This window comes from Helianthus annuus, chromosome 2, assembly GCF_002127325.2.
Source record: "Helianthus annuus cultivar XRQ/B chromosome 2, HanXRQr2.0-SUNRISE, whole genome shotgun sequence".
NCBI classification, from domain to species: Eukaryota; Viridiplantae; Streptophyta; class Magnoliopsida; order Asterales; family Asteraceae; genus Helianthus; species Helianthus annuus.
Window position 1 is genome coordinate 22,633,127 of NC_035434.2, and position 72,089 is coordinate 22,705,215.

General features: G+C 38.5%; 1 protein-coding gene, 1 long non-coding RNA gene and 2 other non-coding genes across 4 annotated transcripts in view; 3 read left to right on the forward strand and 1 right to left on the reverse strand.

Moving 5' to 3' along the window:
- Positions 1–769: 769 nt before the first annotated feature.
- Positions 770–871, forward strand: LOC118489983. The gene has a single exon (XR_004887994.1). It is a non-coding gene; the product is annotated as a small nucleolar RNA R71 (small nucleolar RNA).
- Positions 872–40,941: 40,070 nt separating this feature from the next.
- On the forward strand, positions 40,942–41,034 carry TRNAY-GUA. Its single transcript has 2 exons — positions 40,942–40,978; positions 40,999–41,034. It is a non-coding gene; the product is annotated as a tRNA-Tyr (tRNA).
- Positions 41,035–41,247: 213 nt separating this feature from the next.
- LOC110913317 lies at positions 41,248–47,505 on the reverse strand. The gene is made up of 3 exons (XR_004872500.1): positions 46,930–47,505; positions 44,648–46,572; positions 41,248–42,321 (listed from the first exon to the last, which is right to left on the reverse strand). It is a non-coding gene; the product is annotated as an uncharacterized LOC110913317 (long non-coding RNA).
- Positions 47,506–71,979: 24,474 nt separating this feature from the next.
- The window catches only part of LOC110913311 (serine/threonine-protein kinase STY13), a 4,969-nt gene continuing 4,859 nt past the window's right edge, over positions 71,980–72,089 (forward strand). Inside the window, exon 1 of the mRNA XM_022158152.2 lies at positions 71,980–72,089. This exon is cut by the window's right edge and continues 267 nt beyond it. Coding sequence (XP_022013844.1) covers positions 72,044–72,089 — 46 coding nt within the window. The 5' untranslated portion in view covers positions 71,980–72,043.

Below are 72,089 nucleotides of genomic sequence, written 5' to 3' on the forward strand. Positions count from 1 at the left end.
GATGAGATGAACTTGCGCCTTTGGGTTTGTTTCGGTATTACTTGGTAACGCGCCTTGCGGTCTCTCGGAGAAATTCTGGGCTAGTTGATTTATTTGTTTTTTGATATTTTGTATACTAGCTTGTTGATTTCTAAAATTTGATTCTAATTGTAGAAACCTATCCGAGTTTTTCTTTTCAGTGTCGTAGATAAGGCGAGATATAGTATCTTCAAGCCTTTCTCGTCCACCTTGTTGTTGAGGGAAATTTTGTGACTCATTTCTTGGTTGTTGAAAGTTTGTTCGTTGATTTTGTTGGTTACTACTATTGCTGGGTTCTCTCCAACCAAGGTTAGGGTGGTTTCGCCATCCTTGGTTGTAGGTGCACGTTGGGGGACCCGACGGCCTAGGTCTATTATCAATGTAGTTTACTGATTGTGTTTGATCATCTGTTTCTTTCATACAACTCCAACTTTCATGTGGCCCACCACACCCTTCACAAGCCATAACCGAGACTGTTTTTGTCAGTTCTAACTTTTTAATCTTAGAAGAAAGGGCCTCGATTTGGGCTTGTAAAGAGGTGCTTTCATCAACCTTATGGGCGCCCGGGGCAATAGATTTATTGCCTCGGGGAGTGTGCCACTGGAAGTTGGTTTGAGCAATTTCCTCAATTTGATTATATATTTCATGCGGGCGTCGATTACCTAAAAGTCCCCCGGAGCTTGAGTCAAGTGTTTATCTTGTGTGTGGCAACAACCCATTATAGAAAGTGGATACTTGTTGCCATATTGCAAGACCTTGATGAGGACACTTTCGCAGTAGCTCCTTGAACCTTTCCCAAGTTTCATATAAGGATTCCCCGTCCTCTTGTGAATAGGTATTAATTTCAGTCATTAATTTAGCCGTTTTAGCGGGAGGGAAATACTTATATAGAAATTTTTGGGCTAGTTCATCCCAGGTGTTTACCGATCCAGCTGGGAGAGCGTTAAGCCAAGCCTTTGCTCGGTCTTTTAGTGAAAAAGGAAACATTCGGAGGCGGATGGCGTCATTTGATGCTCCATTGATCCAAAAGGTATCACATATTTCTAAGAAATTAGTAATATGTAGATGGGGATCCTCGTTCGCAAGCCCATGGAAGGTTGCAGAGTTTTGAAGCATCTGTATCAAATGCGGCCGAAGTTCGAAGTTATTGGCTTCAACATTCGGTGCATTGATAGCGGCGCCGAGATTACCTACGGTGGGTCGTAGATAATCCATGAGGGTACGTTGGTCCGCCATTGGAAGTAGGTTCCCCGAAACCTTCTCTTGGTTTTTAGCTTTTAGTCTTTTTCTGAGAAAGCGTTCGGGTTCTTCTAGAGGTTCTTTTATGTCTTTATTAGAACTGGAGCTCATACACTACATAGAGGTGGCGTCGGGTTCGAAGTCCTGCAACAAAAACAGAAAAGCATGTTGGTCAGAAGGTTCACCACGGCCCCGTGCTCAGTGAACACGGCCCGTGGTCGGAGTTACAGTGATTGTTTTCCGGATCCCTGTTACTGGAGAGTTGAACACGGCCCCGTGTTGCACCGACACGGCCCCGTGGTGAACCTAGTGACTTAGATAATAATAATTTATAATTATAATAATATAATAATTACGAATAGATAATAATAACAATAACAATAACAATAAAAATTTTTCTCATTTGTTCCTGAGTTTTGCATTTTTTTTGCCATTTTAATCTTGCCCATTAACTTCATCAAAAAAGTTAGTCTAATTAGGGGCATTTTTGTCTTTTTACGTATTTAATTTTTTTTTTAATACAAATAAAACGCACCCCATTATTTTATATCATCGCTAAAATGTGAACTTGATAAGCTATGTAAATATCTTCTATTTAACTTAATCATTGTTGATATTAAATTACAAAAATAAATTAAAATATAATCTAAACTAGTGAACTTCTCTCGCGCGTTGCGGCGGGGAGTCAGTTGGTTTCGGTTCAATTCCGAAAATTATTGGTACCATAATCGACAGTTTATATAGCGACCGAAATATAAACCCCAAACAATAAAGTCATGATATGCTCAAAAATATATCGACACATATTTTACATCGATAAAAAACTATAAAAATAAATACCGATAAAGGTCTCAAAAGTATAAATGCCGGTACCGATGTTCGGTTGAAATTGACGTGGTACCAATGTTGTTCAGACCTTTCAGTTTTGTTCTTCACTGAAACTGGCTATAGCTTATGATATAAAAGGTACTTTAAACTGCAACCAAAGGTGTTTAGACAATATCAGTCTAGTTTGTGATGCGTGCTAGTGTGTATATGTTTTAGGTATATATTTTAAGCCCTTTTTACACTTTTTAGCCAAGTTTTAAATTTGTAAAACACGATATTTACTAACACTACACACACATATGGGCAAGTGCACCCATCGTGGACGTAGTATAGTTGGTAAGATACCGAGGTCGTCCAAGGACACAAGAGCTTTTAGTACCGATTTATCCTCAACGTCTAATCAAATCAAAATGTTAAAACTAAGAAAATAAAACTAACTAAATGCTGAAAATAAAAATAAAAATAAAAATAAAAACAGATAGACAAGATGAATCACTTGGATCCAACTCGTGTATAGTGTAACCTTTGATTATTTTCGCACTTTTGCACTTGTTTAAGAGATTATCTTAGTTATTGTAGTAGGCCCCTCTTTTGAAGGTGACGTTACCCTCAACCCAGTAGTTTGAGTCAGCAAGGATACAATCCTAAAGGGTCGGATTATTGAAAGATAATTAATTAAGTTATTAATGCAAATTATGGTAGGCCCCTCTTTTGAAGGTGACGTTACCCTCGACTAAGTAGTCTGGGTCAGCAGGGATACAGTCCTAACTAGCCGGTTTATAGTATTAATAGTAGTTTAACTTATGAGGGGGTCAAAGAGTTTGGATCCCCGCCATCCAATACCTTTGGGTATTGAAGGAGATCCTACTAAATTTGACCCAGGTCCCTTGCAGGACCTCTAAACGCTGAACAAGGGCAAGACTCTTACCAAACCGTTCCCTTAACCCCCGACCAGGTAGCCAACATACCTCCATATAGACCGTGGAGATATGAATGGTGAAAATCTTTTATTTTATATAGACAGTAAAATAATGTCAAGACACCACGGACAAACGATAAGGAAGAATCACCTTCAACATAAGAAACTAGTTATTAAAGTCATTAATACAAAACCAAATAAAAAGTGCAAAATATTAAAAATAAAAAGTATTACACTAGACACTTGTCTTCACCAAGTGATGTAAGAGACTTAGGCAAACATGGCCTTTGATTGTCAAGAACTCTTACGATCAATCTTGGATCCCGAGACAACTCACACACTCTATGATGGACAATGGATGATGGTGGTGGATGATGGTGTTGTGATGGTGGGTGAAGTGTGAGAGAGGTGGTGTGCCAAGGGATGAGTTGAAATGGCTCCAAGCACTCCTATTTATAGGCTGAACAGAAGCCTGGGCACGGCCCCGTGTCCTTCTGACACTCTCTCGCTTCATTAATTGTAATTCGCAATTACAATAAATGCGCCTGCAGTACTCTGACCACGCCCCCGTGTCCGCTGGGCACGGCCCCGTGGTGGGCAATAGAAGCTTCTATTAGTTTGTCTTTTCTGCTGCTTCTTGGGCACGGCCCCGTGCTCGCTGAGCACGGGGCGTGTTCAGTCTTCTGCCTTCTTTGTTTTGCTTGGGAAGATGTTGTCGAGGGGTCGGGCAATCCACTTTTGTTCCTTTCCTTGTATTTATGTTAGATTTTGCTGTCTTTTTGCTTCTTTTGTTAATTTGAGCTCATTTAATCCTGAAAATACAAAAGGAAGACAAAAGCACACTTTTTCCAAAATTAGTACTAAAAAAGGGTTAGTTTTATGCCACAATTGATATAATTTATATGTTTCATTTTGCGCATATCATTTGTCACGATCATAAACAAAAAAAGAAATCAATTATATTTGACTCATTCAAATTTGAACAAAGCTTTTATCGAAATGCATATTAAATAAGCATGTCACAACAATATATTAAGAGTTTTATAAAGGAGTATACTATATTATTAAAATAACGAAAGAAGGTAAACGACCTTAGTACATTTATAAAATATCATATCGTAAAAGTTATAAAAGAAAAACAAAGTATGATTAAAATTAGAATCTAAAAATAAACAAATACTTAAAAACATTAAATCAAATTAACATAGTCGCGAAGTTAGTTTTTTTTAATGTTAATAAATGCAACTTATTAGAAAAAGTCAAAATAAATAAGGCAGCACGGTATGGAACAGTCTCCCAGTCCGTCTCGGTCCGGCAACGCCAGCATGACCAACCCCCCCCCCCCCGGTCCCCGTCCTCAGTGTGTCGCTTCCTGGACGTTGGCGACGAACCAAAACTGTGGGCCCCCTCCTAAATCTAACCGTTAGATAAAAAAAATTAAATTTCCATTTTCAAAAAAAAAAAAAAAAAAAAAAAACAAACGGTCAAAAATCTCAAATATATATATTTCAAATCCATTTTCACCTCCATTCACAAATTTAACCCCAAAATTTCATCCCTCTCACTTAATTTTTATAAATCTTCTTCCAATTTTATAAACCTTATACTCTATAATGGATCCCTTCAACAACCCGAACAATCCCTTCAACAACCCGAACAATCCCAACAACCCGACCCAACCGAATGTTTTCTCGTTCCGGGATATTATCCAACGCTAGAACCGAACCAATTCTCGCAATATTCATCAAATGCGTTTGCATCATTCCAACACTCGCCAAACCAATTCGCTCAATTCTCTCAAAATCAAGCCCTTCAACAAATGATGATGCGGGGTGCTTTTAATTTCCCACTGAACCCGACACCACCCGTTCAACCCCAACCGATCCCGACGCAACCCGTTCAACAATCCGAACCCGACGATGATATGGAGGTTGTTCCCGAAACCCAACCGTCTAAAGAAAAAGGCAAACGATAAAAAGGCAAGCAAGTGGTGGGTGAGCAACCGTCCAAACCGAAGTCAACTAAGTGGACGCCAATCGAAGAAGAAGCCTTAGCCAAGGCTTACATAGGCACGTCGACACACCCGACAAAAGGTTATCTTTTTTTTAAGTTTATATATTTTTTTAAAATTTATACATTTTTAAAGTTTGTTTTTATAATTTTTTTCTTAACAGTTTCTAATTGTTTTAAAGTTTGTTTATTTTTTTAAAATTTAATTTTTTGTTAACAGTTTCTTTATTTTAAATTTTAAAGTTTCTATTTTTTTAAGGTTTTTTATTTTGTTAACAGTTTGTTTAACTTTATATATTTTGTTTGTTTTTTTATAGGTAATAACCAAACGGGTGACGGGTTTTGGTCCAAGGTTTTGGCGAAGTTCCTCGAGCTTATGGACCAAGGTCCGTATCGAGATATCGACTCGGTGTCATCAAAGTGGTGGAAAATGAACGGGTCCGTCAATAAGTTTTGCGAGGAATATAATAAAATATATACAAGTGGGCGTCGTAGCGGCATGAGCGACGACGATGTGTTCAAACAAGCGTTGGAGAAGTCTAAGGCGAACAATGGTAATACCAACTTTGCTCACGTTCGCGCGTGGGAAATTTTGAAAACGCAACTAAAATGGGCGCCGATTCCCAACGAGGTGGAGATGGCGAAACGCCAAAAAACATCGGAAACGGGTAGTTTTAGCGCCGGTGGATCGGACGCGAGGTGTCACATAAACTTAAATGATGACGTCGAGTTTGACGAAGAGGAGTACGTCGTACATGAAGCAGAGCGTCCACCAGGCCGAGACAAATCAAAGAAGGAGCGGGCCAAGGGGAAAGAAAAGGAAAAGGTGGACCCGAAGATGGAACAGTTTATGGAACACTTAAAAACGTACCCGGACGTCTCGGCCCAAAAGGCGAAGGCGAAGGAGCGAGCCGTCGAAGAAAAACTCGTGTAGCGGAAGAAAAGTTACGCGAGAAGGTCTGATTGTCGAATGAGAAAATCCGAATTTCCGATGAAAAAATTCGGCTCAAGGAATGGGAAATAATAACGATGGATGTCGATGAGTATCCCGAGGCGAAACGTTCGATGTTGAAACAACTACAAACCGACATCATGAAGAAGCATGATATTATTTAAGTCTATGTTTTTTTCTTTTATTAAGTCTATGTTTTTTTTATTAAGTTTATGTTTTTTAAGTTTATGTAATGTGGTTTTAGTATTAATGAAAATATTTTGTTAGTTTATTTGTTAAATGTTAAAAAAAGTAGAAGATTAAAAAAATAGAAGATTAAAAAAAAACATAAAAGTGGTGGGGAGGACTATGACTAGGACCATCCTCCATACCCTCTACTTTTGTGGGATGGAGCATCTTTGGGAGGACTATGACGTGACGTCTACGTGGCGGATCATCCTCACTTGGACCATCACCATACCCTCTAGCCTAATGAATACATATTACTTAAAAAAATGCTCCAAAAATATAGTCAAGAAATAAGTATATCTGTATATGCTCAAAAATTATAATAAAAAAATATATTTATAAAAATTATATCATTGTTCATCAAAACTTTCTATTAATATTAATATAATATAATATAATATAATATAATATAATATAATATAATATAATATAATATAATATAATATAATATAATATAATATAATATAATATAATATAATATAATATAATATAATATAATATAATATAATATAATATAATATAATATAATATAATATAATATAATATAATATAATATAATATAATATAATATAATATAATATAATATAATATAATATAATATAATATAATATAATATAATATAATATAATATAATATAATATAATATAATATAATATAATATAATATAATATATGTTGATTTCTATACTGATTGCATGAATCATACCGATACTATAAGTAATCGAACTGATACCAATTTGATGCCCGCAATAACGTACCATTACACTACGCGGTCAAATAACTTTGAAATTATTAAAAAAACAAACATAGATGCAAATTTAGAATTTTTTTAAAAATTTTACGATCGTAGTTATTACTAAAAAAGCAAATTGAATTCGAAAAGAAATACTACTAAGAAGAAACAAAGAAAAAACAAATACCTAAGAATTATCAATTACTATTTATTACTAAAAGCTAAATAAATAATAAATAAAGTATTACAATTACTAAAAATACAAAACCAAATACTAAAAAAATTTGGAACACTATTCATCACAACTTTATATTAATTTAAAAATTTAAATATGAATATATTAAAAAAACAAACATAGATGCAAATTTAGAGTTTTTAAAAATTTTACGATCGTATTTATTGCTAAAAAACCAAATTGAATTCCAAAAAAAAAATGCTACTAATATAAAACAAAAAAACAAATACCTAAGAATTATCAATTACTATTTATTACTAAAATTTAATTAAATAATAAATAAAATATTACTAAAAAATAAAAAAAAAACCAAATACTTAAAAAATTTGGAACACTATTCATCACAACTTTATATTAATATGTATAATTATATAAAATATAATTTAAATTTTAAATTGTATAGCATATTCGTTTTTATAGATTTATTGGCATGGCCGTATAAAATTCGTTGACTAAATAGTTCTATTCGCAATAAAGTTTTTTTTTTGTATCGGACACCACATGTGTTATATATTAACAATAATAATTGGATATTAATCTAATATATTATTAATAAAATAATAATATTGTTAAATTAAGAGATAAATGTGTGTAGTTATTCGTAAACAAATTATTTGGTTAGATTAGACAATCTAGGTCTACAAATATATAACCTAATTTGGTTTGATTAGGAATGATTAAAAAATAAAATCTAATGTCACATATGAAAATAAAAATAAATAAATAAAATACTTTGTGTTGTTGTAAACTGTACAATTTTATTTCATTCCCGATTCGCTAAGGGTCCATAGGGAATGAAGGACTGGATCAATTGCTTAAAATCCTTTTAATCGCATCAAACTCACAGGATTTGATAAACTGTTTGTCGAAAAAGGCTTTCGAGTGACCGCAATTTTCCTTCACCCGAACAACAAACGCCAGATTTTCCTTCCGAAATTCAAATAAACCGTTTCTTAAGAATCTAGAATTTGTGAAGCTGACTATCTAATTTAAACCTGAACCCCAACTTGCCTTTTGCAACCACCCGATATTTGTGATAATTATTCACAGTTTACAAGCCTTAACGCACAAACACCTCATTGTTCGTCCCAACCCCAACAACTTTCCTATCACGCTAATGTCCAGACTTGAGCTTACACCCCAAGAATCCAAACCTACTAATTAAATGAAGTAATAATAACCCGTACCCGTACTTGAAAATGTCCTCCAATCTCAACCAACCCAAACGAATAGTAAGTTTTGGTTACTTCCTGAGCTTTGATTGTGCTCTTAAAATAACAGATACCATTTCAAATTAGGAAGAGGAGAACGAGAAACTGCTCATGAAATATGAACAACACCGTACTTCACTTATCTGATCAAGATTACTTTCACTAAAGCTAACATTATTAATAAAATACGCAGGAAAGAAAGAAAGAAAAGAACATGATAACTGAGCATGAAAAGGCTTGCGCAACCAAAATTGCTCATCTGGAAGAGTCTGAAGAAAAAGATGCAGGTTAGATACATACATATCTCCACTTGACTTCAACCAATTTGGGTTGGGTTTTGTTAAGGACGTAGCTTAACTTAACAACATGAAACGGGTCAAAAGCTGGCTTAAAGTGTGTTTTCAAGCATAGAACTCAAATATACTCTAATTATTATTATTATTATTATTATTATTATTATTATTATTATTATTATTATTATTAACAAATTGATTCTTATCAACCAATAATTCGCGTCATAAAAGTAGTCTTGTTTCCACTTGGTGAAGTTTAGGCAAAAAAAAGAGAATGAATGCAGCATATTTTGTAAAATAGTTATCTACCACTTTGGATACTACTATCAACTGCTCTCTTAATCCAGTCACTGTTGATCACTTTGTTTATATTCAGATCACAATGGTGTTTAATGAAATTGAAATCTGAAAAAAAAAGTTGTAGAAACCAAAGCGAAAACAAGGCGTATTCGCACCCGTTAGGTCAGAACATATCGAATCTGCTTCTTCGGCCCCAATTTTTGTTTGTTTTACAAATACGGTGGACTTTATGTAGATTATGATGTGATAATTTGTGTTTACCAACTCAATTTGGGGCACAATCAAACAAGTAACTGGACTAGGTTGAATAATATAGTATTAAAATCCAAATGGTCAGTCAACATAGGTCAACACCCCATACATCCAAATCTGAAACAAAACAACATCCTACAATATAGAAATCAGAAGTACGAACATCAAAACTCAAGATCAGATCAGAAATTTCCTCACCGTCAGCCCGACTGCACCTCCGCGATGCCATAGTTCTTCGCCAATTTTTTTCACCATTTGTTCCAACTCTTCAAGGTTCAGGCTAAGCTCTTGGTTGTCAGCCTCATTCTCAAGCGGTATCTCCAGCAGCTCGTATGTCCCTCCCAGTGGCGGACCCAAGATTTTTTTCCAACGGGGTCCATTTTACGATGTTCAAAATTTTCATAACAAAACAGTCGTTCGGGTCGGGTCAGAGAGAGGTTTGAACTAGACTAAAAAAACAGAAAAAAACATGCCATACAATGATTGGATCCATGACCTCTTGTTGTTAAAGAGGGAGGTTTACCACTGCATTAGCTTTCCTTTTCTTTCTATGATGTCCACCTAATTGTATTTATGGGGTCCTTATAAAATTTAATATACCGGATCTACTAATTTTTTAAAAAACATTGGGGTCCGGGGACCCCGACCCGTTCAATGTGGGTCCACCCCTGGACCCTTCCCCTCCTCTATTCCCGAACCACCAATACCTCCGGTTTCTGCGGTCTAACCGGAACCACCTTCGAAGAAACGTTGTAATAACGGTTATACACCAACCACGTACCAAAAATCATTGAAAAATAACCTCACTCCTAATGGGTATGGTATTGGATTTTATTATAATATATATTATTGTTGCTTACTAACCCAAAGCGAGGCCCATCGCGATGTAGTTGATGCTACAATGGGCTGGAAACTTGTAGAGATAACCGCTAATTGGGCTTGACCCATTGAGGTTAGGGGAGGCCCATGTCTCCTATATAGAGAGGTGTTCACCTCATTATTAGGGCAGACAATATGGAGCAGCCACACTTTTGTAGATGGAAATAGAGGATTCTTCCTCTATCGGCCATCTCTACGGTCCCATATTTATCTCTTCTCTTTTGCAGATCTGGATACCGGAGGAAGAACAAGATGTGACTCTCGGTCTCTCTTACAGAAAGCGGTCTAATCATCTCGGCGGCGATTTTGTGTTTCTTCATTGGCGCCCACGTAGGCCCGACAACGAACCACATCTTGTTATTTTTCTCTACTTGAACTTCTAGATCTGCGTTTTGTCACAAGATTCACACAATATTTTTGGTTGTAAAACCCTTCGGATCAACGTTTGTGTGAACGGGATACGACGGCGGCAATGGGGTGTAACTTTGTTGCCGTACAAAATTTTCAAGAAGATAATATTTTGAGATTTAGGTTTGTTAGGGCTCTATACCTCCATTAACAAAGCTAGCCACAGTTTATACGCCAATTCAGGTAAATCATTTACCTCATTTTCTTTGATATGCATATGATAAGAGCTCACAGGAGGGTGATTCAGAAACTTTGCATTTTTTTTTGAGAAAGCGAAGTTCTTTTAGCCTTTTTTCATTCTTTAAATTGCTACACAACATAACAAAAGTGTAGTCGCTGTCATGCGTCCTTTCTCAGAAAAGTGTACAACTGTGAACAACAAATAAGGCTGCCAAGCATGTCCTTGTTTTCTCTTAAAAATAAAGGTCTTTATCCTTTCGTTCTGATTAAAAAGATAGACCATTTTCAAAATCGTAAGAGATCATGTTCGTCGGATATACTTCGCCGCAGCAGGTAACCTCACTGCGTGAGTACACCGCGTGCCGGACATGCTTTACCGCGCGAGTACACCATGTGCCGGACATGCTCCGCCGCGCAGGTACGCCGTGTGTCGAACATGCTTCGTCGCGCAGGTACATTGCTGCTGGACATACTTCGCCACCGTGGGTAACCTCACCGTGCGAGTACACTGCGTGCCGGACATGCTTTGTCGCACGATTACACCGTGTGCCGGACATGCTCTGTCTCGCAGATACACTGCATGACGAATATGCTCCGCCGCGCAGGTACACCGCGTGCCGGACATGCTCCGCCGTGCAGGTACACCGCTGCCGTGTTGGGTCGAAATGGAGAATGTTGTTATCAATTAATGCATCGTTATTTAGCGACTTTATTGTTTTGTATAGGATGGCGTTTTTAGTTATTTTAGTCGGCCGTTTTAGTGTCTTTTGTGGTTTTTGCAGGCAAGAGGCGGCTTGCTTGGGAAACAAGGCTCAAGGGGCTATATATAGATTACTATACCGGGAAATCAAAATGGCAGCCAAAAATCTTAAAAAGTTTAATACGTCTTTATCTGATGCTGCATCCATGCGATGAGAAATGGATCTTCGTGCTGGTGCATCCTTTACAAGATTCCAAACATTGGAGGTGGGAAATAAATTTATCTTTCCTTCTGTGGACAAGGACGACCACGTTCTCATCTATGGTTCATGCTTGTTTCCGGCATTGGGTTTTGTGGTTGAAAGGTCTAGGGAGACACATGAAAGTTGGATGGTTGGGTGTAAGTATAATGCTGGCAATCACATGATTAGTTTTGAAGTGCCGCCAACTATGCTTAAATTTGATGCTACATATGAAGATGCGTTCCCAGTTTATACAAGCTGTCTAACGGTCTCCGGTACTGCAAGGGCGGTCACACTTGAAAGAACCAAAACGAATGAAAGAGCTCCAGACCCCGCCCCTGAACACAATTGAGCTACAAACACGAGCATCATGTGTTTTGGGTCTGAGTTGTGACAAAACCATGGAGATTGCTGAACAACTATATCTGGGAGGGTATATTAGTTACCCTCGTACAGATACAAATTCCTTCCCATCAGAGTTTAACCTAATTACGATTCCACAAGGCCTCAAAGAACATCCCAGTTGAGCAACTATGCAAAAAGACTACTCTCGAACCCTTTAGAACTGATTCAAAGAAATGGCGGTGATCGGAATGACAATGCACACCTTCCAATATACCCAATGAAGGTTCCACAATGGAGTGGCGACTATAAAGCATTGTATGACCTAATTTCCAAACACACTCTGCATCTATATCAAAACATGTTGTTGTAGTTGAATCCAATATAAGATTTGATATTGAGGGTGTGGAGTTTAAAGCATTTGTTGAACACACAACTGAGGAAAGTTATATGGAAATCTACAAGCCCGAATCAGTCTCTCTAACTCCAATTGAGAGGCCAGATGAGTTCATTCCAATTGTAGAAATACTAGAAAGACCCGCAACGGCATCTTTCCTACGCGAATGTGACCTTTTAAAGAAAATGCGCAGTAATGACATTGGGACAGATTCAACACGGCACATTCATATCAAGAAGCTGATTGATATAGGCTATGTTACTAAAGACGATAATTCACAGTTCCAGCCAACTGAACTTGGCGATACATTGGTAAAGGCATATACTGATGTTGGGCTTGGCGAACTTTTCAATCCGAAACTTCACCAATCTATGGTCAATGCATCAAAAAGTGCTCTGAAACTAATGCTGAAACATATGAAGAACTTCCTTCAAGTTGCCATGCAAAATAAAGACAGGTTTATCAAATGTTTTGAAATTTTATTTGATAGAAGAGGACAGGCTTGTGCTGAAATCTTTTTGTTGCCAGGAATCGAATATGGTTCTTATAAAAACAAAGAATGGAAGGTTCAACATTGGCTGCGAATAGTGCACAAATCTTAGATGGCTTCCTGAACATGTAGAAAAAGCAATGGTTTCCACACTTAATTGCACGGCGTGCGAGCCAGTCCATGGGACCATCAGGATGATTCGTTTAGATTTGACAATAGACTCGGAGGTTACCGTTTTTTATTAGGTTGTGTTGGTGGCTATGACGATTACTTAAACGGCTTTAAAGATAATTCACACATCCCATCAAGAGAGACAGAGACTAAACTTTTTGTACGGCAGCCTCACCATGGGTTCCTTCAGCAGCAAAACCGCATTGCTGACTCTCATGGCTTAAACTTAAATAATGGATATCCACCATATCTGTGCCATAACTGTGCAAATCCCTGCCTACTAAAACCGAAGTCCGGATGGGAAGAAAATTTTATTGGTGTGAACATAATTCGAATTGCCCCTGCTTAGTAATCTAGCAGGATTGCATTGACGGCGCTGCATCTACAGGCAACATTGGAATAGGTGGTGGTGGTCCGAAAGCTTTAGCAGCCACAGGTGATCCACCACATAAGTGCCCTAATTGTGGTCATCGCTGCTTACTTAAAAGATATGTCAAGAGGAGTCAAAATTATTATTGGTGTGAACAGAAGTGGAATTGCCCGTTCTTTGTCTACTGGCAGGGTGATGCTGGAACGTGATCCTGTTTTGTTAGCAGATGTTGCTTTTATAGCGTACATTAAAATCTGTTATTAGCATATGTAGCAATGGTATTTGCTTAGCACGTGAGTTTTGTTGGCAGATGTTGTTTTTATAGCGTACATTAAAATCTGTAATCTCTATCTCTATATATAATAGCTCTCCACCTTATACTAATCTTAAACCAAAAATAAAAAAATATATTTTGGGTCGAAATGGAGAATGATGTTATCAATTAATGCGTCGTTATTTAGCGACTTTATTGTTTTGTATAGGATGGCGTTTTTAGTTATTTTAGTCGGGTGTTTTAGCGTCTTTTGTGGTTTTTGCAAGCAAGAGGCGGCTTTCTTAGAAAACAAGGCTCAAGGGGCTATATATAGATTACTACACCTCACTTGGAAAGTGTACATTTGTGAGCCACCACCCCGGGGGAGCTCACCCGGGGTGGATGATTATCTTTTGTATTTTCTTATCACTTTCAATGAAAACATCTATGTTCCAATCCTTAAAGTTTCCATCTTTCTTGTTCATTTTCGTTTGTTCTTGGCTCGAATCATCCGTCTTACTATTTTTCACCGAACCGAGACTGAAACCGGATCGTTACGGGACTATCATGCCGGACATATTTTGCCACCGTGGGTAACCTTGTTGCGTAAGGACACCACGTGCCGGACATGCTCTGTCATCACGGGTACTCTGCATGTCGGTCAATCTCCGCCATCGCGGGTAACGCTTGCCAAATGTGCTCCACTGCGTCGACATTTTTTTGTGCGCCATGATGCAACACTGAACTGTATAACGTACACGCCAAATTGATCAACTGTGAAAATGGCTAGAGATGTTTCTAGTCTTTCTCTCTTTCATACGAGCGCGTAACTCACCATGTGTGCATGCTCCTTACAAACGAGCACATTGCCCATGTGCGCACAAGCTCCTTTACATACGATCACGTAAATTGTAATATGTAAAATCGCAATAAGTGGAAATTAAGGTGTTTCGCCAAAGTCGGTCTACTAATATCAAGTGTCTTTTACATTATTTCAGGCTTACAAAATATAAACTATACTGCAAATGCACGCCTGGCTTTGGGTATACGCAAAAACACATTGGCTAAAACAAAGCTTCGTGTACGCTTACGATCTTCGAGGTAAGTCGCAGCTCCTTGTGCCACGTCGGATTATAGTTGTGGCACACCTAAGGATCAGCGCAGGCTCAGGCTTCCGCTTCATTACCCTGATGCGAATTTATGCCAATTCTCATTCGCGATAACCTACAAAAAGTGGATTAACACGCGCAAATATGGTAGAGAACAGTACAAAGATTCAAACACAAGGTATATGTATTCCTCAAGGCCAAAGACACGCGCACCATGCGCTAACTTCCAGAAGTCACCAAAGGGAAATATTTTACAAGAGCCCACATGACTGTGTGTGCACCGCTAAACAGGGCCACACTCGAAAAAATCATCCAAAGGTAAGGATACTCATCTAGTCCAGATTTCCACCCACTTGCCATCCGCGCATGGGAGCAACACTAGACTGGGGGACCTGAAGGGGTATAGTCCCAAATGTCACGTAAGTCATACGTACGTTGGGCCGTAACCACACTCAACTGCCAAAACACTTAGCATGTCCCAAATTTTTCCTTTGCGGGATTTATCTGCTTACGCACAACCGTGAAAGCCCATGAAAGTACATCGGTACAAATGGCAACTGTCTACAGCCAATCAAGTTGGGCCAGGCTCCACCCAGCCAATTCACACGATGAACAATCGTATGCTTTTCACTACTCCATTATCTCTACTCACAACTAAAGTCAGACGCAAAAAAGTGGCCAACAACTTTCCCGCACTCGGGTGACAGGTAAACCTAAAACTCAATATTAACTTCCGAGCACTCCTAACAAGTCTAATACTCCTCCCACGCTTGCACGCGGGAGCAGCACTAGACTAGGGGAAATGATGGGGTATGGTATTAGATTTTATTATAATATATATTATTATTGCTTACTAACCCAAAGCGAGGCCCATCGCGATGTAGTTTATGCTACAATGAGCTAGGAACTTATAAAGATAACCCATAAATGGGCTTGGCCTATTGAGGTTAGGGGAGGCCCATGTCTCCTATATAAAGAGGTGTTCACCTCATTATTAGGGCAGATAATATGGAGCCGCCACACTTTTGTAGCTAGAAACAGAGGATTCGTCTTCTACCGGCAATCTCTACAGTCCCACATTTATCTCTTCTCTTGTGCAGATCTGGATACCGGAGGAAGAACAAGTTGTGATTCTCGGTCTCTCTTACAGAAAGCGGTCCAATCATCCCGGCGGTGATTCTATTTCTTTTCAACTCCCGAACCAAAATACAACCATGCCGCTGTAAAACACCACTCTAACGCTCTTTTCACAACTTCTCCCAGAACCTCCTCGGCGACTAGTTTAACGAAATCCTTCGTTTGCTTGGGAAATTTCTTTTGCCATTTTGGTTTATTCTCATCATCTTGTTTCTCTCCGTTTTTTAAGTATCATTAGCTAACATCAGTATGAATTTCAACCCAGGGTCGGGGGAAACCACCTCCGGCAGTGGTGAACTCCCTCACCCCTCCGTATCACCGCAATCGTTTTGTTGATGAGTGATTTCACGATATCCATTCTCGAGAGTGATAATTAAGGTAGGGATTATGATTAATGGGGGGTGTGTCTGTTGTATTTGTTAAAGATGACACTGCTGTCAGGATTTCAGTTACACGGACAGTCCATTTTCGTAGACTAAATTGCAGGAATGGTCCGTCTACTTTCTTTCTTTTTACATAGTTACACCGAATAAAAATTATTAATTAAAACAAAACACTACCATAGTTTTGTAAAAAAAACTAAAACGATGAGATGACTATAATTTTACACTGGGCAAAATCGTAATTTGACAAGAAAAAAATGATGGTAAAACTGTAAATTTGAACTAAGGGCAAAGGCGTAATTTGGCTGAGAGCGGAAAAAACAAAATCAATGGCAAAACTGTAAATTTAAACGAGGCAGAATCGTAATTTGGTCGGGCCAACAGGGAAGTGCCAGACAACTAAAAAAAACCTAAAACGATGACATGACTATAATTTTACACTGGGGCAATATTGTCATTTGACAGGGAAAACAAACAAAAACGATAGCAATACTGTAAATTTGAACTATGGGTTGAGAGGGGAAAAACAAAACCAATGGCAAACTTGGATATTAGTTTTGAGAGGATGAAAGAAACTGCCGAGTAGTGGTTTGCGTTTGATTCATTCCTTCCGACAGAATGTCCCTAACAATAATCTGCAGTTCTTGGACTTGACTCATCACAGTTTTTGAATCAATCATTTTATAGTCCAAAAACTGAGCCACAACATACTTTTTAGTACCCTCATCCTCAGTCCTGTATTTTCCGTTCCAATGAATCCCATAATTCTTCGGAAGTTGGAACCTTGAGATACACATTATACAAGGCATTTGAGAGGCCATTCAACACATAGTTGCGGCATAGGTACTCAGAATGTTTCCAAGCATCAACAACACTCACAGATTGGACATCAGATGTCCCTTCTGCGAGAACAGAGGGGACTCCGTCAACAACTGTTGGGATTGAACCCTATCAGAGGAACATATAATGTAAAGCCAAAACCTGATCACAAAAATGGATTCACAATAAGCAGAAGCTTACTCTAAACTCTCCCCTTGACAGTGGTTATCTAACAGCTGATGGATCTTAAGTGCTGCTCAACTACAACGACTGATAAACCAAACTCTGATGATTATCCAACGACTGCTGAAGACAAACACTGATGCTCTATCCACTGATGTTTCCTAAGTACTGCTGAAGACTCAAGCACTGCTCTCTCAAAAAATCTGATCACCTTTGAAGAATGCACTGAAGATTCAACATCTGTGCTCAGGCTACAACAGTGGAACGTGAAGCAGTAGTTTTCCTTAGCTTTGCATTTTACTACTTATCAGATGTTACATGTCAGTAGTTTGTATAAAACAGTGTTTATAGTTTGTTAGGTCGTTAGATGTCACTATCATGGTGACGTCAGCTGAAGCTCATCAGTAGTTTGGTTTGCCTATAAATATGACAGTATTCTGTACTGTTATATTTGATCGTTTTGAGTGAGTTCTTCTCCTCAATTCATCCTTTCATCTTGTGCAACCAACTCTGGTGTACCAGGCTGAGGGGGAGTTTAGATTGTAAGCTTGCATTGTAATCTTTTGCTTTTATGTAAATCTTTCGACTCAATGAAAAGCAATTGTTTATCAATCTATACTTTCCTTTGATTGTGTTTACAAAGTTTTCTACTCATTTCCGCTGCACTTATATCATTTCATATGTTCTGATTAATCGTTTTATGCAAACAAACACTATCATGACGGCCCCAGATCCTAACAATTGGTATCAGAGCTTGGACAGTCAAATTCGATCTAACAATCAATTTGACATAACAGTTCAGCTCAAAAGTTATTGATACTAAAGGGTTGGTTGTATTCAGTTGAAAAAAAAAACAGAGTAACGAGTGAATGATGGTCAAAATGGTTATTCAAAAACTCTGTAAATCAACCAAGATGTCATATGACACACAAATCTCACACAACAAGTGTTTTCATGCATGTGTCACTCATAGTTTTCAGATCTGTAAAATATCTGATAAATTATGGGATCGTTTGATGTTTTCAAAATTGATTTCAATTGTTGTTTTGATATTTGTGATGTTTTCAATAAACACTAAAGTATGTACCTCTGTCCAGCAAAACTTGTGTTCATCCAAAACACTAGAATACTGCTGACATAGAAAAGGGGGAAATAAAACTTTAGGCAAAATCTCTCATGTGCTCAAAGGCAAGTTGAGTACCTTCAAAAGGACCAAATCAACTTTGTCCAAAACACATTGAGAAAATAAGGTGTCAAAACTGTCCTAATCATAGGTAAATGTGAGATCTGTAATAAAACATGATCAAATATGGTCAGATCTCTCAAAACATTGCTTCAAAGTGATTATGGACAAAGTATGTTCAAAATATAATCTCCTAGTGAGTATTTCTGAACATATGAATAAAAAGGGTAAAAAGGGAAAAAGAAAAAAGAACAAATCTCAAAGTGTAGCTATCTCAAAAACTTTTGAAATCAAAAGCAAAAGAGTATAAGCATAAAACACTCTTGAGGATCTAGTCAGGTCATCAGTGGTCATTTTGCAACTGTGTGCATTCATCAATACAGGAATTGTTCTGGTAACAATAGCATCTTCAGTGATGGTGCTTAAAAGGAACTTACAATCAATTGACAAGAAAATGACCCAAACAATGGTCAAAATAACTTGAGAATAATATGATCATGAATTTACTGGAAAATTGTCGGATCCTTTTGATTATTTTCAAAACTTCCTTTGATTTTTGTTAAGGTGTTTTCCTCTAAAATAAAAACCAGATGTTTTTTTAAAAAAATATATTATGATCTTTTACTCATTTTTATAGTAAAAGTTCATCTCTGGTCTGGATGTAATTACCTTATTTTTGTGTGTAATTACTATCCCTAAAACTGATCAAAAGGAAATGTGTCACACCCCGTTTTCCACGTGTCTCACCGGTGGGCCCGGTGGGGGATTACCGTGACGATGTTGGCAACAATATAGTCAAACCACACAATTATATAATGCACAGCGGAAGCATAAGATAAATATATAAAATTTCAACCTCTGATCGTAATATCAAAATGTATTACAGGGGTTGAATATATCCACAGTGGATCGTAAATAAACATAAAGTATTGTTCCATCAGATACTGCAATCAAGCTTGCGAGGCTTATCCCGACGCTAGGGAGCTAATACCAGCCAATTTACGTTTAGGTACCTGCACTTAATCTTTTTGGGGAAAATACGTCAGTTTACACTGGTAAATACATTCAACTGACACATTTGAAAATGTTTATTAAAATTGATTTGAATGCACAAGGCACAAACTCTTTTATAACTTGGGAAAATTCATAATGATCTTGTGAACGTTTTACATGTTCTTTTATGCGTTCAGTAGCCCGGGTCGTGCCGGGTTAAAGATTTATAGACACACCACGTTTGCGTAAAACCGTAGTATGGAAACCAACGGCTACGTCTTTTAATTTTAATGTCGACACTTTATACCGGGTGTACGCCTACACCGGGATGTCGATGGTCGTGGCCATTTCGTAAAATGATGCCAAGGATATCCGGGACAACGGTCATTAAACCCCCCAAAGGCTTATAAGCAACAAAACTGTTTAAATGAGCCGATCATATTAAATCAATTAACCACCTAAGCGATGGAATCATATAATGCTCAATCAAGCGGTATTAATATACCGTAACCCAAGCCCATATAGGGGAAATAAGTTAAAGTATTTACCTTTGCAAGTATAAATTCTTAATTTAGATCAAGTCACCGATAGCTTTTACTGGGGCTCCTAATCTGGAACGAAGGTTTTAATTAACCTCTTAGAATCCTAACGGTCCTTGTATTAGCCGTAGCTTAAACCGGTTGATTCCGATATATAGATATGGTTAATTCGCACGAAAAGGCGAAAACCGAGAATGGAGTATGATTTGGACCCAACAAGTTCAGTGACTTGTTTTATATGGGTTTATAGTTCATACTCTGGATTTTTGGGGTTCAAATAATATAATTTGACCCATATCGGCTATTGCACGAAAACTAGTTCCATGAGCCGTACCGTGTGCGCAAATAGGCGAAACGGTTAACTATGAGAGTCGTACGCTTATTTCCTAAGTCAACATGCCTTAAATGTGTTGTGGTATCAGTAGGATACCTTCCGTAATGCCCGTAACGAGTTTAAGTTTATATTATGCCCCGTAGGGGCTTTTCGGTCATTTTAAAGACTTTAAAAAGGGCTTTTCGAGTTCTACAGGAAATCTGAGTTTCCCGAACAGCTTATAAAGCTTAAAATACTTTATTTATTATTTAAAACCAGTGGCAACTGGAATCGGGTCAAAAGACCTTGTAGAACTCCCGTTTTGGCCAAAAAGGGTATATTCGGTATTTACCGAACCGTAGCCATAACCGCAGGTTATGAGCAAGGTAAAAATTATTAAAAATCTTTAAAATTCCCAAAATATTATTTTACCACAGTGGGTAAAAGTTTTGGTGACGAAAACTTGGGTTAGATGGGCGTTATGCTAATTGCGCCGTTAATTACAAGACTTTCTTAAAAGTGCGCCTTTTAGCATAACTCTCATTCTAGGCCTCGGATTGACGTGAAACTTTAAGGACATGCTTATACTTTAACAAGCAAGGTTTTGGTCCGTTCACGTGTCCGAAATACTCGTTTTAATTTTAAAAGGCCGTTACGGTCAACTTTTAGGCGAATGACGGAAATACGTAAAAGACTCGGATAACTCATGAACCGACCACAGAGGCGTATACCAACATGTGACCTGGTCCTAAGAGAGTCCTAAGGTATATTTATACCTCACTAAAACGGGTCAGAACTGAAGTCAAAGCAAAAGTCAAACTTTTGCAACATTCGGTTCCGAACCGGTTCAATATAGTAAATGATCGATTCAAACGAGCGCAAACAGGTTTATATACTTATTATCATATTTTATGATTGTCAAAACAGGTTCCATAACATATACATTACAGATTATGCATAAATCGCTAAAATAGCTTTCTGTTGACTTTTTAACCGCACGTTTGACTCGACATTTGACATAGTTAGAGTGGTGATCAGGGGGAACCATTTTAGAGGTTTATTACCCACATAAATACCAACTCATAACCACTTTTGATTCGTCATAAGACTGAACCATTACTGATTTATTGTAAAGTCAAACCGTAGTTACGACGGTTTGGTTCTTAGCCATTTACTAAGGAAATGTGACACCACAAAGGGTTAGATCACTTACAGAAGTTGTGTTCTTGCTTATGGAGCAGAGAAGAGGACTTGAGAGCTCTTGAAATGATCAGAGGTGTGTGTTTTGATGTTGTGAATGTTATGTTGCATACTAGTGCTATTTATAGCAAATGTTATGGCTCAAGATCATTACACACAACTCTACAAGTGCCCTTGGATGAATGGCAGGTGTATTAGAGGGTTATGGGTCGAGTAGGGGGCACCCATGCCTCATTGATTGAGGTTTGGTCGTTCATAAGCTCCAAAAGCCATGTAGTTACAACAATTCTGCATCTGGGCACTTTACGCGGCCCGCATGGGAGTTCCCATGCACTTTAACGCGGGTCGCCTAAAGTTCAAATTTCAGGCGTGTTATTTAGGAGGCTCGCGGCCCGCTTACACTTAAGCCTAATCTTCACGCGGGTCGCGAGAAGTCTGTTTTTCAGATTTTTAAAATCTTTTGTCATGATTATCAGAATCCGGTAATTAATAACGAAATCTTTCGTAATGATTTACCTGACCTTTCGGTTTTGAAGGGGTAACTTTGCGGTTTGGCCCTCGGTTATTTACCGATAGGGGCCTCGTGTTATTTACCCGCATTATTAAGTCCCCGGTTTATTTATTAATTATATTGGAAAGCCTTAACTTTCACTGTTGACGCTTTTAACCCTTCTTCTACGAATTCGATCGTAACTTTCTCGTTTCATATCGAAACTTCGCGAAATTCATATATATTATTTTAGTGAGGGTATAATACCGTTACAAAGTCTTTGGAACGTTTAAAGGGTCACTCAGAGGTATTATTAAACATGTTGACACAGTTAACCCCTGTAGTTTGTAATCTCTCACATTCTTCCGCGTTTTGTTTTTGTACGATCTATAATTTATTCGTTTGAAGGTTTAAGCATTATTTAGGGATACTATACAGTATATTTACCCTTTTTGACATTTATAACCCTCGAATTTATATACTTTCAAGGTTTGTCAAAATTAGTCCTTTATTTATTATAGATGCCACGTGTAAACAAATGACACGTGTTAACACATCATTGGACACAAAAATTCGAGGTGTTACATCCTCACCCCCTTAAAATAAATCTCGACCCGAGATTTACTCAGATAAATAGGGGTATCTTTCTTTCATTGTAGCTTCGACTTCCCACGTATATTCAGGACCTCTACGAGCATCCCATTTGACTTTTACAATCGGTACGTGCTTTCTGCGAAGCTTCTTCACCTGTCGATCTTCAATCGACAAAGGTTTTTCTATGAACTTTAAGCTCTCATCTATATGCACATCTGTGTGTGGAATCACCAACGATTCATCGGCGAAGCACTTTTTGAGATTGCAGATGTGGAACACATTGTGAATTCCATTGAGCTCTTCAGGCAAGTTCAACTTATAGGCAACTGATCCGACCCGTTCAATGACCTCAAAAGGTCCTATGTATCTCGGACTCAGTTTGCCCTTCTTGCCGAAGCGCATCATCCCCTTCCAGGGTGATACCTTAAGTAATACCTTTTCACCCACTTCGAAGTGAAAATCCTTACGCTTTGGATCAGCGTAGCTCTTCTGCCTATCGCGGGCAGCCTTGAGACGTTCCCGGATCTGGACAATCTTGTCCGTCGTCTGGAAAACAATCTCTGGTCCCGATAGTTGGACCTCTCCTACTTCCGCCCAACAAACAGGCGATCTACATTTCCTACCATATAATGCCTCAAAAGGCGCAGCCTTTATGCTAGTGTGGTAGCTATTATTGTAGGAGAATTCGATCAGGGGTAGGTTTTTATCCCAGTTACCACCTAAATCGATCGCACATGCACGAAGCATGTCTTCTAGCGTTTGGATAGTACGCTCACTTTGACCGTCCGTCTGTGGATGGTAAGCCGTACTGAAGTTTAAACGCGTGCCCAAAGATTGCTGGATACTTTTCCAGAAGTGAGATGTGTATCTAGTATCCCTGTCGCAGATAATAGACACAGGTATGCCGTGTAAGGCTACAATCTTATCAACATAAAGTTGGGCTAACATATCGGAGCTATATGTCTCCTTGATGGGTAGAAAATGAGCTGATTTAGTCAGCCTGTCGACTATGACCCATATTGTATCGTTTCCTTTCCTGGTTTTGGGTAACTTGGTTATGAAGTCCATAGTTACACATTCCCACTTCCACTCGGGAAGTTCAGGCTGTTGTAGCAAGCCAGATGGCTTTTGGTGCTCGGCCTTGACTTGAGCACAAGTCAAGCACTTGGCTACATAAGCGGCTACAGACTTTTTCAAGCCTATCCACCAACAAATTGCCTTTAGATCCTGGGCATCTTATGGCAATTCTCAGTTGTTGCTTAATTAGGGTGGCGGTCACTAATATATAAGCAATATGAACCGTCTTTCTTATTTAATAACATAAAACTTTCGGGATATTGAGTCAGGCTATATGAGCCTATATCTTAAACCCTACTTAATCAAGGTTTCGATTGTTCTATAAGCAATATGGAGTTTTCATAATACTCCAGCCCACAGCGGGATGTTAATATTAATTCTACCCGCCTTCCAGGAGGTAAGCAGGGAAAACTTATGAGAAGATAATCTAGATACAGGGAGACTACAGAGATTTTTCATATCTCAGGCTCCAGTTCATTCATTATTGTTTGTGCCAAACAAGTGACACATATAGGTCCACGAAATTCCAATTCGGGAACATTTACTTGGCAAATACCATTCTGGATATTTTCTTTGAATACTACTAGTCGACATTAGGACAATATGACCATTGGGATATCTCAGGGGTTCCATGTATTGAACCTCCATACTGATCAGGCATGGAAATAATCTATGGGACACATTAGGATACGCCAATCCTCACATGGTACTTTTATCAACATAGTTTGGCATTCGCAGGCGATAGAAAACAATGAAGGAAGAAAGATAATTAAAATAACATATGGGGTTGCACTCTATGTGAAGGAAGAGTACTTTTAGATTTTTCGGAAGGATTTCTTGCCTATACGAAAAGAATTGGGTACTAAGGTTCCCTTGGTAAATTATACCTTGCGGATAATATAAAAGTTTGCTAAGCTTAAGGTTTATGAAGATTTATGATTGCCTGTATTAAATCAGGACACTTAGCGGAAATTATCATTGGCAAAAGGATGATGAACATACTTGATGACACCTTAACTGCCTTTTGGCGTTCATTAGGTGAGTTCAGGCATTTCTTCTTTTAGCCCTTTCCAGGCTTAGCTGCACCTTCTTGGCAGCTTTATGGTATCTATCTCTAATACGGTCTTACTCATCACAGTCATGATAAAATGTATTCTCCAGGTCCCTACATTCCGGGGAAATGATGACCTGTTCCTTAGCAGATGTCACACTGCCTGGGTTTTGGTTCTATTCGACACCGCCCCTAATGTCTTTGCTAGCAATTCTTACATACAGGCTCTTACCGAACCTTCGTTGCTTTTTATTAAGCCTGTATTCGCTCTCTTTCTTAGATTTATGGGAGTTATCTTCCTCCTTTGGTTCGTCCTTCATATACGAAGTGTGAACCAAACTCTTTTCATGAGCAATTGGACATGGTTTTGAATGAAATTCAGAGTGAGGAGCATTCGGCCCTTGGATTATTTCATGAGCTTTCCATGGTCCTTCCAACTGCTGTGTAACCACAGCCAGGAGATCAACTCCATTAATTTTGAGGTTTACGTTTGTAATCTTCCGTCGCATTAATAGTATTGCGACTGTCGTCTACCCCATCCGAGTTTTCCATACTCGAAACTTGGTATTAATCACCAAGATTTAGCAATTATTAGTCATCATTCTGATGACCTGACTTAGATTAGCCACGGCATTCATAAGCCGTATGGGTCATTTTGTTCTGAACATTCTTAGTGAATGTTGTTTGAATGCATACCTATTATATTTAGCTTAGGTCACAAAAGGACCATCAATGGCCTTTAAGGTTTGGAGCTAGTCCAATATCTGCTTGACAGGGGACTATAATGTCACAACTGTCTTTGTCACAAGGACGTTTATAAATAGCTCAAAGGCTATCCTTACATGGCCTTGGTTATATATATGTATATACATAAATGGCACAGAAGCCTGTCGCGAGGGACGTAGAAAGATATGGCGATAAGCCCAGTCTTGAAGGATATAAGTAGTTATATGGCACGAAGGCCTTGTCGTAATGACATTTAGATGTGGCACAAATGGCCTTGTCTCCAGGACGTCATAGGACCTGGCACTAAGGTCTGTCACCAGTGATGTTAACATTTAATATGTTAACTTGTCACGAATGACGTATTAAAGCACAGAGGCTAGTTATAGGTGACTTGTAAAATAAGTTGTGGGTTTGTCACTAGGACATCAATTCATAGGTTGTAATCTTATTAGATTAGGAGTCTTAAGGCTTGAACATAGTTCTTCACCTTTGGACAGGGAGTCATAGACTACAACTGTCATCGTCTTGACAGGCGATTTTATTGACAGAAAGGTAAATCAATCAATATCACGAATGGATGTTTATATTTATCCATCGTATCTAATGATATTAGTCATGATCACATCGATCATATTGACTATTAGGTTTGGGTATAATCACACCATTTTGAATAGGGGATCAAAAAGATTACTACTATCTTTGTCTTACTGTCACTAGAATAAGGTATAGCCTGTAGGCATTACATCACGAGGGATGTTAATATCATGATCATCATACTGATGATCCTAGTCAGGATCGCAATGATAGTATAGACTATGGGGTTTGAGTATAACTCACCCCCCTTGGGCAAAGAATCACAATAGATTACGATTGCCTTGTCTCAATTTGATAATATAATATAGCCCGTAGGTAAAACATCACTACGGATGTTAAATAATATATCATCGTATTAAATTATCTTAGTCATGATCGCATTGATCATATAGATTATTATGTTTGGACGTAGTCCAATATTTTAGACAGGAGGTCAAAGACCATCACTGTTGTTGTCTTATCGGACAACAAGTTTGGCTCGCAGGCACATCATCACTAACGGATGTTTATAATATGATCATCTCATAGGATGATATAAGCCATGATTTCTAAATCACTAGGCTAGATAAGAAAATTGGAAGAATCCAATATAAGGATGACTGTTGTGATTTTCCCGAATCACATTTGTCAATAGTGTTAACACGTGCTTTTGGTGTTAACAAGGATCTGAATCCCTTGAGTAGGTTTCACCATCTTGGCCGTGTAGGCTAGGTCTCACCTTCAAGATTCTTTTTAAACTGCATACTGGCAGGGAAAAGAGGGATGTTTATTTTATTCAGGATTTTTATCATAAATCCTAATTTAATAAAATATAATTATGGCACAAGAGACCAAGTCACAGGGACAACTTTATATTATCAACCTTGATTTTGTAGAATTAAGGTATTTAGGCCTGAACGTGTTCTTGCCTTTTCTTGACAGGGAGTTGTAAGTTACGACTGTCTTTATTAAAATTTCTGGCCTGGGGGCCTATCAATTAACATCTCGTAAGATGTTAAGACATATAGTCATTGCACTGATGATACGTTCAGCGGTCACAGTAATGACATGACGACATGATCAGTGCCATTAATTTAATCAACTGTCGTTCAGTGGTCATAATAATGACATGACGGCAGGATTTGCACTTAATTTAATCAACTGACGTTCAGTGGTCATAATAATGACATGACGACAGGATTAGCACTTAATTTGATCAACTGTCGTTCAGTGGTCATAATAATGACATGACGACAGGATTAGCACTTAATTTGATCAACTGTCGTTCAGTGGTCATAATAATGACATGACGACAGGATTAGTACTTTAATTTGATCAACTGTCGTTCAGTGGTCATAATAATGACATGACGACAGGATTAACACTTAATTTGATCAACTGTCGTTCAGTGGTCATAATAATGACATGACGACAGGATTAGTACTTTAATTTAAATTAATTGTCATTCAGTGGTCATAATAATGACATGACGACAGGATTATCGTCTAGAGGGCTTTGAGCATAGCTCATCCCCTTAGGATGGGGAATTTCAAAAGATTACAATTGTTGATGTCGCAATCGGACAGTGTATTATAGCCCGTGGCACTTCCTCCTTAAGGGATGATTATTTTAATAAGGAAGGTTTGGAACAACCCAATCTAGGGATGACTTACGTGATTTTTATCGAACCACGTTTGCCAGGAGTGTTAACATTTTACGGATGTTAACAAGGAATTGAATCTCTTGAATAGGTCCTACCATCTTGGCCTCGTCATATGGGCTAGGTTTACCCTTGAGATTTCTTTTTAAAAAATGCCTACTGGCAGGGAAGGAAGGATATTTATTTTATTTAGGATCTTATCATAAATCCTAATTTATAAGTTAATAATAGCACAATTGGCCTAGTCGCGTAGACAAGTTTAATTTATAAGCCATGATCGTCTGGGATCGAGGCATTTAATAATAGCACAAAAGGCTTAGTCACAAGGACATATATAATTTATAAGCTATGATTTCAGAGAATCACAGCATGAAGGTATTCTGGCACAATAGGCCTAGTCACTAGGACATTTATACCTTATAAGCTAGGATTTCAGAGAATCAAAGCCTTGAGGTTTGAACCTAGTTCATTACCTTTTTCTGACAGGGAGTCATCGACTACCACTGCCCTTTTTGTTTTATATGACAATTATTATGGCCCATAGGCACTACACCTCTAATGGATGTTTTAGTATGGTTGGCCCGTAGGCACTACATCTCAAACGGATGTTTTTATAATACTGGCCCGTAGGCACTACATCACTAATGGATGTTTTAATAATATTGGCCCGTAGGCACTACATCACTAATGGATGTTTTAATAATATTGGCCCGTAGGCACTACATCACTAATGGATGTTTTAATATGTTGGCCCGTAGGCAATGCATCACTAATGGATGTCTTTATTATACTGGCCCGTAGGCACTACATCACTAATGGATGTTTTAATAATACTGGCCCGTAGGCACCGCATCACTAATGGATGTCTTTATAATATTGGCCCGTAGGCACTGCATCACTAATGGATGTCTTTATAATTTTGGTCACCTTTATTGGTGATTTAACCCGCGATTTATAAATCATTTAGTTGGGTTTTGAAATCCTTAAAGGATTATTGTATAAGAATGACGTGCGTGATTATAACGAATCACATCTGCCATGAATGTTAACATGCGTACAGAGGTTAACAGGGAATCAGAATCTTTTCAGTTAGGTCGTACCATCTTGACTAGATCTTAAAAGACCCCAAGCTAGGTTTCACCTTTTTTTTTAAGACTCTTTATTTAGGCAGATCAAATAAAAGGAATGGTTTTGATTTATTTAATATTTCTTATTTAGAATGAAAGTCTAAACTTAATCATTCCATTGTATAAAAATAAAAAAAAAATATATAAAAAAATATAAGGTTGCCCTAAGCGGGACTCGAAAATAATAATGTTGTCCTCGAAGGGACTGAAGGGTAAATATGTTCTTATAAAGACTTATTAAGGAAACGATCTTCAGCAAGAGGAGTTTCTTCTTCATTCATTTCCTGAATGCTTTCTCCTTGGTTGCACGTTTCATCCTGGTCGCGGTACGAAGCTCAGCAGTTCATGACTCCGGATGTGGAGACTTCCTATTACAGCTCCTTCGCTTGGCGACGTATAAAAATTTGGAAGCAAAATTTCCAGATCAGAATTTAGAACATTCCTATGTTAAGTCTAGACTCAAGTATGTGCAATTGTGTCATTGAGATTAAACACATAAGGATAGTGTTTAATTCACTCAATGTTGGCTCTGATACCAACCTGTCACACCCCGTTTTCCACGTGTCTCACCGGTGGGCCCGGTGGGGGATTACCGTGACGATGTTGGCAACAATATAGTCAAACCACACAATTATATAATGCACAGCGGAAGCATAAGATAAATATATAAAATTTCAACCTCTGATCGTAATATCAAAATGTATTACAGGGGTTGAATATATCCACAGTGGATCGTAAATAAACATAAAGTATTGTTCCATCAGATACTGCAATCAAGCTTGCGAGGCTTATCCCGACGCTAGGGAGCTAATACCAGCCAATTTACGTTTAGGTACCTGCACTTAATCTTTTTGGGGAAAATACGTCAGTTTACACTGGTAAATACATTCAACTGACACATTTGAAAATGTTTATTAAAATTGATTTGAATGCACAAGGCACAAACTCTTTTATAACTTGGGAAAATTCATAATGATCTTGTGAACGTTTTACATGTTCTTTTATGCGTTCAGTAGCCCGGGTCGTGCCGGGTTAAAGATTTATAGACACACCACGTTTGCGTAAAACCGTAGTATGGAAACCAACGGCTACGTCTTTCAATTTTAATGTCGACACTTTATACCGGGTGTACGCCTACACCGGGATGTCGATGGTCGTGGCCATTTCGTAAAATGATGCCAAGGATATCCGGGACAACGGTCATTAAACCCCCCAAAGGCTTATAAGCAACAAAACTGTTTAAATGAGCCGATCATATTAAATCAATTAACCACCTAAGCGATGGAATCATATAATGCTCAATCAAGCGGTATTAATATACCGTAACCCAAGCCCATATAGGGGAAATAAGTTAAAGTATTTACCTTTGCAAGTATAAATCCTTAATTTAGATCAAGTCACCGATAGCTTTTACTGGGGCTCCTAATCTGGAACGAAGGTTTTAATTAACCTCTTAGAATCCTAACGGTCCTTGTATTAGCCGTAGCTTAAACCGGTTGATTCCGATATATAGATATGGTTAATTCGCACGAAAAGGCGAAAACCGAGAATGGAGTATGATTTGGACCCAACAAGTTCAGTGACTTGTTTTATATGGGTTTATAGTTCATACTCTGGATTTTTGGGGTTCAAATAATATAATTTGACCCATATCGGCTATTGCACGAAAACTAGTTCCATGAGCCGTACCGTGTGCGCAAATAGGCGAAACGGTTAACTATGAGAGTCGTACGCTTATTTCCTAAGTCAACATGCCTTAAATGTGTTGTGGTATCAGTAGGATACCTTCCGTAATGCCCGTAACGAGTTTAAGTTTATATTATGCCCCGTAGGGGCTTTTCGGTCATTTTAAAGACTTTAAAAAGGGCTTTTCGAGTTCTACAGGAAATCTGAGTTTCCCGAACAGCTTATAAAGCTTAAAATACTTTATTTATTATTTAAAACCAGTGGCAACTGGAATCGGGTCAAAAGACCTTGTAGAACTCCCGTTTTGGCCAAAAAGGGTATATTCGGTATTTACCGAACCGTAGCCATAACCGCAGGTTATGAGCAAGGTAAAAATTATTAAAAATCTTTAAAATTCCCAAAATATTATTTTACCACAGTGGGTAAAAGTTTTGGTGACGAAAACTTGGGTTAGATGGGCGTTATGCTAATTGCGCCGTTAATTACAAGACTTTCTTAAAAGTGCGCCTTTTAGCATAACTCTCATTCTAGGCCTCGGATTGACGTGAAACTTTAAGGACATGCTTATACTTTAACAAGCAAGGTTTTGGTCCATTCACGTGTCCGAAATACTCGTTTTAATTTTAAAAGGCCGTTACGGTCAACTTTTAGGCGAATGACGGAAATACGTAAAAGACTCGGATAACTCATGAACCGACCACAGAGGCGTATACCAACATGTGACCTGGTCCTAAGAGAGTCCTAAGGTATATTTATACCTCACTAAAACGGGTCAGAACTGAAGTCAAAGCAAAAGTCAAACTTTTGCGACATTCGGTTCCGAACCGGTTCAATATAGTAAATGATCGATTCAAACGAGCGCAAACAGGTTTATATACTTATTATCATATTTTATGATTGTCAAAACAGGTTCCATAACATATACATTACAGATTATGCATAAATCGCTAAAATAGCTTTCTGTTGACTTTTTAACCGCACGTTTGACTCGACATTTGACATAGTTAGAGTGGTGATCAGGGGGAACCATTTTAGAGGTTTATTACCCACATAAATACCAACTCATAACCACTTTTGATTCATCATAAGACTGAACCATTACTGATTTATTGTAAAGTCAAACCGTAGTTACGACGGTTTGGTTCTTAGCCATTTACTAAGGAAATGTGACACCACAAAGGGTTAGATCACTTACAGAAGTTGTGTTCTTGCTTATGGAGCAGAGAAGAGGACTTGAGAGCTCTTGAAATGATCAGAGGTGTGTGTTTTGATGTTGTGAATGTTATGTTGCATACTAGTGCTATTTATAGCAAATGTTATGGCTCAAGATCATTACACACAACTCTACAAGTGCCCTTGGATGAATGGCAGGTGTATTAGAGGGTTATGGGTCGAGTAGGGGGCACCCATGCCTCATTAATTGAGGTTTGGTCGTTCATAAGCTCCAAAAGCCATGTAGTTACAACAATTCTGCATCTGGGCACTTTACGCGGCCCGCATGGGAGTTCCCATGCACTTTAACGCGGGTCGCCTAAAGTTCAAATTTCAGGCGTGTTATTTAGGAGGCTCGCGGCCCGCTTACACTTAAGCCTAATCTTCACGCGGGTCGCGAGAAGTCTGTTTTTCAGATTTTTAAAATCTTTTGTCATGATTATCAGAATCTGGTAATTAATAACGAAATCTTTCGTAATGATTTACCTGACCTTTCGGTTTTGAAGGGGTAACTTTGCGGTTTGGCCCTCGGTTATTTACCGATAGGGGCCTCGTGTTATTTACCCGCATTATTAAGTCCCCGGTTTATTTATTAATTATATTGGAAAGCCTTAACTTTCACTGTTGACGCTTTTAACCCTTCTTCTACGAATTCGATCGTAACTTTCTCGTTTCATATCGAAACTTCGCGAAATTCATATATATTATTTTAGTGAGGGTATAATACCGTTACAAAGTCTTTGGAACGTTTAAAGGGTCACTCAGAGGTATTATTAAACATGTTGACACAGTTAACCCCTGTAGTTTGTAATCTCTCACATTCTTCCGCGTTTTGTTTTTGTACGATCTATAATTTATTCGTTTGAAGGTTTAAGCATTATTTAGGGATACTATACAGTATATTTACCCTTGTTGACATTTATAACCCTCGAATTTATATACTTTCAAGGTTTGTCAAAATTAGTCCTTTATTTATTATAGATGCCACGTGTAAACAAATGACACGTGTTAACACATCATTGGACACAAAAATTCGAGGTGTTACAAAATGACACACATATCAAGGTCATGTTAAGCTCAAGTTTGGTTTTCACAGATCAAAAATTGATTGCAAATTGACTTAGACTACTGAGATACTCATGTTCTAGTTCCAGTAATTAGACACAAAATGAGCAGCTCTAGTAGAAATGTTTTCATCATCTGGGATGCTAAACCATTGTCTAAAATAATAGACATTTGGCAAATCCTTGAACAAAATTCCATGTAGATAACTGCTGACAATTTAATCTTGATAATTTACATCTAAAATGTATTTTGTTAAGAATAGCATCTCAAATGCTCAACAGATGTTAGATAAGATACTGTGCCTTCACAAAGCAAAATCAAGTTCTACATCTGAACAAGCAGATGCTAACATTGTTTGTCAAAAGTTGAAATACTGCTGCACTATCAGTTGTTGAACCAATTTTATCTTCTACCACTGTTGTTTCTAAAGTGCTGTTGTGCCTTAACATCTGCTCACTAAAGTCTGTCCACTGCTAAAGTGTCAACCTCTGTTCTCCAAAACACTGATGTTTAAAATCTTTGTTACATCCACTGTTTCATTTTATTACCGTTGTAACTACTGATACTTGATCCATCAGTAGTTGTCAAAACAACTGTCCTCCATTATTTACCATTCCATCAGATGTTTGACACGTGGTCAGTTTTTAGCCTTCAGATCAAAATAACCGCTGCCACATCAGCAATCACTTTTTCCCTAAATAAAACCCTGATTAAATCCAAACAGGGTTTTACTGTCGAATTGAATTCCAAAAGTTCTCTTCTCATAGCAGTTTCCCTCTCATAACTCCAAAAACTTCTTCGATCTTCTTCATCCAAAATGACGAAACCAAAATCGAAATCAAAATCAAAACCATCATCTTCCTCCACAACAGCAGATGCCACTCAAATGGCTGCTGAAACACCGGAGATTCGTTACAAAGCTCCACACAACTATGTAGGTATTCTCACAAAACCTACCGATAATCACACTTTCGACTCCATCCTTGACATCCTTTCTGCATCAAAGTACAAAACTTTGATAACAGCAGACGCTCCTATCTACCTTGATACCCAGAGAGAGTTCTGGAAAAATGCCACTCTTGAAAAACAAGGAGATATCATCGCCGCCATCAACTCCTCGATACAGGGTAAGAAGGTAAACATCTCACCAAAATCCATCTCTGAAACCTTTAAACTCGATGATTTAAACGGAAAACCTCATTTACAAAAGACGAGTTGGTAAAGGATTTCATGAACAGGGGCTATGCAGAACAACCAAATAGGGATACCCTACAAAAGGGTTACTTCCCTTCTGCACCCAGATTTTTATTCCACACACTGCTCATGTGTGTTTCTAATAAAACAACGTCTTTTAATGAGATACCAACAAAAATCCAATGCCTGGGGTATGCAATTTTAAATGATAAAAACTATAACTACTCCCAGGAAATATTTGATGATTTGGTAAAGAACGTTGATAATAAAGCATTTCTGCTCTTTCCAATATTTTTAAGCTACTATTTTGAACAAAAATTTGTTGAGAAAGATGCAGAATTGCCCAAACAAGGTGTCTCATTCAAAATAAACTGTTTAACAATTGAAACATTTTCAAGAATGATGGCACCAATAAAATTAAAAACAAAGGAGGCTGAGCAGGTTTTAGAAACTGCTACTGATCCTCAAGCAACCACTGCTGAGCCCACTGCTCCAGGTGATCAAAGTAGCACACCCACTGCTTTGAAACCAACACCTGCCACCAAAAAGACCAAAAGAAAAACATCCAGAAAACCCACCAAACCCACACCAAAGGCAACTCTGGAAGATGAGATCCCAGAGTCAATGCCAGTGACAACACAAAAGTCACAAGAAACCACTGCTGCTACTTCCTCACAGCAGATGGAAGAAAGATCTCAACCCCAGCCTAAAACTCCTCCTGCATCCTCACAAAAGGATCAGGTTGTAAGCACAGGGACACCAAATTATGAAGCTCTGTATCCACTCGGATCCATCTTCCACAGTCCTGATCCCAAGGACATGTCTCTTTCAACACCCATACCCTCACCAATCATATTGCCACAATCAATAATACCCCTGTTGCATGCAGTTGATATGGCACAGACACAAACCAGTTCCTCTCTATCACCTATTACTGAGAGTATACCTCCACAAGTGACTGGGTCTGATGCTCATCCCTTTGCTAACCCAGCAACAGCTGAGGAGGTTACACCCCCTGAGTTACAAGTAACTCTCGGTGGTAGTTTAAGTGGAGCAGCAACTACAACTGACGGATCAACAGATCTTCAGTTGGACATTTGTTACATTACTAAGACTCCCTTGAAGGCAATTTCTTCCATGGCAACATCGGTAACCACCAGTAAGTTATCTTTAACTGCTGGTAACATCAAAGGATTATCGAGTGCTGAAGAAAGAAGTCCCCAGTACCAAGAAAAAGGGGCATCAATGGATGACTTTTGGGCCACAGCTCCTAAGTCACACATTGATACAACCACTGCTGGTGGGGATTCAGATGATCCTGTTAATTCAGGTGATGATTCAAAATACAACGAATTGACGGCCATAGTTGAAAATCTGGAATCTTCAGTTGCAGAGATAAAGGATATGGTGCAGCAGCTGTTAGAAGCTCAGAAAGCCCAATCATCTGCCCCTCCTGCTCAAGCACCTGCTCCACAAGCATTTGCTGCAAATGAGCTTTGGAATATCTTCCAGCCTATGCTTGAACAACAGCAACAAATGGCTGCTAAAAAGCATGCTAATCAAGTACAAATGCTGACCAACATGGTAGAATCTCGGTTCAAAGACACTCAAGCAGATATCAAAGCTATAAAGGCTAGCATACAATAGGATGCTCAAAGTGAGAAAGGTCCATCTACCATCTTCTTCATGGATACACCCCCTGGCAGATAATGCCAAAAAGAAGGAGAAAATCAAGCTGAAAAAGAAAGGTATAGAAGATGGGTTGTACATTGAACCAGATAAACCAAAAACCTCAAAACCTTCAACTCAAACAGCTGATACAACAGCAGTTACAAAAACTGCTGTCAGTAGCCAAACAACTGCCGTCTCATCAACACACACACCACCAACACACACCACCACAACTACTGTTCCATCACCACCACCTATGTCCACAGCACAAAAACCTTCATCAAAACCAAAAACTACCAAACCATCATCATCTAAAATCATACCACCACTGCCTCCTGCCATAAAGCAGAAGACATCAGATGTTACAACATCTGCTGTAATGACAACAATGATTGAAACACCAGTTGTTTCAACCACTGTTAGTCAATCACAATCACAATCACAAACCACTGCCATCAAATCTCAAACCACTGATCCACCCAAAACATCATCAGCCTCTTCTACATTAAAAAGGAGAAGGGTTCTCATTCCTGATGATGATTCACCACCACCATCACCATCATCCCCTGCTCAAAAGCAGAAGACACCTGCTGACATATCAGCAGTTGTAATGACAACAGTGGATGACACACCAGTTGTTTCAACCACTGTTGGTCAAAAATCCACCACTGATCTCATCACTCCAACACCACAACCTACAAAGCTTCTCAAAAGAAAAAGAGAAACAGCACAGGCTACTGATGAAAAGTATGATCCTGTTGCGGCTAAGTATCCATTGGAATTAGAAGCTGTGAAAAATGAGATGAAGCAGTTTTACACCATAGATGATCCTACAAAAAGGAAATTTCCTTCTCTCATAGGTTTCATAATTCCAGAAAACATGAATGAATATCTTGAAACAAAAGCAAGACAAGTAAGGATAAGAGCCAAAGTTGAATGCAAGGATCAAGGCGATGAAGCCATTCTGGAAAGAAGGGAATTCCTGCTCAACAAGGTCAAACAAATAGCAGAATATGCAAGTGAATTGAACAAAGAGGTGTCAAGCTTATTTCCTGAAGCAGAACAACGAAATGATTTAAGAAAGGAATATCTTGCATACATAATGAAAGAAAAGTTCTATTCTGCTGAAGAAACAAAGTTCAAAGACTGGCCATTCATTGCATTGAAGCTTGAAGCTGACAGAATTGAAAAGATTACACTTGATCCACGGAAGAAAAAGACAGCTCCAAATTGGAATAAATACAACAAATTCATAGCTGATCTTATTTCCGAGCATAAAAGGAAGAAGCAGGAGTTGGTGGATGGAAAGGTGGATACTGCGGAGGCCATAGCAAAATGGTCAAAGCAGCAAATTGATGAAGCTTATGAAAGGCTTGAGAAGCATAGGTTGAAAGCCTCTAACCCTCCCAAAAAGTCTGACTACAAAAAGCTGCAGGAGCAAGTCAAAATTTTTGAAACACAGATCAGCACAGCAGAAGATTTTGTCACAAAATTGAGAAAAGAAAAGAAAGAAATGCTATCTGCTGGAGTAGAAAAGAACAAAGAAGCTGAACAGATAGAAGAAGCTATGAAGAAAATAGCTTCGGATAAAGAAAGATTGGCAAAACTACAAGCCCTTGTCAAAAAGGTCAAAGTAGTAAGCCAAAAGTCATCAGCAGGTGTCACAAACAGTGAGCTGATTGACAAAGAAGTTGAAGCAGACATAGCTGCAGCCAATAAGATTATTGAACAAGCATTCATACGAGTGTCTGAAGCTCATGATACTGCTCTGCACTTCTTTTCCAGGCCAACCATTTCAAGTTCATCAGTAAATAAACCTCTCCCAAGAAACCCATTTGGTTTTAAAATACTAAAGTGGCTCTCTGATCAAAAGACCCATGTATTGACTCTGATCAGAACCAATGGAGAAGTGAGACATATATCAAGGAATCCAGCACTAGGCCTAAGTGTTGAAGATCTACAAGATCTCCTTGAGCTCTCACTGTGCAGGGATGAGGATGATACAAGTTCCAAAGAATTTGAAGAAGAATTTAAAAGAAAAGCAAAGGAACTTCTGATGAAGAATAAAGATCCTGAATAAAGACAGGTTTTGGCATTATTTGTTCCAGGGGGTGATTGTTGGGTTTGAACACTATCAGAGGAACAGATAATGTAAAGCCAAAACCTGATCACAAAAATGGATTCACAATAAGCAGAAGTTTACTCTAAACTCTCCCCTTGACAGTGGTTATCTAACAGCTGATGGATCTTAAGTGCTACTCAACTACAACGACTGATAAACCAAACTCTGATGATTATCCAACGACTGCTGAAGACAAACACTGATGCTCTATCCACTGATGTTTCCTAAGTACTGCTGAAGACTCAAGCACTGCTCTCTCAAAGACTGATCACCTTTGAAGAATGCACTGAAGATTCAACATCTGTGCTCAGGCTACAACAGTGGAACGTGAAGCAGTAGTTTTCCTTAGCTTTGCATTTTACTACTTATCAGATGTTACATGTCAGTAGTTTGTATAAAACAGTGTTTATAGTTTGTTAGGTCGTTAGATGTCACTATCATGGTGACGTCAGCTGAAGCTCATCAGTAGTTTGGTTTGCCTATAAATATGACAGTATTCTGTACTGTTATATTTGATCGTTTTGAGTGAGTTCTTCTCCTCAATTCATCCTTTCATCTTGTGCAACCAACTCTGGTGTATCAGGCTGAGGGGGAGTTTAGATTGTAAGCTTGCATTGTAATCTTTTGCTTTTATGTAAATCTTTCGACTCAATGAAAAGCAATTGTTTATCAATCTATACTTTCCTTTGATTGTGTTTACAAAGTTTGCTACTCATTTCCGCTGCACTTATATCATTTCATATGTTCTGATTAATCGTTTTATGCAAACAAACACTATCATGACGGCCCCAGATCCTAACAACAACCGCGCAAGATTTAAAGTTGTCAGATAGAACAACATCTTTTGTTGCCATCTCTTGAAATTCAAACTAGTAAACTTCTCTGGTTTTTCAGCATAGTTAGCAACCGCTTGAGCCGCTTGAGTACCAACGAATGGCAAAAAGAGTAGCTGATGTGGTTGCTGAAACAGTAGCCATTTCTGAAACAAGAATAAAATTACAATCAGTTTATGGCAGAAACAAATTGGTTTACAGAAAACCAATGCAAACTACAAAAGTTTGCTAATAAACAAAAGAAACTGTTTATAAATTTTTTTTAAAACCAAACAGTGAATGGGTTTTAAAATCTGTTTTAAGATTGTAAGAGCACCCAGGGGCGAAGTATAGTGGGTGCCCGGGGGTGCACCCGCCCACCCCAATTTTTCGATTAGAAGTGTATAAGTTCCGATTTTTCGTCTGAAAAAAAATTAAAATTATATAGCATCGCCCCCCCCCCCTAATTATTTTTCCTAAATTGTATATCCTAAATATTTATAAACTTTGTATATAAATGATGGGTAGTTTGGTAAATATACACTTTGTTTTATTTGGAACTATTGTTATTTGACCCGAATTGAATCGAATAGCCAACCCGACCCGACCCGAAACGTAACGATAGGAAAAAAAAATTTGGATCCCATCACTTTACGCCCCCTCGAAATTTTTGGTCAAGCTCCGCCACTGAGAGCACTGTTCACATAATAAAAGAAAATACACTTTTATTAATTTTCATTGCGAATTACAACTGGTAAAATGAAAAACTATAGAACAAAATTACAAACAGAACGAAACAAATAAACCTTAAACTGATAACAACGAAAGAAAATAAACAAAAGATGAAAGACGAGATAGCGGCTGAGTCACGTTCAAGACGCTTCCCTTAAAACAGATTTCGGGCCACCCAGGTGGACCCCTCTGTTTCCCAGGGTACAACAGCCTGAGCAGATTGTAATGCCGGGATTAGCCTAGTACCTGAAAAAATACCTGAAACAAGTGTGCGTAGAGATCCAAAATTAGGGAATTCGTTTGAAGATGTGTGTGTTGTAGGAACCATACGATTTTCAGTGTTCTGTCTCTAAAACAAAGCACAAAGCTTTGTATATAGACTGGCAAGAATATGAAATGATAAATCACCATTGAATACAAAATTCAATAAAAATAAATATTAGAATTCAATATCACAATGAATTCTAGATTTTATAAATGCGAGCGTGCGAAGTGCAAAGTGCGCCATCAAAGCGCCACATTGCGCCCATCGCCCTCGTCCCGGGCCCGGGCGCGTTGTCAGGTGCTTCGCACCCTTCTGACTACCACTGGGTGTGAGTTGTTAAAATGATTATTATTATTATTATTATTTAATATGAGAGGTAAATAAGAAAATAAGGTGGGAAAGCACCAGAAAGTGACACGGTCCATAAAAATTTTCATTTATTAGTATAGGAAGATATTTTATCAACTCCTTGTTTTTCGATTCTTATAGCTTTATTTATAATATCTACTTTCTATCAATTTTTTATAAATTTTGTATGTTTTTAAAAACCTCTCATATCTGTTTTTATTTTACTATAAAAACTTTTTTATTGTTTTTATACACTTACAAAATTATGTATACAGATGAACAATGAATCTCAATATTTAAAGAACTAGTGTAGCTAGGTTCTCTAACCTTATCTCTATTCTATTTTAGAGATGTTAATAAAAATGACAAAAAACAAACCCTCTATATTTTTCTCTATACTTTGATTAAGAACCTTATGTAAATACTTTAATTAAAATACACTTTCATAAAATATAACTACCTTACCCTTTGACTAACTTCATGTATTTTCACACGATACTTTTCTTATACTGTTTTAAGCATGGTTGTAAAAGTTGTTAGGCGCTCCCTAGTCGGTCAACCGGGGAGTTGAGAGTACTCGGCCTAGGCGGAGAGTACACGGGGAGTACTCGGAGATGCCAAATTATAAAGAATTTAGTTTTTGGAAATAAAATATACGTCAAATAACATAAATTTACTAATATTTATAACAAAATACGTGAAATTGATATTCATTCTTTAATACGATAGGAATAGAAGTTATGTTTTATTTTATTTTAAGTCAAACTCGGCTCGAGTTGACCTACTAGATCCGATTTTAGCCAATGTTGACCGCATTTGATCGATTCCGAGTAATTAGTCGGAGTTGAAGAAAGTCGCCTCGGCAACCTACCTTGTAGCGACTACTCGGAGAGTACTCGGCCTTGGAGACCTTGTTTTACAACCGTGGTTTTAAGTAGTTCTGTATTTTCACACTTTGATTATAGTTTTCAGCTTAGTGATTGATATGATGTGACAAAAAATCACTTGATGTTTCTTTTAGAACTAAAACCGACCTTAGCTCAGTTGGTAGAGCGGAGGACTGTAGTAGGCAGTAGCTAACAGCTAATCCTTAGGTCGCTGGTTCGAATCCTGCAGGTCGGATTTTCTTTTTATTTGATGATATTTTCTAGCTTCTAATTGTATGTTTCTTGTTTTCATTTTGTGCATTAAATCGAACCCATTTCTTTTCTTTTAACGCTAATTAGCTTTATGTAATTTCATTCCTAGAATTCCTCAATGAAAATTAATGGATCCACCAAATTGAAATTACGTGAGCTAATTCTTCCGTCCGAATGAACTCATTTATAAAAGAAATAGATCACCAAATTGAGGTTTTATGTAATAGGTATACACTTTAGGACCTGTTTGACCCATATGGCTTTTCAGCTGACATTTTCTTTTATTGTTGGACCAATTAAAGATCAAACAAAACCCAAATCAACTCATTCGTAAGTAAATGGATTAATAAGGGCCACGCTGATGACATAACGCAAGTCTAAAGATTGAAAGGTGGTTGCTTGTAAATGTTAACCTTTGGACATCCATAACTGAATCCAAAAAGAAATTATTTCCTATGGTTATTGAGAATTTAAATAGGGGAAATCTTGAAACTAGCCAAGAATTGGTCAACATTTCGAAACTAGCCAAAGGAAACGTCTTGTAGAGACGCTACCACGTTGCTGAAACGTCTTGACAATGGACCAATCACTGGCTGCCACGTGTCCGACAACGCTGAAACGTCTCAGAAGTCTTAGTTGAGACGTCTTAACATGGCTTGAGATGTTTCCACACGGCTTCATATGGCTTTTCCACATGGCTTAAGACTTTTCCACATGGACCATGCATTGACCATTAGTCTTTTGTTGAATATGTCCGAACTTGACATAGAGTGATCGCACTAACAATTAAATATCACTAAATCCCACTATGGCCAATGATTTGCCAAATCTCAAGGAACCATCAATACCTCATGCAATAGAAGCTATAGATTAGTAAGGATTATGAACCAATGATCTCAAGTTAAAACAAAACACCAATCTTCCTTTCCTTTTTTTTTAATACAAAAGAGGAATGCTACAAACTTTCTATAAGCTAGCCATGAAAATGAATTCCTGACCTTATGATATAATTGATAATTTGATATCCACTTGAGCATTGCCCTTCTGAAATTCATTTGGGTAGCATTAATCCTCCATTGACTAATCCATTGTGTAACATCATCCTGTCTTAATATAATGTTAATACCATTTTTTTAAATTACTTGCTGTCTGCAAGAAAAAGAATCTACTCATGAGATATTTCTGGAACAGTCTTTGATTAGAACATGATTGCAGTCTTTCCTGGATGCATTCAGCTTTTGTTTTCATCACCTAGTGTTAATACATAAACCTGAAAAGGTTGCATTTACAAGATGCAATTCAGGGGATGTTAATCAAATGTGCTTCTACAAGTGGCTTGAAATTGAAATAAACAGTTATGACTATGCAGAAAAAAAATAATAATAACAGAAAATAATTTTCAAATTATTATGATATAGTTAAGACTTTGAGAAGTTGTAAGTAGTGGTGTAATTTATAAATGATCCAAGCCGCTCATAAGGTACTCGTGATCGGCTCCCTAAAAGCTTGAACCGAACCGAACCAAACCGAGCTTAATTGAGCTCGAGCCTAACCTGCAGCTCATTTAACAAAAGAGCTCGAGCCTGAGCTTCACATATCGAGTTTGATTAGGCTCGCGAGTTAAAACAACCCTATTACTTATATATGATTATAATAACTTAAATCACATGATAAATATTATTATGTATAAAACTACAATAAAAATAACTATGTGTATAAATTATACATGTATAAATAAAATACTTAATATTATAAACGAGCCGAGTTCGAGCTCTTTTAAATTAAACGACTTGGGCTCGAGATTAGGCGAACTCGGGGCCCGGCTCGATTATGCACCTGGTTGTAAGATAATGATTGTTATATTATTGGGACAGATATAAAAAGAGTTAAATGCTTGGTTGGTCCTTGTGGTCTGCAGAAATTTCAAACTTGATCCTAGTGGTTTACTAATTACACGCGTGGTCCCAAAAGTTGTCAAAAATGAACTCGGTTGGTCCCTGACCTAACCTCTGTTAAATTTCTCAGTTAACTATGTATGAAATGACTATATTACCCTTGAACAATTAAAAGAAATAAAAAAAATATATAAAGAAACTCGTCTTCTTCAACCACAATCTGTAAAACCTCAACACTCAAAAATGGGAGGCATCAACTATGGCCACCATTGATGACCTTACCCTCATTGTCAAGAAACCGAATGCTACCTTCTGATGCAACAAGGATGGTCTCATTGTCAAGCTTAAAGGAAGTGGAGTTGTTATTTGCTTTCTGTCAGTTTTCATCTTGTGTTTTTTTAATTTCTTTCCGTCTACTTTTGTAAAGCCTTTTTGTTTTGTTGATCCTAGTAACTCCAACATGTTCGTATCAGAGCCACAATGGTTCGAGTGTTAAGGGAGATGTGAGATATAGAGAGGTGTCACGGAGAACGGATGCCGGTTGTGGTGGTTCAGCAACAATACAATCACCTACCTTCCGATTAATACATCCTGGAGGCTAGATCGAGATATAGGACGATAAAGAGCACAAAGAACGAGAAAGAAGGTGGAGCGGGTTGCAAGATAGGTGAAGGTGACTGCTGTTACCTGGATGATCTTCTGGTGAAGACGATACACAAAGATATATGGTGGATGGAGATCTTTAGTGAGACCAATAAACTCGGTGGGTCAAGATGATGTAGCAGACCCAAAAATACACCGACACGAATCTGCAAGCAAGCCGGAGAAATTACGTGATCAAAGAGGTAGACAGAAGGTTGCGACTTGATGATGCAACAAGAATGGTCTTATTTATGGGTTTAATTTGGAGATGGGGATTGGAGGACCTGGAAATGGGGATCTGGAGAGGTTGAAGAAGATAAGTCTCTTTATATATTTTTTTTATTTCTTTTAATTGTTCAAGGGTAATATAGTCATTTCATACGTAGTTAACTGAAAAATTTAACAGAGGTTAGGTCAGGGGACCAACCGAGTTCATTTTTGACAACTTTTGGGACCACGCGTGTAATTAGTAAACCACTAGGACCAAGTTTGAAATTTTTGCAAACAACAGGGACCAACCAAGCATTTAACTCGATATAAAAACTATCCACAACTTTTGGGGGCGTATGAGATTGCTTACTTAATCAGCTTATGAATAAAAACAATTTATTACATGCTTGGGGTAAAGTTGTCATTTCGAATCCACCAAGAATAATCAAAACAAGAACAAAAACAAGAACACCCCTGAAAATCTTCAGGGGCGTCACTCTTTCTAGCGAAGGATGAATCACCAAAACAAGAACAATATAACGAAGGATGAATCGCCCCTGAAAATTTTTGGTGATTCATCTTCATCTAAACACCCCTGAAAATCTTCTACCATCATACTTTTTAACGAATGATGAATCACAAAACAAGAAGAAAAATTTTCAGGGGGGATGGGATGCAGTACAAGGCATCATAGATCTAAATGAATATTTGATATTTATTATGTAGTTCAAGTCATGAAATTGGTTGAAGTATAGTCATATATATATTCCATGCTATATATGTATGTAACTTTGTAAATAAATTAGCAAAGCTGCCTACCACACAAGAAAGATAGCATTTGATACTTACATTGTCTGTTACCAATAATCTTGACACGAGCAACTTCCATTTTTTAAAATGATGAAAACGGTTTATATCCCGTACTCTTGGTCATTTTGCTAGCTAGCATGCTTCATTAAAGAGTGACGACAATCCCCACAAATTTTTAAATTTTTCACAATCCTTTAAATCATCACCAGAGATTATTAGGGCAAAAGCGAGTGCCAGTTGACTTCCCAAAGATTCTTCTTTTTCTTCTTCTTCTTCAATATTATATTATGAAGCACCCACTCAGTTTCAGCCAAATTCTCTTGCATTTTTCATCTAATTTTAAATGAATTTCATCTGAAAATGATCACCAGCTAGCTACGAAACTAGTGACTTGACCATGTAACTCCAACCGGGATCTTTTGCTACACCTTTATTTTTCATTTTGGTCCTCACCCTTTCTACATCTTCCCACTTGCCTGCCCCTGCATAAACATTTGAAAGAAGCTTCTCTGATGCATATTCTGCCATTTGAATGTTCTTGTGTGTGCGGCAAGCACTGAATAGTGCCCCCCAGATGACAAAATCGGGATCTATTGACACCCTCTTCCAACATTTCAAAGAACATTGATAGCGCCTGTTCATGCTGCCCATTTTGTGAAAACCCATTTATCATTGTAGTCCAACAAACCACATCCCTTTCCTCTACGGAACGCCAAAGCTCCATAGCCCGGTCAATCTCACCGGCTTTCATTAATCCATTAATCAAAGTGCTCCAGGTAGAACCATATTTCTCCGGCATTACCTCAAACAATTCCACAGCCTTACCCCATTTCCCAACCTTACAATACCCATTAATTAAAACATTCCATAATAATGTACTTCTTGCGTCATCCCCCCCATTGAGAACTTTCATCAAACAGTTGGCATGCACACTCCAGTAAACCAACTTTAGCATACATATCCACCAAATGAAGTAAAACAAGCCGATCGCATAGTAAACCCAGCTTCAAAATCTGAGTTTGAATCTCCATACCAAGCCATCCCTCTTGTAATGCGGCTGTGGATTTCAAAACAAACGGGAAAGTTAAATTGGCGGGCCTGATATTCGAGCTCAACATGAGAACAAAGTAAGAAATTGAGGTCATATAGTAGGAATGATCAGCAAGTGCACGAATTAGTGAGTTGAAAATGTATAAATTAGGGTTTTTGAAGTGGCGGAAGATGGAGAGAGCGTGATTGGTGAAGTTGTTTTTGAAAGAAAAAGAGGAAATGAGCTGGGTGACGATTCAGGAGTTAGAAAACTGGTGGTGGAGGATGATTTGGGCATGGATTTGCTGGATGGATTTGGAGGAGTGGATGAGAGAGATGAACTGGGGTTCATCGATGAATGAAGAAGGCTTTTTGGCGGGAGAGGGTTTTGAGAAGAGCACACGAAGAAGAGCTTTCATTCTGTGACTGACAACCAAATGATGCAAATTCCTTCCTTCCTAGGGTTGGTTAGGGCATACGGTGGCAAACCACTTTGCCACTCGGTAACACCACCACCAATATATAGTTTGCCGAAATGGTTGGGTAAATCGGTGATGGAACACCGATTCGGCAAGAGGGAGAAGGAGAGAGAGGGAGGGTATTGTGGGTGAGGTCCATTCCTATCTCAACCAATCATACCTTTTTCCTTTTTTTTTAAAAAAATAGTTTACCACTTCACCAAGTGTTTAAACCATTGCCAACATTTTTCACCAAAGTTTAAACACTTTTGCCTAATTGACATGGCGCGCTCTCATTGGTCAGTTTTTTGGTTTGCCACTTTAAAGTGTTTAACCACTCCTTATACCCTTAACGCAGGAAAAAAAGTATCAAGTGTTTGTGAGCTTCCATACAGTTGAACGAATGGCAGCAGAATCAGAAATTCCGAGGGAAGCAAGTCGTCGCAGTTCTGCCATGTTTATGACTTTCCTAGAGACCTGCATTTTGCATAAGCAAATTCAGAAAAAAAAAAAAATACATATGAGATTTTAGCCTTTTGTATTTGGGTGTGTTTGGGTTAGAGCGGAGGGTATAGTTAGGTGTTGTTTGTTTTTTTAGAGGTAAAATGTCTGTAGTCTACGGACTACATCTGCAGACATTTGTAGCGTGGACCAAACCTCTGCAGTCTGCAACAAGAAGACTGTTTGTTTTTTTAACTTCTACAAACTACTGAAATAACACCAAACAACAAAATTAAGAAAATAAGAAAAATAATATCAAAAAACTGAAAATTAACATCAAACAAACAAAAAATTAACATCGAACAATCACAAAATTAACAGGAATCACTGCACCTGTATCACCAATAGCAACACCACTGAGCAAAAACGAATACGGACTTCAGTCGTCAAACATCTGAACTAGATCCGAATACAGACAACCCCTCTATCCAACAAAGCTTTGCCATTAAATTAAAGCTCCACCAGCAATCAGCCCTTTTATCATTTTTAGACAAATCAATGAAGGATGGTGTGAACCTACCTTTTTTGAATTAATTTGCAACTGTTGTAGTTGCCGACAACTGTGGTCTTGAACCTTCCATTTTTGAGTTAATTCTCCAATCCCAACTCCAGCCACACCACACATTCACTTTTCCAGCAATAAGAAATTTATTAAAAGGGCTTGCAAGTTGTGGAAGGTGGACAGGGGAGGTTGAAGATGGTGATACAGGTGCAAGACGGCGGCGGTTTGGGGGAGGAGTGGTGGTGGCGTCAACACGACGGGTCTGTGGGAGGAGAGGTGGTGGCGGTGGTGATGTGGGAGGAGAGGTGGTGGCGGTGGTGATGTGGGAGGAGAGGTGGTGGCGGTGGCAGGGAAGAAGAAGGGTTGTGGAGGAGGGGTTAGGGTTATGTGTGTTTTGTGAAGAGGTTAGAAGAGTTGAGAAGATGGTAGTCTATGTCTGCACCAAAAAGTGGTCAGGCAGATCTTTTTGAATGATTTGTCTTCTAAAAAACAAACACCTTCAGGCCCCTACGTCTGCGCGTGGTGACAAAAGAGGTTGTGAAGTACTTTTCTTAAAAAACAAACACCACCAATCACTCTAGGGTGATTGAGTGAAATCCTACCCAATAATATTATGTCATGTCAACTCCTCATTTTGCACTTAATCAGGAGGTATGGTTAATCACCCAAGGGTGTTTGAGTTATATATTTTTTATTTTCTAGAAATTATAAACTATGCATAAATAAATAAAACATATTTTAAACTAAATAAAAGTACTTTTATTTAAAAAAAAACACATTACATTTAAAACTAAAAAATTAAACCATAAAATAAACCTAATATTTTAAACTAATATTTAGATATTGCATGGCCAGTTATATTTTTTTGTGATATCTCGTTTCCTCGCGAGAATAAACGGCAACATCTCGGGTCGGGTGGAGCATGGTCGTGTGGCTCAGTAAATGTCTTCAAATCCCGATCATACATAAGTTGTTTCACCGTCTCGCTTTGTTCCGCCACTAACGCCATGGTGTCTTCCTCGTGTTTCTTTCGTATACTCGTCAACTCTATCGCCCGTGCTTTTTTTTCTTCTTTCATAAAAGTGTATTGCGCGAGCTTCTCGGTGAGGGCCTCTTGGCTATCGTTTGATGAAGTTGGGGCCTCTTTTCTTTCCTTTTTTGTCTTGTTGGTGACGGGTCTACGTTTATGTCCGGTATATCGATCGGTGACTCAGTTCCCGGTGTACCCGTATTGTAGTTGCCTGAATCGGACGACTTTCTTTTTTGTCCCGAACTTCCACTATCTTCACCCAACAATGGTACCGGTGCCCATTTGTCATGTTTACGAACGACCTCCCATGCCTCAATATGTTGAAAACCACTCGGATATTTGGGTTTGAAATCACTTAAAGCCCTATTCATGACGTCGAGGTCGCTAACCCCACTACCACGAATACGATCCTACATAGATAACAAATATAAAGTAAAAAAAATAAACATAAACAATGTTATGGAAAATATTTTTTAAATGTTCAAATAAAATATTACCGCTTGTTGCCAAATACCGTTGAAGTGGTTTATCTAAGTCAACATAGGCATCCATTTTGAACGTACTTGATGAACTATTCGAGTACTTCCGACGACTGTTTCGTTGTAATGGGCGAGAACTTTTTTCCAAAAACTGTCCCCTTTTTGTGCATTTCCTTGTTTCGTGTTTAAAGAACAATGAACCCATGCCTTAGCTAAGGCCTCTTCATGTGTTTTCGTCCAACTTTGACGCTCCGCCTTGACTCCCTTTTGTTTCGGGTCACTTGCTTCACCAATATCATCGTCTTCATCCTCATATTCTTCTTCGTCCTCGCCACTATCTACATCCAAATGTTGTGGTTCAGGGACAACCTCTAAATCTTGGTGTTCATCGTAGATAGGAAGTGGGCGCTCGACATTCTCTCTTGGTGATTGAATTGGCGGGGTCCTAAATCCAAATGGATTGAACTCGGTTGTGAAGCTTGGGTGTGAAAATATTTATGGTGGAAAAGTAGGTTGGGTGCTAAAAAAAGATGGTTGTGAAGTTTGGGGGTAAAAAATTGAGGTTGAGTGGTTAGTGAATATCCGTAGGAGGTTTGAACCGGTGCACTTGGCCTCTGAAATCACCTTGTCTCGTTTGCGAAACCTTTTTTCTTGAATCCGATCCTCGGCTAGCGGAACATTTTTTCTTGGGTTCACCTTTGTTTTGTTTATCCATGGTGTTTGTGGGTGTAGAAAGAGAGATTTTTGAAAGAGTTGTGTGTTTTAAATTGATTGAAAATATGGGTTTTATATAAAAAATCTGGAACGGTCAATAAATAACGTTCAAAAATAAAAAACAACGGTCAAAAAAATTACATCACTCTCTCTCAATCACTTCGGTAAACTCTCACCGATTTTGGTACACTCTCTCCAACTCACCGCATGTCACGGCTCCCCGACCCACCCCGGACGGAGCTGGGGGCCGCGAGGCAGTTCCCGTGGTATCCGTGGTATTTACTTTATGCGACAGCGGAAGTCTTTTACTTACAGGATCTTTTCACCGGAAAATACTTGTTTAATATATTACACAAAGTTTAAGGGATAAATCCCATAATTTACAATAAGTTGATTTCACACAGAAATCTTTATTTTCCAAAACATGTTTTATTTATTTATTCATACTGAGCCACTTCCTTGAGCTTGTAGTGCTTTACTGCACTTTTTCTGGATCACACAGATCACCTGAAACATGTTTGAAAAATGTTTTGTCAGCGGGGAAATACTGAGTGAATCATTCCATTTTCTAAAACGACCCGTTAGTTATAAATTCACAGTATTAAGAGCGATTACAATGTTTCTATCAACCAATTATCAAGAATGGGTATTTGTCACTCGACCGGATCTGTGACTGTGGTCATACCACTATTGGGTCCCGTCGCCCCAATAGTGACGGTTTACTCACATAGAGTGATACTCACTCACATAGAGTGATAAAAATAGTAATGTGCACAATACCCCACATACCAGCTGTAATTTGGTGATTACAAAGACTTAATCCCTGTAATTATAACCTTGAAAATAATTTGAGGTATTGTAATACTTACTCACAAACGGTGAGAAAACAATTTTAAAAGAAGAATGACTCACATTGCAGATTAACGAGCAATAGATAATGCCTACTGATTAGCCTTGATTAAACCTAGTTTAACACAATGCACACACAGGCAGGTTAGTAACTAATACATCAGTTACGTCAATTCACGAGATTAAACCCTCACAACGATTAATCAGTGCAATACTCGATAATTCAATCGGATTCACAACGAATAACAGAGCATAGTCCGAATTCGAACAACACTCTAATATTCAAGTCGAAATCACGACGAATAATCAAAGTACAAGCTCAATTGAGCAGCACCCGGATTATTGTTGGATAGTTATAATCGATCGGACGTTGAATCGTAATAGCGATCGAGTTATTACCCTGATTGCGGCAGCGTTTCGTGATCGTATGTGTGTGTTGTGGACTGAATTGCATGTAACTCGACGTATACACAGAGTTTTCACGTCGTTTTAAGTCTCCAGTTTACATGCCAAGGTCGGCTATTTATAGCCAGAAATTCGATTGGCTTACGGATCGTATGCCTAACCCCTTACGGTCCGTAAGGGAACCTGGTCTGCTTACGGTCCGTAAGGACCAACCTTTACGGTCCGTAAAGCTTGCACCCTATTTCCTAGCCTAGCTGAGTTCGGTTGTAGCCTTGGTGAATCAATAATTTTAACCAATCAACAATTAGCAACGTTTAACTTTAGATAATTATCAATTAGGGTTTGCCCCCCTCGAGTTTTAGGGGCCCTGATCCTGATTCCTATTATTCCGGAAATTTCAGGGTTTATGCCAAATTACTTGGGTGTCTTAATTAGGGTTTTCTTATTGGATAATTATTATCCTAATTACGGATTTTAGTGACAGTTGTTACATCCTCCCCACCTTAAGAAAAATCTCGTCCTCGAGATTTACTGGAATAGATGAGGATATTTTCGCTTCATTTCTGATTCCAGCTCCCAAGTGTATTCTGGTCCTCTCTTTGAATTCCACTTGACTTTGACCAATACCAGTCTTTTATGCTTGAGGAATTTGACTTTTCGATCTTCGATCGCTAATGGTTTCTCCATGAATTTTAGTTTTTCGTTTACTTCTACATCTTGAAGAGGGACTACCAGAGATTCATCTGATAAACATTTCTTGAGATTGGATACATGAAATACATCATGTACTCCAGCTAATTCTTCTGGTAGTTGTAAACGATAAGCTACTGGTCCTATTCTTTGAATTACCGGGAATGGTCCAACGTATCTTGGACTCAGTTTTCCTTTCTTACCGAATCGTACTATACCTTTCCAAGGAGAAACTTTTAAAAGTACTTTATCTCCGACTTGAAATTCTAAAGGTTTGCGACGATTATCTGCATAGCTCTTTTGACGATCTCGAGCTGTTTTCAGTCTTTCCTTGATCTGGGTTATCTTGTCAGTATTTTCTTGTACTATTTCAGGACCTGATAATTGACTTTCTCCTATTTCTGCCCAGCATACTGGGGTTCTGCATTTGTGTCCATACAGTGCTTCGAATGGTGTAGCTTCGATGCTTGAATGATAACTATTGTTATAGGAGAATTCTATTAATGGCAAATGGCTATCCCAATTACCACGAAAGTCAATTACACATGCTCGGAGCATGTCTTCTAACGTTTGTATTGTCCTTTCACTCTGTCCGTCTGTTTGTGGATGATAAGCAGTACTTAGATTTAGTCGAGTTCCCATTGCTTTCTGAAAACTTTTCCAAAAATGAGAAGTAAATCGACTATCTCTATCCGATACAATGGAGAGCGGGACTCCATGTAAAGATACCACTTCGTCCACGTACAGCTGCGCTAATCTTTCCATGCTAAAGGTTTCTTTCATTGGTAGGAAGTGAGCTGACTTGGTTAATCGGTCTACAATTACCCAAATCGCATCATTACCTCTTTTGGTTTTGGGTAACTTAGTAACAAAATCCATTGTTATGAGTTCCCATTTCCATACAGGCATTTCTAACTGTTGGAGTAGTCCGGAAGGTTTCTGGTGTTCAGCCTTAACTTGTGAACAAGTTAAACACTTGGATACGTATTCAGCTATATCCTTTTTCATTCCTATCCACCAGAAACTATTTCTTAAATCTTGGTACATCTTATTATTTCCTGGGTGCATGGTATACCTAGATTTATGAGCTTCTTCTAAGATCTTATCTCTTAACTCTCCTCGCTTAGGTACCCAAATTCGTTTCTTATGGAATTTCCAAATTCCATCATTTCCTTGTTCTAGTTCTTTTATATAACCTTTCATTCCTTCAGTATTATCTTGGATTGCTGTTTTCTGAACTTCTTTGATTTGTGCCATTAAATCTACTTGTAGATTTAACCTCAGAGCACGGACTCGTTTCTGTTTCTCATGGTACTTACGACTTAAGGCATCTGCAACTACATTTGCCTTTCCTTCGTGATATTGGATATCACAGTCGTAATCGCTTAGCATCTCCATCCATCTTCTTTGCCTCATGTTTAATTCTTTTTGCCCAAATATATATTTTAAACTTTTATGATCTGTGTAGACAGTAAACTTACTTCCATACAGATAATATCTCCAGATTTTAAGGGCAAAAATTATGGCTCCTAATTCTAGATCATGAGTCGTATAATTCTCTTCGTGCGTTTTCAATTGTCTAGAAGCATATGCAATTACCTTCTTGCGTTGCATCAACACACATCCATAGCCTAATTTTGAAGCATTACAATATACTTCAAAGTCTTCTGTTCCTTTAGATAAAGCTAAGATTGGTGCATTTGTTAATCTATGCTTTAAAATCTTAAAGGCTTCTTCTTGTCTAGGCCCCCATTCAAACTTAGCAGCTTTACAGGTTAACTTGGTTAAAGGTATGGCTATCTTAGAAAAATCTTTGATAAATCGTCTATAGTATCCAGCTAAGCCTAGAAAACTTTTTATCTCCATAGCTGTTTGTGGAACTTTCCATTTTGTAATTGCTTCTATCTTAGCAGGATCTACATGGATACCTTCGTGATTTACCACATGTCTTAAGAATTGTACTTCTTGCAGCCAAAATTCACATTTTGAGAATTTGGCATAAAGCCTTTCTTTTCTTAACAAAGTTAAGAGAACGTGTAAGTGCTCACAATGTTCTTTTTGGCTTTTGGAGTAAATAAGTATATCGTCGATGAAAACGATTACAAATTTATCCAAGTATGGTTTACAGATGCGATTCATCATGTCCATGAATGCGGCTGGGGCATTCGTTAACCCAAAGGGCATGACTGTAAACTCATAATGACCATACCTAGTTCTGAAAGCAGTTTTAGGTATGTCTTCTTCTTGTACTTTCAACTGATGGTATCCGGATCTTAAATCTATCTTTGAGAAGTACCTAGCTCCTTGTAATTGATCAAAAAGATCATCAATCCTAGGTAATGGGTATCGATTCTTAATAGTAACTTTATTCAACTCCCTATAATCGATACACATTCTCATCGATCCATCTTTCTTTTTCACAAACAACACTGGTGTACCCTAGGGGATGAACTAGGTTGTATGAATCCTTTGCTTAATAATTCATCTAATTGCTTTTTCAATTCTAGCATTTCGGTAGGTGCTAATCTATAAGGTGCTTTAGCTATTGGTGCAGTACCTGGAATTAAATGAATTCTAAACTCTACTTCTCTATCAGGTGGTAACCCAGGTAATTCTTCTGGAAAAACGTCTGGGTATTCTGACACTACCGGGATATCCTGAAGTTCTTTATCCTTAGTGTTAACGATTACTGAAATCATATACACAATTTCCTGCTTTCTCGAATAATTAGCCAATTTCATTACTGAAATGAATTTCAGTGGCTTTCGGGGTTTATCTCCAGTAATTAAAATTACTTCTCCGGAAGGTGTTTGAATTTCTACAGCATTTTTATCACATAGGATTCGTGCATGGTTGGCTATTAACCAATCCATTCCTAACACTACATCGAATCCGGCTAAATTCATTGGTAACAAATTTGCAGAAAACTTATGGCCTAATAATTCTATTTTTCCTTCTTGCAAAACGTTATCTATTTTCACAGAATTTCCTTCTGCGGTTTCTACTGTGAAGATTTGCCTAAGAGTGGTTAAAGGTAACTTAAGAGCTTGGCAAAATGAAGTATTGATAAAACTTTGGTTTGCACCAGAGTCAAATAATACTTTTGCGAACACATCATGTACTAGGAACGTACCAGCTATCACATCTGGAATGAGTTCGGCTTCTTGAGTGGTTAGCTGGAATGCCCGCGCATTTCTCTTTGTTGCTCCTTCAGCTGGTTTGACTTGGTTGGCTACAGGTTTAGCTAATTTAGGACATTCAAATTGGAAATGACCCCTTTCTCTGAAATTATAACAAATTCTTGTTTTCTTCCTGCAGTCTTCTTCCCGATGTCCTTGTGTCTTGCAAAAATTGCAAACCATGTTGCATTGTCCATAATGCTTCTTTTTGCAAGTTTTGCAGAAGGGAGATGATGAGGATTGCCCCGTTCCTCTTTTCTTGGTATTACCCATACGAAATCCTTGGGTAATCTTTTGAGCTAATTCCTTCTTGCGATCTTCCTCTCTTGTGCGTACCAATTCATCCGTTAGGGTGTTAGCTAATTCTACAACATCGTCAATAGTACGAGGTCTCGCAGCTTTAACGATGCTTCGGATTTCACTAATTAACCCCCAGATGTAACGGGAAATAAGTACCGGTTCTGGCGAAGCCAGTGTTGGCACTACCCTTGCGTATTCAAAGAATGTCGAAGTATAGCCTCGGCAATCTACCCCTGTCATACGGTGACTTAGGAATTTGTTTGCCGTTTGGTCTTTTTCATATTCGGGACAGAATTTTCTTTCTACAAGACTCTTAAATTCTTCCCAACTCATGGCATAGGCTATCCTTCTTCCTTTTGCCTGGAGAATCGTATTCCACCATTCTAGCGCTCCTTCTTTGAATAGATTTGATGCATACATCACCTGATCCTCTTCGGCACATTTGCTTATTGCAATTACTGCTTCGGTTTTCTCTAACCAGCGCAGAGTTGCAGTTGCCCCTTCGTTACCTGCAAATTCAGCGGGTTTGCAAGCAAGAAACTCTTTGTAAGTGCAACCAGGCGTTGCAGCTTTTATTCTTTTTAGAAGTGGGACTTGTTGCGGATCATGATCGTTATGATTGCCGCCTCCATTTATGTTGTTACTGCTGTTATCCTCCAGAGTACGTTTACTAGGATTTAATTGTTGTGGTTCGGCAGGTTTTTGAACAGCAGCCACAATTGCTGGAATAGCATGGGCTATCCCTTGGGCGATAAAGTGCTCGATATCTTGTCGAGTTACATATTGATCTTCTTGTTCTTGCTCAGATTGATTTATTTCATTAATTGGTTCATTGTTAGCGTTTTCCATCTGCTAATTTGGTAGGAATTATTAGTGTCTAACTTATTAATAATAAAATTCACACAGATGAACACATAAATTATCACAACATACAAGCATAACCAAAATTGTCAATTTTTCGACTTTCATTTTGTTACTGCATATTGTATATGCATCCGTACACACCGTATCTTACAGAGTTTTATTGCCCATTTTACAGAATTTTAAGTTACTATTATACAATACGGCTTCCTGTGGTTTAACTGACATTTCTAGTAACGATGTTCCCTCTCATCGTACTTCCAAGTTAGATGCTCTCCTATTTCCCTGATCCTATTACCCGTACCTATCAGTTCTTCACCGAACTGACGGAGTTCAGCCAGGTTTTCATTACTCATGGGAGGATTTGGGATTGGTTCTGGGTCGAATTGAGGAAGGAAACTATAAGGACTATTGACTATGTTTTGGAATTGCCAGTCGTTTGTCCACCATTCCTCTAGTTCACCTAGTGGTCGGGTGTGGATTAAAGGTTCGGGAATAGCCGGTGCTACGTTTAAAGGAAATTGGACTGTAGCCGGGTAAGGATACAAATTAGTGCGGATTGGGCTTATAACCTCACAGTTTTCTAAGAGACGGTCTATTTCGTCTTGGAACGTAATTTCTTCTGGTTGTTTAGAGCTTTCGCCAATCTCTATTCCCTTTTGCTTAAGATCTATTCCTATTTCTTTTTCTGGTGGTTTCGAACTTTCTCCAGTTTCTATTTCCTTTCCCTTGCTCACGATCACAGGATTTTCTATTTTAGGGAGTCTCCTAGTGGCTGGTTTCCTACGGCGTACTTTCCTCCATCCTACGTATCTTCTTTTCTTTTTAGGTTTGGCTTTTTCCAGCGGTGGAGCTTAGAATTCCACAGGTTCTTCTATGTCAGCAACGTAACCAGTAAAGTCGTAAGAGACTTCGATAGGCACTGGATATAAATTGAGATTCTGGAAGGCTTCCGATATCTCATTCATGCTGCATAGTATATATGCAAAATAAAAATGCAATGTTAAAACTTTGGAACAAAGTTTAACAAACAAACACTAAAGTTTTATTGCATAATTTATACAGAAAAACAACAGAAATAAACACATTGGGTTTTATTTATTTACTGGATAGTGATTTTTCTATTAGACTCGATTACTTGGAAATTTAGAGGTTGATATTTTCTGCTACAGTAGCTAGCATATAGAGATTTGCCCATTTCTTGTTTATTTTATCTTCCCAAGGTGTACTATTACCCAATTCTTGGACTTCTGGGTTAAACCTAACTCTCTTGGTTCGGGGTTTCTTTGTCCCCTGACTCTTTTTAAGTATCGAATCCCTTTTCTCTGGGGAAAGAGGATTTTCATAGTTTGCCTTGCGGACAAAGATTCCTTCTTCTAGGTTTACTGGGTTTTTAGAAGAAGATGCAACATCTAGTTTATGGTAGATAGAAGACAGCTTTTGCTTACACATACTGTAACTAACAAATAATCAGTTAATAAAACATATAATCACAAAATAACAACTAGTAAATTTAAGTATTCTGTCAAATACTTAGTTTAGTATTAGGCTTAATCAGCGGCTCGATCGGTGGCTCAATATTTATTAATTCTTGGCTCTGATACCACCTTCACTGTCATGGCTCCCCGACCCACCCCGGACGGAGCCGGGGGCCGCGAGGCAGTTCCCGTGGTATCCGTGGTATTTACTTTATGCGACAGCGGACGTCTTTTATTTACAGGATCTTTTCACCGGAAAATACTTGTTTAATATATTACACAAAGTTTAAGGGATAAATCCCATAATTTACAATAAGTTGATTTCACACAGAAATCTTTATTTTCCAAAACATGTTTTATTTATTTATTCATACTGAGCCACTTCCTTGAGCTTGTAGTGCTTTACTGCACTTTTCCTGGATCACACAGATCACCTGAAACATGTTTGAAAAATGTTTTGTCAGCGGGTAAATACTGAGTGAATCATTCCATTTTCTAAAACGACCCGTTAGTTATAAATTCACAGTATTAAGAGCGATTACAATGTTTCTATCAACCAATTATCAAGAATGGGTATTTGTCACTCGACCGGATCTGTGACTGTGGTCATACCACTATTGGGTCCCGTCGCCCCAATAGTGACGGTTTACTCACATAGAGTGATACTCACTCACATAGAGTGATAAAAATAGTAATGTGCACAATACCCCACATACCAGCTGTAATTTGGTGATTACAAAGACTTAATCCCTGTAATTATAACCTTGAAAATAATTTGAGGTATTGTAATACTTACTCACAAACGGTGAGAAAACAGTTTTAAAAGAAGAATGACTCACATTGCAGATTAACGAGCAATAGATAATGCCTACTGATTAGCCTTGATTAAACCTAGTTTAACACAATGCACACACATGCAGGTTAGTAACTAATACATCAGTTACGTCAATTCACGAGATTAAACCCTCACAACGATTAATCAGTGCAATACTCGATAATTCAATCGGATTCACAACGAATAACAGAGCATAGTCCGTATTCGAACAGCACTCTAATATTCAAGTCGAAATCACGACGAATAATCAAAGTACAAGCTCAATTGAGCAGCACCCGGATTATTGTTGGATAGTTATAATCGATCGGACGTTGAATCGTAATAGCGATCGAGTTATTACCCTGATTGCGGCAGCGTTTCGTGATCGTGTGTGTGTGTTGTGGACTGAATTGCATGTAACTCGACGTATACACAGAGTTTTCACGTCGTTTTAAGTCTCCAGTTTACATGCCAAGGTCGGCTATTTATAGCCAGAAATTCGATTGGCTTACGGACCGTATGCCTAACCCCTTACGGTCCGTAAGGGAACCTGGTCTGCTTACGGTCCGTAAGGACCAACCTTTACGGTCCGTAAAGCTTGCACCCTATTTCCTAGCCTAGCTGAGTTCGGTTGTAGCCTTGGTGAATCAATAATTTTAACCAATCAACAATTAGCAACGTTTAACTTTAGATAATTATCAATTAGGGTTTGCCCCCCTCGAGTTTTAGGGGCCCTGATCCTGATTCCTATTATTCCGGAAATTTCAGGGTTTATGCCAAATTACTTGGGTGTCTTAATTAGGGTTTTCTTATTGGATAATTATTATCCTAATTACGGATTTTAGTGACAGTTGTTACACCGCATAACTCAATCAAGTGGGTATAGTCACCGATCAGTGACTCCCACTCCCCGCACCACTCACCGAACATTATACCCCCTACCCTTAGCTTATTTTAGTTCAAAAGGTCTTTTGTTAAAATGACTTATTAACTTATGACTTTTCGACAAGGAATTTCTAAAAAAGTGTTTGGGTTAGCTTATAAGCCAATAAGTTAATAAGTAGTTTTTTTTAAAAGTGTCCGGTTTAGCTTATTGATGTAAAATGACCAAAAAGGACATCCCTTTAAAAAGTGTTTGGTTTAGCTTATTTAATTTTTTCTCTCTAGTTCGTCTAGCCCGGAATATATTTATCAAGATAAACCAAACAGTAATACGTAACCCAAAGCAGATTATAAAGCTATATATGAACATTATTAGGTAGGCACTGTTATTAAGTGTGAAAAAAAACTTACTGAACAATGTATAAACAATTAAACTATGCAGTAATTTTAATTTTAATTGGTAATACGATTACAAACTAATGGCAGGTAGACGAGCAACAAGCTGCGCCGCTACCCCTTTTTGAATAGCAAACCCTACCCTGCTAAACACAAAATTCATCCCTTTAACATGTGCGGTGTTACTGCTTACCACCTATTGAATCCGCTTTAGGAACCGCACCGCGTCAGGGGCGAGAGCGCCAAATGTATCGAAAGCGAACGGGACGAACACATGCTGATTCTCGATGCAAGCTTTTTCGTGTTTAGCTACTTTTCCCGCCTCTGCCTTGGTTATCGCCTGTCCCGCCACAAACCTGTGGTCCCTTAGCCCAACGAGGGGGGACACACCTGTCAAATCGACACACGCGTGTTTCCCTCCTTTCCATCCAAAAACAAGAATGTCAGCGGGCCGTAGCGTAGATCTCCCTTCTAATGGATCAGTTAAGAAGTTCACCGGAGCTTCCTTTTTTGCCTTGGTCATGCAGTAAGAAGTCTAGGATTGACTGTTACAAATCATACTTATATCGTTGATCATTTAAAAGCGTATAACAACTGTTTGTTAAAATGGCAGTAACAATGTCAATTCCACCTAACACCAAACACATGAATTTCAAAAACCTAAGTTTACACCGTTGTTGTAATCAATGTAAATACAATATAATTTGTAATGATGAAAAGCAGTAAATTGTTATGATTGTGATTAGTTATAATACCCGTTGTGTTGTTGTAATAGAGCAGAAATGTGGCCTTGTTGAACAGGAGAAGAAGAGGAGGTAAGGTCATCATCATTCACTAGGAACAGGTATGATCAAAGTAGGAGGGAGGGGGTTCAGAAGAGTTGACGGAGTAGGATTCGGAACGACGATGGGGGTGTTTGGGATTCCTTTTTTACTTCTTACTTATCAAAAGTCCTTCTCAAAAGTGAGAAGTTAGAATTTCTAACTTCTCAATTTCTCCTTTTTGAAGCCAATTTAAGCTCTAAAAGTCCTTCTCAGCAGATGTTTGGGATTCCTTTTAACCCTAAAAGTCATTCTCATGGGATGTTTGGGATTCCTTTTAGCTTCTGAGAAGTTAATAAGTCAAAAGGAGCTCCAAAATAAGTTAATCCAAACACCGCCGATGTTGTTGTGGCGAAGAAGGTGATCGGGAGGGAGGGAGAAGACCACTTGTTTCTTCACCATTCCTTCCTTTCCTTTCTAGGGTTCGATACTTACTTACGACATATATTTTTAATTTAGAGTAAACTGCAATTTTACTCCTGGGGTTTAGGCCAATTGGCACTCTGACCCCCCTAACGAAATAATTGCAATTTTACCCCCCAACGTTGGGGTTATCTCGCACTTTTACCCCCCGGCGTCAAAGTCCCTAGTTATCTTTAAACGGTCAAAGGGCATAAATGTAATTTTACTTTATATATCCCTATTACCCCTGTACTTCTTCTTCCTACTTCATCCTTACCCCCTAAGCTTCAATCGATCACTCCCCCCACTCCACTCCTTCTTCTTCATCATCAGACCCACCGGCGATTAACAACAGACCCACCGGCAACCACAGTGCTTCCACCTCCACTCATTCTTCTTCATCATGAGCGAATCAGAGAACACGATGCTTCCACCTCCACCGGCAGAGCCATTAACGACGACCACACCTCCAGCGATGCACCTGTCCACCCGCGATGCCCCTGTCCACCAGCGATCCTCCCTGTTCTCTCACTTGTTAGGTATAATCGAACAAGTATAGTAATGTCAAGTTGAACAAGCAAAAACAGGGGTTATTGAACATCGATCTTTCTGTGTTTGCAGTGGACATGAGGATTCGTGTTTCACTCCGATCGATTGTGGTTTCCTTGGTTGTGAAAATGCGGGGCCGCCCTTTCCTTCATTTCCAGTTTCCCCCTCAGCAGGAAATGGTTGTGTAGTTGATGTTTAATATATTAGGATCTTTTGGTTTAATATGTATGCTATGTGTATTTGTTAATGTTTTGATACTGATCTAATTGTATATATGAATGTTTTGATACTGATCTAGTTATAATGTGCATTTGCATATGTGTTATAATGTGCCTAGTTATAATGTGCATCAGGTATGTGTTTGAGTGCACAAGGATGCTATATGACCAATGTTTACAACTAATGTGTTCTTGATAAGCCTTTTTTATCCTCTCATGATGGTATATTGGTGTTCTTGATAAGCCTTTTTTATACTCTCACAAGGATGAAATATGACCAATGTTTACAGCTAATGTGTTCTTTTGTGCTAATGTGTTATTTTGTGCTTAAACTGATAGTGGTGATCGACATACATGTTCTGAATGCTGCTGATCAGCCAAGCAGTTTATGGTAAACTGATAGTGGTGATAGTGCAGCAGGTATGTGCCTTTTTGGACTGAGGGGTATAATTGTAAACTTAGCATGTATGCTTGATCAACCAAACATGTTCTGAATGCTGCTGATCATACATTTACATGATCATACAGTTGATGATCATACAGGTTAGGATCAAAATGTGCAGTTGATGACAGTTACATGATCAAAATGTGCAGTTGATGACAATTACATTATCATATAGTTGATGATCATACAGGTCAGCTACTCATGTTGTTACACATCAGCTATAGGTGGACATTACTCATGTTGAATAACTCATGTTGGAACTTGATTCAGTTATGTTGTTACTCATGTTATTTATCTACTCATCTAAGTTGCATACTTGTATTCTGTTTCTGATTCAGTACCCATGATCCCATTTCCAACAGCAGTAGGTTATAGATAGATAAGTATAATGCAATGCAATTGATATTTCCAACATTGAATCAGAAACAGGTTTGAGTATAGAAACATAGAACAGGTTTGATTTTGAGTATACTTATAGGTTTCTGATTTTTTAGTATAGAAACATAGAACCGGTTCTGATTTTTGAGTATAGAAACATAGAACATGTTTCTGATTTTGGCGGGAAGGGTTTTGGAAGTTGCAGGGGGTAATGTTGTTTCTTAACACAAAGTATAGGCGGTAATAACAAAGGACAAATTAGTAATTTACCAGTGGGGGTAATTGTGCGACATAACAGGAATGTTGGGGGATAAATTGAAGGGTAATATAGTCATTTCAAGTTATAGTTAACAGATCTGTTAACAAAATTGACGCCGGGAGGTAAACTTGCGACATAACACCAAACGTTGGGGGGTAAAATTGCAATTATTTTGTTAGGGGGGGTCAGAGTGCCAATTGGCCTAAACCCCAGGGGATAAAATTACAGTTTACTCTTTAATTTATCTCATCAACAATTGTCTTTTCTATTTACTAAGTAATAATAAGTAATTAGTCTAGTAATGAAAACAAAAACTGTAATTGATTTTTTTCTTTTTATTTTTATATTCAAAACAACCAATTAAAAACAAGTAATAAAAAACATACAACAAGATGTGTGTAATGCCATTGTGAGTAGAAAAATATTTATTTCTATTTGTAAGACCATACGGAGTGGAGGTGTGGAAGTGGAATGAAAGTCATAACCACGCCGGAACACCCCAAGAGGCGGTGTTGAGGCTGCCCGCAGGGGGGGGGGGATTCCACAGTCATGTTCTTGATGAGGGGCAATGGTGATTGAGTGTGGTTAGAGATTTTTTTTGTGTATAATAAAATATATACAAAAAGTGTCACACCCCAACCGATGGCGGAATCATCAGGGCGCGACACTAGGCGGATCAGATTGCTCAAGAGAATCCATAAAAACTATATTGCAACAGTATTTAATGCGTTCATTATCCCATACTAATAAACAATACAATCACATAAGATATCACATATTTCTTGTCCACTCGAACAACACAAATCCGATAACATTGATTTTAGGTGAGTTTCTAGACCTCCTAGTTTGATTTAATGTAGACTGCGACTAAACCTGCAACATACGTTAAAACAACGTCAATACAAAGGTATTGGCGAGTATACAAGTTTTACTAGGGTAGCGTAAATAATTAAAAGTGTTGCGAATTACTAAATACATAAACGAGATGCCTCAACATACATGCATACAAGACTGATACTACCAGCTAAGTCACTAGAGCTGCGATTGCGATTGCTATTCATCCTAACTAGACCCCGTCAGGTGCTATAGTACTATACTAGTTAAGGCGGGACCTTGCGAGTATAAGTCCTAACACATATGTAACTAGCATCACGTATGAATATGCATAACAGTTATTCGCAAGTGATAAACAGTTGGTTGAATAATTCGTTTGATAAGTTTGTTTTGATAGAAACGTATGTTACACCCCAAAATGCGATAAAAAGGGGTTCGAGTATACTCACAGTCGGTGTTCGGCAAGCAAACACAACTTGGCTGGATTGAATGGGAGCACGTCTGAGATTATCCTGATTACATATCGATAGCGTAAGCGTTGGATAATGCGTTAAACGGTGTAAGGTGTCAATGGATGGGACAGTACTCCGATCGGATGGCAATCCGATCGGGTGGCCGGTCGATCGGGTGAAAGATGTGTTTGTGTACGACGGTTTGCCTTTTGAAGTTTTCGTTGTAGCATTTTGAAAACAGAGAAGTATCTCTACCTTTCAGGTTGGTCGATCAAACGGCTGTTCGATAGGGCGATAACCCGATTGGTGGACACTTTAGTGAGAACAAGTTCACAACAGTTGTCACTCGATCGGTTTGTAACCCGATTGGGTGGTATTCCATTGTTTTGGACATGTTGGAAAGTTGTTTAAGTGTTAAGGTTTAAACGTCACATAATCGAGTGGCAATCCGATCAGGTGACAATCCGATCGGACAGCATTTCGTTCAACGTTCAAGCCTTAGAGGTTGAATTAAAAGTCAAGTGTGGGACCCAAGGTGTTCCTGATCGGATGGCAGTCCGATCGGACGACTGCCATGTCCGATCGGTCGACTGCCCTGTCCGATCGGACGACACTCCGTCCAAATGATCTAGTCATCCTCGGCACTTGATTATTTTGAGAGTTTTTAGCGGTTTTGATCGAGACGGTGTTGTGACATGCTAAACAACAGAACCCCATCTCAAACCAAGGGACCCGTTCAGACAGGAATCACCCAAATCTGGCCGGTTTACTGGTTCGTGACGGTCGTTCTTGGTTAACCGGGAATCGGTCGTCTCTTTTGTAACACCCAGCGTCCCTGAACTTTAGGAACTTGTCAAGACTAGTCCCTGAAGTTTAACTTTTGTCTATAATTAACCCCTAGTCTATGTGGATTGCCTATTTTCTTGTAATGCCTAATCCTATATATATCTTGTAATGCCTAATTCTATGCTTGAATGTCTATATCTTGGGAATGGCTAACTCTATGTGCTTGGAATGCCTAATTCTATGCTTGAATGTCTATATCTTGGGAATGCCTAACTCTATGTGCCTGGAATGCCTATATACTCGGAATGTCTAAATCTACATGTGGAATGTCTATATCTTGAGAATGCCTATATTTGGAATGTCTAAATCTATTGGGTGCTTGATTCCTTAGACTCGTGAAACTTGATTCTTGGTTGAACGAGAGACTGGAGCCTTGTCACTGGCGGAATCTATCAATCTTGAAAACTTTTGATGTATATTCTGTAATCTAGTTATTCTATTGCCTATGCGCAACGCAACGCAACGCCTAACCTAACGCGTAAAACAAATCAGAATCGGGAACGCGAAAGGATGGATTGGCCAGAGTGGCCATCCGATCGGATGACCATTCGATCGGATGACCAGCCGATCGGATGACCACCCCAGCCGAACCACCTTTCCTCCTTTCTCCCTTCACCTATAAATAGGCTGTCACATCACCATTTTGAGTGATGTGACAGCTCTGCTCGACCAAGAACACGCGTACGCTATTTCCCCACTTTCTGATCAATTTCGGTACGTTTCAAGCTAGATCTTTGTACTTTCTTGATCTACACACCATTCTCTTCATGATTCTCACTTGAAATCACACTTTTCACCGTGAAATCTCTCAGATCTGAGTTCTTGAGGGTGATGTCATCATGGTGGTTTGTACAAACTGCCATGTGATGTCATTCTAAGCAAGATATAGCTCGGATCTAAGGTATTTCATGCGTTTTTACACTAACTCTAAGTTAAATCTATACTTTTCATTTGAAACTCGGGTTGTTCTTCATATTTTCGTCAAATTTCGATTTACTTAGGTGATAAACACGACATAACGAACTGTAGACTTGATCAGTGGTCTAGAGTTGGTTAGGAACGGGTTCACTGATTAAGACGATCACGGGATAGACTCCGGCATAAAACCATCACCAATAGACAAACGGGTCGGACTGGGGTGATTCCAGACCGATCAGAATGTTTGTGAAATGATGTGTAACTGTTGCCTCAGTCTGCACCGAGACGTCACCGTTAACTTTCAAACTTAGAAACTTTTACAAACGATAAACTCTCAAACTATCGGTAAACAAACAAAAACTTGGAAGTTTGACCGAATGGCCAGCCGATCGGACAACCATCCGATCGGACAGCCATCCGATTAGAATAACCATTTTGCACGCACTCAGACCGAGTGGCAATCCGATCGGATAGCCATCCGATCGGACAGCCACCTTAGCTTTTCCTTTTTATGAACACTTAACTCGAGTGGCGACCCGACCGGATGGCCATCCGATCGGGCAGTCACCAACCTTACTCATACAAGGACGACTGACCGACCGACTGACTATCCGATCGGACAGTCAGCCGATCGGACAGCCACATTGGTCTTATCTTATTCTTGTTCCCAGCCGGACGGATGGCAACCCGATCAGATAGCCATCCGATCGGGCAGCCATTGTCTCTAACTCTTTATACACACACAAAGCCACCTGGTCGACTGGCCATCCGATCGGACAACCATCTGACCCAGTGACCTGTTAACCACTTTATTCAACCTCGTTACTCTACCCGACTCTTACCCGATTGTAATCTAACCAGGCTAATCCTAAAAGAGCTCCCTTTGATCCAATAACAGTTGCGACTGTTAAGCAATCACTGTGAGTATACTCGATCCCCTTTTACTTTAAACTTTTGGGTGTAACATGTATTCTATTAAACTAAATACTTTTGGCAATCTACACTCTATCCTTTGTGTTAGTGAAAACTTGTGCATTCTAATATTCTATTTGTGCTATGTGACGTTTAATCCAGGGTGTTTAGTTCCGCCTTAACAATAGTAGCGCTATAGGGGGTGCACCTCTCCCATTATTCTTCGGGGGTATTGTTAGGAGGATTCTAGTTTACCTTGAGTCTTGGGTAAACACTAAAGCATCGGGATACTTGGGCTATCACTGCGTGGACTACGACACTAGCACGACTGTAAACTATTTCTATTGCTTACACTATGGATATGAGTTGTTTTAATCTATTATTCTAGTATTAAACTTGTATACTCGCCAATACTTTTGTATTGATATTTTAATACATATTGCAGGTTAATAGGTTGCTTGGGAATGCATGGGAAACAAGCTAGGATGCTAGAAACGTCACTTAGCAAATCTAAGACTTTGAACAATTTTTGAGGATGTAATTTGACGTTTATTTGATGGATATTTTTTCTGGACAATTTGCTATGAAATTTACTTAAAACTATTGAAATGTCTAGTGTTGTGGAATTCTCTTGAGCAATCTGAACGCTTAGTGCTCGCACCCCGAGGTTTCCGCCATCGGTTGGGGTGTGACATCTTTGTTAGAAACCAGATCTTGAACCAATACGACACTAAGAATGAGTAGAAGGTCGGTACAAGCTCCGATTCTATCGGTCTTGAATGCATTGAGTGTAAAAGAGTTTGAAAGAAAGTTGGAAAAACCATCTTTCAATCCATCTCACCATGAATATGTTTAGATCTATGCAAGATCTTTGTTTACATATGTGGAAATCGTTCAGATCTAAGTTGTTCTTGGTGGGTTGAAGCCAAAACAGGATGTTCATAAGAACTCCATGATGACATCATCCTAGAACACCTCGAATCTAGTGATTTCACGGTTAGAAGTTAAGATTCAAAAGATAGAAAGGTGTAAGAGTGCGTGTAGATCAAGAAAGTACAAGCTTTAGGTTGAAAACTTACAAGATTCGCGAGAAATCAAGAAGAAATAGACTCAAAGTGTGTTGGTCGAGTGAGAGCTGTCACATCAAGGCAATGGATGTGAGAGTGGGGGTATTTATAGGCAAGAGAGGATAGGAGGTGGTGCAGTGAGTCGGATGGTTGTCGGATGGCTGTCCGATCGGATGGCTGTCTGATCGAAGTGCCATTCGATCAAATGCCTCCAGCGAGTTGAGTTTTGGCGTTTCGTTTCGACCGTTAAGCGTTGCGATAGTTTGGTCACACATTTTCATCCATATTTTCATATATTTATGTAACACCTCGAAATTTTGCGTCCAATAAGTATTGACACGTGTCTTGAGTTTACACGTGGTGTTAAATACTGAATAAAGGACTAAAGTTGACAAACATGGAAAGTATGTAAATTCGAGGGTTAAAAATGTCAACGAGGGATAAATGTATTGTACAGTAGCCCTAAATGATGCTCGTACCTTCAAACGGATAAATCATGTACGGAACAAAATACGGAAGAAAGTGAGAGATTACAAACTACAGGGGTTAATTGTGTCAACATGTTTAAATGATACCTCTGAGTGACCCTTTAACATACCCGAGGCTTTGTAACAGTAAATTACGCCCACTAGAATATATGATATAAATTTCACGAAGTTCCATTTTGAAACGAGAAAGTTATGATCAATTCCGTATGCGAGGGGTTAGAAGCGCCAACAATGAAAGATAAGGCTTTTCGGATAGTAATTAAACTAACCGGGGACTTAACAATGCGGGTAAAAGTCGCGAGGCCCTTATTCGTAAATAAACGAGGCCCAAAACGCAAAGTTACCCCTTCGGAACCGAAAGGTCAGGCTAATCATGGTAAAAGATTTGAAAATCTTGATTTGCAGGCCTCTGGCGGGCCGCGTTAGAGAAACAAGCAAGCTAATGCGGGCCGCGAGCCATATGAAGATACGGTTCCTGACATAAGGATTCAGGCGGCCTGCGTGAGCCCAGCCTGAACCTTAATGCGGGCCGCGTCAAGTCCCCAGAAGCAGAAAACTCACACAAATTCACTTTTTGAGCTTGTAACCGACCTTAGATGCATTAATTGAAGCATGGGCGCCCCCTACATGTCCCCTAACACTCAGGGACAGCTGCTGATCATCCATGAACAATTATAGGATGAGTTGTAATGATCTTATGCCCAAAATTTCACTATAAAAGGCAATGAAGTGCACCTTTGTTCATCACACCTTCACACAACTCATCTGCTCATTTCTGGAGCTCAAAAGCATTCTTCTAACATCTATGGTCGTGCACCAAGCTTCTGTAAGTATTCCTAACCCTTGTGGCTTAGTTTTCCATAGTTTTAGCTTAAAAGTCAATTTGTCGTAATTAACGATTGACTTTACGATAAATCACAAATGGTCCAGTGGTTTGTCGAATCAAAGGTAGTTATATGTTGGTAATCATGTGGGCTTTAAACCCCTAAAAGGGCACCCTCTGATTCCCACTCTAACTAGTCCGAATGTCGAGTCAAACTTGCTTAGAAAAAGTCAACAGAATGCTATTTTGCGATTTTATGCATAATCAGTAATGTAGATGGTGTGTAACCTGTTTTAACACTCATAAAACATGATAATAAGTATATTAACTAGTATAAGCTTGTTTAATCCAACCATTTACTGTTTTGACCCGGTTCGGAACCGAAAGCCGCATAACTTTGACTTTTGCTTTGACTTCAGTTCTGACCCGTTATGGTATGATTTAGATATGCCTTAGGACTCTCTTAGGACCAGGTTACATGATGGTATCACCCTATGTGACCGGTTCGTTGTTTGTCCAAGTCTTTAACACATTTCCGTTAAATGCTTAAAAGTTGACCGTAACGCCCTTTTCATTTTAAAACGAGAATTTTGGACATGTGAAAGGACAATAATCTTAGTTACTGATTTCTAAGCATGTCCCTAAAATTTCACGTCAATCCGAGGTCTAGAATGGGAGTTATGCTAAATAGCGCAATTACGAAAACTTTAGTAATTAAATGGCGCAATTAGCATAACACCTATTTAAACCCAAATTTCGGCACCAAACCTTTTACCCACTGATGTAAAATAATATTTGGAGACTTTTAAAGATTTTTAATGATTTTTTGCCTGCTCATAACCTGCGGTTATGGCATCGGTTCGGTAAATACCGAATATACCCTTTTCGAGCATAACTTGAGTTCTACAAAGTATTTTGACCCGATTCCAGTTGCTACTGATTTTAAATAATAAATAGAGTATTTTGGACTTTATAAACTGATCGGAAAACTCAGATTTCCTGTAGAACTCAGAAACCTCTTTTATGATCTTTAAAATGACCGAAATACCCCTACGGGGCACATATTGGATTAAAACTCGTTACGGGTATCCTACTGATACCACAACTTCTTTAAAGCATATTGACTTAGCAAATTTGTGTAGGACTCTTACGGTTACCCGTTACGCCTTTTGCGCGCACGGTTCGGCTTATGTAACTAGTTTACATAAACTAGCCGAAACGGGTCAAACCTTATTGTTTTGACCTCAAAATCCAGAGTGTGATTATATTACCCATATAAAACAAGTCTTCAAACTTGTCGGGTCTGAATCACATTCCATTCCCGGTTTTCGCCTTTCACGCGATTAAACCGTAAATATCCTTTGAAACTGACCGGTCTAAGCTAAGACTAAATTAAAGACCCGTTAGGATTCTAATAGGTTGATTTAAACCTTCGTTCCAGAATAGGAGACCAGTAAAAGAAACTTGCATTGTTTATTAAGGATTTATACTTGCTCAGGTAAATACTTTTAACTTATTTTCCATTATACGGGCTTGGGTTACGGTATTTAAAATACCGCTTGGTCGGGCAATTGACCCCAACTCATTAGTAGTTGGGTATTATCAATGTGACCCGTTTAAAAACTTGTTTTGTTGGCTTTACGCCTTTGGGAGCTTAATGACCATGTCCCGGATATCCTTGGCATCATTTTACGAAATGGCCACGACCCCGACACACGGGTGTAGGCGTACACCCGTAATGTGTCTATATTATTAAAGGTATAACCGTTGGTTTTCTCGCCACAGCTTTATGCTTTGTGGCGTGTCTATTAACCCTTAACCCGGCACGACCCGGGCGACCGAACGCATAGTGACATGTAATTCTTTTACAAGATTTAATTATAAATTTTCCCAAGTTATAAAGAGTTTGTGCCATGTGCATTCAAACCAATTTTATTAAACATTTTACAAAAGTGTCGGTTGAATGTATTTACCAGTGTAAACTGACGTATTTTCCCTAAAAAGATTAAATGCAGGTTCTAAGCGTAATTGGCTGGATATTTCTCCTTAGCATCAATAAAGAGTCTCGCAAGCTTAAGATGCCTACGTCTGTTGAACAATACTTATATTTTATTTTGATCCTTTGTGGATTATATTTCGACAATTGTGATACTTTGATATTACATTCAAAGGTTGAAATATATTTATCTTATTGCTTCCGCTGTGCATTTATATATTGTGTGGTTTGACTATATTGTTGCCAACTACGTCACGGTAATCCCCCACCGGGCCCACCGGTGAAACACGTGGAAATCGGGGTGTGACAATTTAGTATAATTAGTCACATTGGGTCGTGTATATATATCCGTATTCTAAACCTTGCGATAATCGAGTCACGCGTGCTTGCGAGTGCGTTTTTGAGTATTGAGTTGCACTGCGACATATCACAGCTATCAAGGAGGGTAGAATTGGTCCTCACTTGACATCTTCGTGGTTGTCAGCAAGTACAATATGATGTGACAGCGATAAAGTATGCGAAATTATGCGAAAATACTACGATATAACGATGTATGCGATATAGGTACATTATGATCCGAATCTCTGGTGCCAGGCGTAACGAGTATAACGAGTAGTAACAACGCACGAACGTGCGGGTTGTTACAAAAAGTGTGTGTCACGCCACGTCACCCTTTCATGCCCCATCAGACTCCACACTTTCTGACACCACCCTACTTTTCTAACGCGTGCTAACGTGACGTCCAGGTCTTACATAACACCCCTCTTTCAAGTCTCCAATCAGTATAGTCTAATTATATAAGATAAATACAAAATATGAAGGCCATGTTTGGCTAAGCTTTTTGAAATAACTTATTGACTTATTGGCTTTTTAGAAAAGTCAGTATGGAGTCAATAAGTTATTTCAAAAAGCTTAGCGAAACATGCCCGAAATCCAATACAGAATAAAGATACCCTTATCCATCTTTTTGTTACATACAAATTAGCCCTCTATCTTTTGATTTCTCAATCTTTTTATTTATGGTGGGTGGGTGATGAGTGTATAAAGATGGTATATGTAAATTGAAATGTGGGTGTGAGAGAGACGCCATTAAAAAGAGAGTAAAATGCACGGATAGTCCCTGTGGTTTTATAAATTTTGTAGAAAAATGGGAGAAAATACGTGGAGAGGAGAATAAACCACACCGTTGACTAGCAACAACGCCGATTTTTGACACCCACATCGTTTGCTCTAAGAAAAGGGCTAAACCATCAAACATCTTTTCACAAAGGGACTAAGAATACAAACTCAAAACTTACAAAAGAACAAAATATAATAATCAACCTATAGTCAAAGGACCATTTTGTAACTTCACATAACACAATATAACTCGTATAAAGACCCTCTTAACTCGCCCCTAAAATCTTTTACCAATCCTGCAACCCATTAATATCACTTGCCGGAAAACCCCACCGGAAAACATGAACGAGAACAAAAACAACACCAACGACAATGGCGGATTCGTAA